Here is a 72,089-nt window from a genome sequence, read left to right on the forward strand (position 1 = left end):
AACAGATGATGTTAAGGGTCAATGGCTGAGAAAGGATTGTAAAAATAGAACATTGCAGTAACTTTTCTGCCTAACTTCCAGATATTCTCAGAAGTCAAAGAAGTGCTGGTTTACTACAATACCCAATAGACCAATGGGATAAGTCATCATTTTAATCTTTTTGTCAACAAAAAAACAATTCTAGCTCAGTCTAATAGCAACACTTTTTTTTCTCAATAGAAATACATCTTTGATCTTAATGAGAGGCCAATAAGATCTCATTTTATAGAATTAAATTTTACAGCCAAACTTTTTTGGCTGTATTTCATATTTCATGAGAAAACATGTAATGATATATACAAAATAGATTTCCAATAAACATTAATTGACCAGAATTATAAAAAAAATTTAACTAGAATTTTTGTGTCTATGCTTTTTAAAGCTGTACAAAAAAAAAAAAAAAAAAAAAAAAAACCCTTTTTTTTTTTTTTGCTGAGGCAATTGTAGTTAAGTGACTTGCCCAAGGTCTCGGTGTTAAGTGTCTGAGATCAGATTTGAACTCAGGTCCCCTGACTTCAGGACTGGTACTCTATCCACTGCACCACCTAGCTGCCCCCAAAATCTTATTTTTAAAAATAATTTAAAACAATACAACAACAAAGAGTCATATTTATAAAGCATCATCAGTGACTCTTTCTTGGATATGCCAACCAGTGGCTAGCTCATAGTCCAGCACACAGTAGATGTATACTTAAGTGTTAATGTGGGTATTCCCTTTGATTCTTGTCATTATCAGTCAAGTAGTTTTAGTACTATCTTTCTATATTTGTCAGGAAAGAAAGATAATTCTAATAACCAATTGGTCCACAAATAACAACAAAAAAGAAGCTGATAATAGGTTCACTCCAATAGACCTCATTCAATATTGAGGAATTTACATACTGTGAAATAGATTATGATAGAAGTAATAGCTAAGACATTCATGAATATATATTTTTTTCAATTTAAGTTTTATGTGGGATTAAGTTGAAGAGAAAAGACAATTCTTTTATTTTCTTTGGAGTATTTCCAAAAAATCCTTTTTTATAGAATGTTTGCTTCAAAAGGATGAATTCTGGATAGATGAACTGGGTCAGTGAATACAAAGAGGATTTCATAATAAACTCTAGTTGAAAAGTAGCAAAAAGATGCACAGAGGTTATAATTTTAATTTAATAAAGGAATATAAAACAAAATTGATCTAGTAAAAATGTTTATCTTTGAACTTCTAATATGAAATTTGAATTTGGAAACATTTCCTGGCTTGGCATAACAGGCACCAAAAGCATGGTCACATCCTATATTAGATGTCACTTAGCATAAGCACAATATATTTGTACTCCTAGTTTGTTAAGATTCACAAAAACTTTCTGCAGCTATGCTATCAAAATGTCTGCCAATAAGGAATTTAATCAAAGGAATACACACACACACACACACACACACACACACACACACACACACACACAAACACACACATCCATGCACTCCATCTCATTAGCTTAACAGTCAACCTTTAACAATGTAAATGATTAACATATTTGTTGTTCCTGAACAATTGTCTCAGATTTATTTCTTCTTTGATGATCAGAGAGCTTAAAATGGACCAAAGCAAGTGATCCTATAGAAATAGCTACATAATGAAAAGTGTTAAAAGTTAACACTATTCCTGCTCTTTTTTTACAAAGGCTTAAAAAATACTGAAGAAAGCAACTCTACGAACCAATTTTATGTTTATTTGTATTTAACATGATTATACACATTCATGTGTCTAACAAGATCTGCACTGTTACATTAAAGATACAGTACAATAAACATTCAACATGAGGTACTTCATATTTATATATTTGTCCTTCATAAATAATGCTATAAGCTTGCTAAATTCAAGCACCCTGAAGCACAATTGGCTACTGTGATCTGAAATTAGCTTAGCTTAAGCACCTTAAAAAAATTCAGTGCAATAATTATGTAGAAATTAAACCATTTACTTAAATACTATTTAAGATATAAAGAATGTTACATAGCCTAGTTTCCTCTATCCCCAGAATTAACATTGAAATACAAAGACTGCCAGGTACATTTAAAAATAGCATCTACAGCATGTTCTGTTTATTGAAGTTGTGTTTATATACCAAAATTGCCTGGTTTGTTAGAAATATGATCTAGTTTTATAACCTATAACTACCAAGAATATACTCAGAAAAGCTAAAGCAAGCACATCAGTTTTCATTCCATTTTGTCTAACATATTGAAGGGATAACAGATTTAAAATAAAGTTTTCCACTGTAAAATATCCCACTTTAATTCAAGAATATCTGCCTAACTTCATCACATGGTAGACCCAGCACTTAAAAAAAAAAAAAAAAAAAAAAAAAAAAAAAAGAATAGAAAGTAAATGTAAAATGAGAATGAGTTTATTGCCAGACATAAAAGGGGTATTCTTCCCTCTGGCTGTAATCAGGTTAATTCATAAGCCACCAAGAATACAGCTACTTAACAATAGCATGGACAATGATTCCATGAACTGAGCATACTCCAGAAGAAGGCCATCAGGTTGACCTCAACTCCTTAGGGGTATGCCATTTTCCTAGTTTCTAATATATATATATATATATTTTAAAATAAAAGAATGCATGATGACTAATCAGGCTTATTTTTTTAAATTTGTTTTGTGGTGGCAAAGAATAACAGGCAATTTAAACTATATTAAAAATAATTTGCAGTAGTTTTCTAGGGAATATTTCCCTTTATTCCATTAGTATTTTGGCTCTTCTCCCTATTTACAATCTTCACAATATCACATTATTGTTAAAGTTCTTGGAAAGCTGTCCTAGGGGTTTTCTCTAATTACCAGTGACAGTCAACTCTTGATTGTATAGATTGGGACAGCAGCACAGAAGACTTTGAAATCTCAGACAATCCACTGTCCTCCTCTATTAGATTAGGTAATGAGAAAGCCATCCCACTTTTATTAGGTAAAGGGGAAAAAGTGGCCTGGTAGCACACTAAAGAAGGCAGGGTAAAGGAAAATTGCCTAGGACCATACTAGGGTGAACAGAGGAATAATTTCTGTTCTACTGCCTAGATAGCAGACACAGAAAGAAGGAAATTCCTGAGTGTGCAAACACACACACGCACACACACCCCAAAACTACCCCCTAGCTTCAAAAAGCCAGTCTAGGACTGTGCTGAGCAAGGGGAAGGAGGCAGCCAGAAGCCGCACTCTGGGTGGCGGGGGGGAAGACATCTCAGGATCATATTGGGCAGGAAAGCAACCAGGAGTGCATGGACAGTTCACATGCAAATAGGTCAGTCATAGTGAACTCTATCAATAATGTTAGGTACTAAACTTCCACAAACCATCTTATAAGGGAGATTATTTCTTGTAAAGCAGACATTCCTTTGTTTATGTTGTACATAGAACATATGACAAAGTTAGATACAATGCTGATGTTTTGGATATTAAGTAAAATCCACTTTAATCCTTCGAGATCATATTCTATTTTCTGTAGGTATTTAATATCATTTTAGGGTGACTAGATGGCACTATTCTAGCCATCTAGGAATTTTAAAGAATTATCACTAATGGATATATTATCATATATTCAAAGCATATATTAGGTAAAACAAGTAAAACTTACTGTTATATGTAGAATTCTGGTTAACTAACTGGTATTCAACCAATCTAAACAACTGTATGGTCCTCTTTTAACAGAGAATTATATATAGAAATTAATCCTATTATGTATTAAGCAATTATTATATATTAAGAGCAATATGGGGGAAAGCTCTATTTTTTTTTCTCTCCTCAAATTATGAATTCTAACATGTGCTATCAATTTTGTAAATTTAAGATTCTTCTACTTTCCAATAAGTGACAAGCCTGTAGTCCTTTTCTGTTATGAATGAAAACTATGATTTTGAAGTTACTTCCAAAAGAAATTCATATGTTTCAAAATTCTGCCCTTCTAGATTAAAGAAAAGTAAGTTAATTGTTCTCAAGGAGTCCCTTTAAAAAAAATCCAGTCTTTCAATTTTTCACTAACACCTCCAGGGAAATTGCTACCTTTAGCTTCACATGTACCAGTCCAATTAATTCACATAGCAAGTACAAAGCAAAAGCTGAAAAGCAATGAGAAGGAATAAAATAAAAGTCAAAAATGATTGCTACCTATTTGCTATATATTCAACCAAACTTAAAACTGTTACTTGTAGGTTAAAAGAACTTCATTCCAAACTAGTCTATTTTTTTTCCCTTGAGCCTTAAAAATAAAATAAAACTCCACTTCATTTTATACTACATATTTACATTATGATCAAAATAAAGCCCAAAGGGAAATTTAAGACAATTATAAAAAAGATTGTTAACTAGATAAAAGCAATGAAGAAAATGTACACAATTTTTCTTAGTATATAGACGCAACTCTTAAAATAATAGCCTTAATCAGAACTTGGTTCTTTTGAGCATTTAGTTAGGAATGTAAAACTACATTTTAACCTAAAAAGTAATTAGAAATTACCTATAACATAATTAATTACAAATTACCTGTACTGAGCATTTATCTGCAGATAAGCAAAGCATCAACATGTCTGAACCAGATATGCATTTCAAAGATCACACTTTCTTTTGGGAATGATATTTTAAGCATAAAATATAAGTTCAGGAATTTGTCCACCCTGTACACCAGTACCATTAGTACTATCTGAAGAGCACTGAAATTGGACAGTCACTTTGCCACACTGAACCTCTGTCATACCTTCCTGTCCAAAGTAACTCAATTCATTGCCATCCAAAATTACGCTGGCTGTGTAAAAAGTGTCTGGCTCAATCTGCACAGGATATTCAAACCACACTGGGAAAGTGTTGCTAGATCCATCTGAGAAATATTTGCTTAAGTTCTGTCCCAGAATGACACCCTGACGTTTGAGTTCAATCTTGGCACTGTATTCTGCTGAACCACAACTGGACCCATAGAGGCCAAAGCCAGCAATGAAGACCCTTTTGTCCACAGCAAATTGAATGCTGTCACAACGACCCCGGTACCGCCACTGATTGCTTCGGTAGGCACAGGACTGGAAGCGGTGGCAGCGCTGTGGAACGAGGCCCTTACGGGCATTGCTCACAAACTCTAGCTCAGGCTTTTTAGCTGCCGTATACCAAAGAAAGATGTCATTGGTTTCATTCAGAGTCAAAACTCCAGACTGGGCAGCGCCATTTGCAAAGTCATCAAGGGCCATGGTGGGAATTCGGATCAAGTACAGTGCCTTTCCAAGGACCTTCCGTTTATTTTCAATGCTCAGTGACAGCTCCTGGCGTTGACACTCAACTTCAGCCCAATTGAGAGCAGCCTCAAAAACAACAATCTCTTTGGCATTCAGAGTCTCCCTGCGGAGGATACTCTCTAATGTTTGGAAATCAATATCGCAGAATCCCTCAGATTTGAGAGCTAGCTCAGCCTGGGCATCAATGACTTCCCAGCAGCGCTGGGTCAGATCAGGTTCTTCAAAGAGGCAGCTCTGGGAAAGCAGTACACAAGCGTTTTTCGCACTGAGACTGGTCTCCAGGAAGTTGACGCAGGCCCGAGCAAGATGAGGGACGATGTACTTTTTGGCAGCATAAAGGGTGGCAAGCACTGTGTCTGCAGCCAAGTCAATTTCATCGCAATAGATGTATCTGAAACAAAGGAAACGGGTGTAATGGGACTTCAGCAAAGTACAACATAATTAGCACCAGAAAAAGCAACAATATGCAAGTTGTATGGAAACATGTATAGACCTACTGTATATCAACTGAGAATTAAAAGCAAAGTATATAATTAGGTTTCTTTGATAAGAATATATCTAAGATATATGACTAGAGAACTAAAACAACTCAAGAACAGGGGTTAAATAAATAAGGTTTCTTTTGATCTTAGATCATCTTTGAGAATGTAATAAAGGAATTTCATCGTTAGATGGTAGCTGACAAAAAGAATAAATGAGGAATAAAATGTTAGTGTTCAAGTGGTAACCAATGAAAAAAGTACAAGAAAAGTTCAAATATAAAAAAAAATTACACAAATATTAAGAGAAATGAAGCATAAATAGTCTGAGAGATTTCCTACTTATGTAAAGAAAATAGATCCTTTATATGGAAGTTCTACTCAAAATTGGCTGATACAATAGGGATATTAAAGAAAAAAACATTATTATAGGATGATAAGCACTGGTTTTCATCTTACAAAAATTTTCATAATATTAATAGGTATTACAAACAAGGAGGATTTATCAAACAGGAGTTTTTGCAAAATGGAAACAAACCATTTGGTAGTGACTGATACTTGAGAAAATGATACTTGGATAAAAAGATGAAATGAACAATCTATCTCAGAGAGATGTTTATAATGGGCCTGTCAGATCCTCTGAATCAGTCTCCATTAGAGTATTAGTATACAGTTAAGAAACTAAATAAACCTTGTGAATATATAATTACCGAAATATGAGGAAAGTGATAATTCTGTTTATTGAACAAATTAATTTCCCTTCAAAATTTTCATCTTATTTCACAAGAAAGTTTGTTTTCAATATGCTTTATGAGATGGGTAAAGAGAAAAGGTTTTTGGAATTATTTTATGGAGAAATCTTTGCATATATCATGATGAGAAATTTCTTAATTACTACATAAGTTTTTTTCTAAGATGCTATCTGCATAAGAGATAAAATATAATGCTAAAAAATGATGGCGAGACAAAAAAAAAATGAACAATTTCAATGCTTGACAGTGTGCGCTCTCTACTGGACAGGCTGCATCTGGAGTACTACATTTAGTTTAGGAATGTTCAGTTTTGTAAAGGACATTGATAAGGGTGAGAACATTGGAGAGCATAAAGGAAAAGTGTCCAGGATAGTGAAGAACTTTGACATCAGACAGGATGAGAATCAGCTGAAGAAAATTGTTTTATAATGTGGAAAAGAAGATCTGAGAGACAAGAGAATATGTGAAAAAGGTCTTAGAGTGTTTCTGCTTACCTAAGAAGATAGAAATAGAAGCAATCAATGGACATTGCTGAGGTAGATTTAGGATCATGAGGAAAAATGTTCTAAAAATTAGAAAGCAGGAAATGCATTCTGCATACTGGAATAAGCTGCTTTACAAAATAGTGGGTTTTCCCTTACAGGAGTTACATTATGCCAAGGCTGAATGGCCCTTTGGAAAGTCTATTTTACATGGGATTTTAAATCAAATATGGCTTGAAGAGGTGGCCTCTGAGGTTTCTTCCAACTCTGACATTCTGCACATCTAATAATTTTGTCCTACTTGCCTTGCACAAGTAGGATTGTGATTATAAATTAGAAAATGTACATCCAATATTTTATAAACATAAAATGTTATGCTAATGTGAGCAACTACTATATTTCAGCAGAAAATTTCTATCTTCTTTTGTGGAAATAAGTTTCATTATAAAAGAGTATGTGTATATGTGTACATCATAAATGAGTATGTATAAATGAGAACAAGCATACTCACTCAAAAGTGAAAGGAAACAAATTTCTCCCATTAACAAAAAGGCTTATTTAATATACATATCTTAATTTTTTTTAAAAAAGAAAATCTTTTAGATTTTCCTGAAAAGTGATTTTTATGCAGAACATAATTCATGTAGTTCTAGGACTAGTGAATGATTTTTTAAAAATGGTCTTTACTTAAACAAAATTGACAATTAACTAAAGATATCAGCTTGTGTGAAGTTTCCCAAAGTTGTCAAGTCTGGAATAATTACCAAAAAAAAAAAAAAATTACATGTATTCCATGTAAATGTACATGTATACATGCCTTTAAAAATAAGTAGCATGTTATTTACAAACTTTATATTTTTAAAATGAAGGAAAACCAACTCAAGTTTGCACATATTTTTGTGATACTGTGAACTTTCCACTGTCATTTCTAGAGAAAAGTACCTTTAAGGAGCTTAAGATCAAAGCATTAGAATTGCAGGATCATAAATTTAAACCTAAAAGGAATTTCAGAAGCAAAATGCAAAATAACCATCAAGTCTAAACCCCTTATGTTACAAATGTGGAAACTGAGGGATAGAAGGATTAATTAATTTGCCCAACATCACATAGACAATAAGCTGCAGAGGCAATATTTGAGCTCAGGTCCTCTGTCTGACTCCAGAATGAGCGTGTCCTAGCATTGTAGTGCACTTTGGAAACTATTTTCCTTTTATCTTTAATATAACAGAACATCAACAAACAATTTCACAAATTGTTGCCTGCGGGATTTACCTAATTACCTTTTCCTGATCAGTCACCATTTCCCATCCTCAAAAAAAAAATTATTAAAAAACAAGAAATATTCATTATATTTTTTCAATCTCTCTCCTTTAGTCAGAAGTACTTTTTTTAAGTCATTAAAAATTTACATAGATGGAAAGATGTATACTGACAAAAAAAAAGATACTTAATGATTCATTATCATGAAAAATATAACTCAAGAAGTTAGATCCACCCCCAATGAGACAGTATAATGAAACAAAGATTGTAGCTCATAAGTGAAGTAACTGATCATAACCAATGATCTTTTATTATCAAGAATCAAATTTCTAGACTAACTTGTGGGATAAATAAACCAATTATTGCAGAACTGACTGATGAGGTATTGTAGATGCAATATCAGCTGAAGGCAGCTAGGTGGTTGGTTCAGTGAATAAAAAGCTAAACCTGGAGTCAGGCCCACTTGAGCTCAAATCCAGCTTCTGACACTTACTAGTTGTATGACCCTAGCCAAGTAATTTAATCTTTATTTGTCTCAATTTCCTTAACTGTAAAATGAAGACAACAATAGCATCCACCTCATAAAGTTTTTATGAGGATCAAAAAAGATAATATTTGTATAGCACTTAGTACAGTGCTTGGCACATCATAGGCACTATATAAATGCCTATTCTTTTCCCTTTTTCCTTTTCAATAGAAGAATAAGGAAATGCTGACATCCCCATAGGGTATGATCAGTGCTTATTAATTCTATCCTGGTAGTAATATCAAGTCTCCTAATCTAAGATTTTAAAGTTAGAGAGTAGCAGTTATCTTCTGGATCCCATTCCCCTTAATTTTAACAGAATAATATATCAACTATATTAGTATTATATGGCACAAAACCATATTTTACAACTTAATGGAAAATTGAATATGCTCATTATGAAACTATAAATAAATTAACTTTCTTAGATGTTAATATATTTATTTATAATAAATTTGAGTCTGAAGCAAAAGAATTACTAGGGATTTTTTAAGAAGCAAAACTTGTGATTTTATATAGAATCTTATTTCTTTTATCTTTATTTTCCTTGTCCTGATTTCTAACTGTTGAAGATAACGATCCAAATGGGTTACTTGACTCTACAGTTAAATCAGAATACGGAATTAATGACATACTATTATTTTCTTCAGTAATAGAAGGCAATGCCAAACATAAGAGATTGGAACTTCACTGAAGAAATAATCTGAAGGTGAATTTTTCGTTTTTTATTCGCATGGTAATATATAAAATGATTGCTTATTAACTTTTGAAGTCATATGTTCGTCTGTAATCTGATTTCACTGTAGTCCAATGTTAAAGTTATATTCAGCAGCACTGATAAGCCTCCAGAATTTAGCAGACTTTCAAACCACAGCTGAAATAAGAATCTAAATACTTTTAAGTCCAAATTTCAGAGATATCAAAAACATTTTTCAGTAGATAGCATGTAAAATGTAACATTTACTTTTAGCCATTCATAGAATCACAACAGAATGTGATGGATTAATTGCTCAATAAATCAGTGAATAATTGTCAACATGTATGCTTTGTATATATGCTTTTGATTCCAATGACTTGAAATCCCTGCAGCAGTACTTAATTTTTATCTCTGTTTAATATATCATGGCATAGAAGAGGTTAAGAAAGATATTTGACAAGCATTATTTAGGATGACTAATGGATTAAAAGGCAGTAATTGAGAACTACAGTATTACATTATAAAGCATTAGTACCATACTGCATAGGCTGATTATTTTTAACTGGTTAATGCTTGCATAATTCTAAGAGATACTAATGCTCATAATATACCAAATGACTCTTTAATAAACACAGAAAGAAAAAAAAAGCAACCCTGGAACTCTTTGTTTCTATATTGTATTTTTCCATATTAATAAAAAAGAGAGAGAGAGAAATGTCTTTCCTTTTAGAGTCAGGAAGACGTGGGTTCAACTCGTGCCTCTGACACTTACTAAATGTCTGATTACTAGCAAGTAAGTCATTTAAGTTAAGACCAAAAGTTGAAAACAAGCTGCATCTGATATTCACTGGTGGAGAGACTTCCTATATCAGAAGTTTTACATATAGATTGGAATCGAAGCAACAACAGCATAAAATGAATATCAATTTATTTCAAAAAGTAGTTCAAATTCTAGTACCTGATGATATCCTAAAATGACAATTCTTAGAAAACAATGAAATTTCTTGTACTCTTCTAAGAAATGAGTTTAAAATACAAGTATAGTTTTAAAAACAATCATGTATTATCTTTGGGCATTTGTCTTTCAAAATTTTGTGAGATTAAATGGTTAAAAGGAGTCAACAAATGAAGTATGGCACTGATGTTAAATTAAATAATGTTGCAGTTCTCTCCATTATTACTTTAAATCTGTTAGATATTCTAAGAAATGTTTGTTTAAAAAACTCTTTGCACTATCTTAAAAAGTCATTGAATTTTAGAGCCCACAAAAATCATTCATTTCAAACCTCTTACTTTACAGTTGGGGAAACTAAGGGACCAGAAAGATTGAGTGACTTAGTCAAGATCATATCACACTTCCAGAAACAGAACCCAGATCTCCTTACTCCTAGTTCAGTGTTCTTTACATTAAGAAATGAAGGGTTTTTTTTTTTAAGTTAATGCTTAAATTAGCCAGATATATTGCTTTAATAGATACTAAATTTAAAATCAAATCAGAACCACATGTTCAAAGACCACAAGATTAAATTTTCAAATAAAAAGTTTGTATTGTACAATGTGCTTTTAAATGTAATCATATGCAGTCTTTTGGGGGTATTAAGTGTAAATATCAAAAAGCAATCTCTTTGTCTATTCATGCTTTTGTTGATGTTAAAATACAACTCACATTTCAACTGTTACTAGCAGAGTAACCATGTAACCATACAGCATGAATAATTCTTTTCCAACACATAAATGATGCTTACTTCAGCATAGCGAGAAAAGCAGCAGGTTCGACATCTGGTATACGGATTTCATCTTTGTCCTCAGCAAGCTCTCCATAAAACATTGCATGGAATACAGAGCTCCCAACAGCTAAAACATACTGTGGAGAAAGGGAAATCTTATTTCATGCTCTAAATTGAAAGCACTTTTAACAAAAAACTACCCAGGAGAGTTACTATGAACAATCAGTTTCAATGCCTATATAGCACCAACATCAGTTCATCTGAAAAAAGCAAAAACATTAAAATCTTACAATAGTAATATAAATCCAATATATAAAAATAGCTTTTAAGTTACTAGCTGCCCAAATGCCTAAATGACTGTTGAACTGGCACCCACAGAAGAATCTTATCTAACAAACCAACTCTCAGAAAGTGGTAAACACATACTATTTTGCCAGCCTGTCATAGCAACTTCTAGTCACAACAGATTTTATCATATGACTGGAACTTCAAGAGCATGCATATATTTGTGAGGGTCATAAAAACAGATAAATGGGGCAAAGAAACACTTATTAAGCAGCCAAAGTACCTCACAGAAGCAGCTCCCTCCCTGATACTCCCCAATCCTCTCATAAATAAACCTGAGACATAACCAACCATGCAGTGCCTGTCAAAGGAAATCTGTTCACACTAAGTTTCAGCCTAATAGTTAAAAGTTTCCTCTTTGTTATTCCCAGATCTAAACTGATAATGCAGCTGTTGCTTACTTTGTGTCCTGGCAACCGCTGTGTCCCACCTGGTGGCCCAACCACAAAATGAACATCTGCCATCAAATCATTGTTGAACATCACCGCATTTCTACAAACAGAGGCAGTTCATTAATTCACAGCATCCAGCATTTTTTACACACCCGGTCCACACTCCCACTGGCCACAAAGATCGAAAAGCCAAGCAATATTTCAGTTACTTCGAGGCAAAACAACAAAGATTGTAAAATATATAACCATGCTTGTAATCACTAAAAATGTTTGTGAATAAAAATAGAAAACTCATCCAAGCTTTTTATAGAGTAAAAAGTTCCCATTATCTAAGAATTTAACTATGCATGTCTCATCGGCACAACTACATCGAGTTAAATATTACAGCTTGAAAAAATATTTTTATCTTAGAGGAAAACAGCTGTACTATTTGGAAAAGATATGAGACACATTTCATTACCAATAAAGCTTCTGAATTAGATAGGAAACACATATTTGAATGAAAACTTGGAGGATGTACAAAAGTAAAAAACTTCAAATGAATATAAACTTTTAAAGTAAACAGAATGGTCTATGTACTTACCTTTCTCTAATGGTAGGATAAAGCCCCTGCCAATTAGGGGCTGGGATAGTATTATTGTTATTGAGATTCTGCTGGTGGTACTGCTGGACAGTGGTTGTACTGGAGTTGGTTGGCTTCTTACGGGGAAAAATATCAGCAGCCATCTTCTTCTTTTTTTTGGTCTTCAAGGTAATGATTTCATAGCAGACTGGTGGCAACTTGCTGCTGTTACTGCTATTTGCCTTCTTAGAGCTTTTCTTGGACCTGTTCTTGACAGTCTCTGGAAGCATCAAAAAAAAGGTAAGACATTTCATGTTCTTTCCCTTGTCATCTACCATGAGGACCGTATGTCTGTCTGTGCAGCTAGAAAGTCTACATAGGTAAGATCATTTAGAAAAATAGAATGGATGACAAGAATTTAAAAGTAAGCAATATTTTGCTTTTCTTCCAGTGAGGCAAGGTGACCTTTTCACTATGATGAATAAGAAACTGGCTTTAAGTTTGATCCAGTACTTGATTTGTTAAATATATCTCCATTATGATTCTTGATTCTTATATTTGCTTCCAAGAGCCTTTCTCAGCTTCCCAGATCACCTGAAAATGCTACAGTGTGCAAAGAAGATATACATAGAGCTGTAGCACTTGTTTTCTGAATTAGGTTAGCAAGATGTGCTTGCTGTAGCAGTGCGAGTCTGTTCAGCTGGCTGAAGTTGTGTGTTGAATGGATCTGCCGAGAGTAGGTATTACAGCCCTGCAGATGGAGTCAGACAGCCAGTGTTTTGAGCCAATAGCTGAAGTCACCGACAATGATTGGACCAAGAAACACAGTGACACCTATTGTAATGTGCATAGCTCCTATATTAAAGGGACAGCAGTTGCTTTTTCTTGCTCACTGTGCAATCAAAAAAGAATCTACATACAGAGCACATTTATTTAAACTACAAGAAGTGAGTTTATCCCTATAGTGTGCTTTTTTCCCTCTCCTCTATAGACAGACAATTTTTTTTTTCAGGGAAAAACAAACAGCACCAATTAACAAAGGGCATTTTCTCCTTTTATTTCTACCAGAGTAATTTTCCACATAGCATTTAATTCAGAATATGTTAACAATTCTCAAGCCTAAAAGCTTAAAGGATTAATAGCAAAATCATATTAAACAAATTTATTGCAGGAACATCTTTTAATAGTCTCTTTTGATGCAAGTTATGTTATTATAGGACAAAACAAGAAAGAGATGAGATCATGCACTTAGTTTTAATTTACTGTGTTTCTAGCTACAATAATGCTTGTTGATAGGAATCCCAAATCTCAACACATTTAATCAGACATGCTTATAGAAACCTGGTTGTACTACATCATTAAAAAAAAAAAATTCAAGATGTACAAATAAAGATTCATATGAGACAGATTAGAGGGTTGTTTAAAGACTGTAATTCACTGAAAATACACAAGTTGGTATTATTTACTGTTCAGATATTTGAAATTTAAGTTAAAGTTGATAGTCTTATTTAGCTTTGCCATAAGTTTAAAGCAACTTAACCATAAGTTTTTAATATCAAACTGATAATGTCCTTTAAAGCATTAAGTATTTGGCTGTCTTTTGTTTATTTTGCTTTTTTAAATGATTCAGGAAGATTTTCCCTGCTTCGAGACATAAAAATAGGAACTATTGAATGTCTTATATAAGTTCAGCACTCACTTCTAGCTGCAATAAGGAAAAAGGGGGGAGTATTACAGTCAAAGCACCTGTTCTATATTTTTAACTTTTTTTTTTTTTGTAAAGAAGAGCTGATGAGGATGATAATTTAATCTTATCTTCATATTTATTTAGATTGCTTCCTCACTGGCTCATTCAAAGCACAAGCCATTTTCTACTTCCACATATGTTACTCTTCTAGTATTTCTTTATTCTTTATTATACCAGTCTAATAAATAACTTAGTAAAAATCATATAAAAAGCATGTTGTTCTTCATGAATGCCTTCATTTACCATCTTCCACACTAAAACTTATCTATATCCTTCTCTATCCTTTTCTCTTTCCTTCTGCTTCCAGAGAATGAGGATGCCAAGATTATCCCATCCATTTTTGTATCCTTGATTCTAAACCTTGCTATTTAAAAAACCTCAATCTATTCATCATTCATATTCTCTCTTTCTGTGTGTGTGTGTGTCATCCTCAGTCTGTTTCTCTCCTCTCTTCATAATCTTTCTTGTGATTTGCCTAAATAGAAATTCTGAGGTCTTTTTTTTATGTTAACACAGATATCTATGTGCATGCAATAGCCTGATCCTGGAATCTATTTGAATGCTTTATATCTCTCCTCTTCTTATTAGATTTTCAGAAAGAGCACTCTGTGATCTGTTGCTTGCATTTCTTCAAAATCCATTTCTTCAACCAATCCATTTCTTAAACCATGGCTTCAGAACCCACCACTGCATGAAAACTTCTAACTTCAAAATAGCCAATGTTCCTAATTGCCTAATCCAAAGGCAGAATCTGATCAGGCCTTATGTTCTCAATCTTTACCTTCTTGATAGTTTCTCTTCCTTTGGCTTCCTTGATACTATTCTTTTCTAATCACTCCTCAATCATTTTTGCTAGTTCACACATCCTTTTTTCTTGTCTCCTATCTATAACTGTCAAAATCCCGTAGGGATTCATCAGGTAAATGGGATTAAACAGCAGGTGACCTGAGTTAAAAATTACTAATGTTGCACTTATAATCTTTGATTAATCTGACTCCTTTGGATATTAAGCACTGAATTCCTGCAGTCTAGAATCTCCAGTTTTATATTGCTAGGTCTTCTTGGATCTTGCTGAGAGTTTGTAGTCTTGTTCTTATTTGTATTTCTGATACTGCTTTCAGTCTCTTCTTTCAGCTGCTTAGTCTGTTCACCTGATTCCAGGTCCTAGTTTTTCTGTACCATCTTAACTACTCTTACATAAGTTGAAACATTTCATTTCCACTGCCATGCTTCTTTAGATGCTACTTCTGACTACATTTTTAGTATGAGCCACATTTTATGGATCAAATATAATTTCTAAGTATATATTCAACCCCTTTATCTGTTTTCTTTTCTTTGGTGATTATCTATTTTCATGTTTCCTGTAATCATTTTTATGTAGATGATTACTAAATTAATAAATCCAACCTAAATCATTGAATCCCATATTTCCAGTTACCTATTGGACACTGATTAGACATCCCACCAGTACCTCAAACTTAACATGGCCAAAATCTGAATGTATTTCCCCTCTAAAATCTGACCATCTCCCCAAATTCTCTATTTCTGTTGATGGCATCAGGTTCCCAATTCACTTAGTTCAAAATTTAAGTACTGTTGTCTCCTTTTTCCCCCCTCAGTTGCACAACTCATCAATTGCCATATTTTGTTGAATATATGTCCATCAAAGTTTCTCACACTGGTCCTCTAAGTTTTACTTACAGTACCTTAATTTTATGCTCTTATTACTTTTAACTTGAACTCACTATAATAATTAACATTACTTGTTGATAGACATTAGTGTATTCCTGCTCCAATCTATCCTTCACAAAGCTGCAGAAATACCATCATCCCCTCCTCTAAAACATGGTTATACACACAAAAAAATATTAATTCCTTAGCTTGAGACTTAAAGCCCCCCACATTTTATTTCCACCTTACTTTTTCAGTCTTATTTCCCTCAATTCTTGACATGTATTCTATCTTCTAACTAAGACTGAATTTAACCTGCTCATTCTTATCCTTGAACAGTCATTCATATGACCTTCTACATAACTATGATGTATTCTCTTCCCCACTTTTGCCTAATGAAGTCCAGTTCTTCTTTGAAAATGCAGTTAAGGTGACATCTCCTGATCTTTTTCTTGATCTCTCATGCTAGAATGTAGTATACCTCCTCATATTCCTTAGAGTATATGGTTTAGATTTATCCTTTTGCCCACGTCACTTTCTATACCAAACTTATTTGATTCAAACTGAATCCTACATTTGATTCATCTTTGTATTATCTTTAGTATTTAGAATTATGGCTTAAACATCTTGTATTAAATGTATTAAAATATATTAAAAAAATACTTGTCAAGTTGAGTTGAAATTTACCTAGATGCTAGGGTGTCCTGCTTTCACTATTATTATTGCCACAGCACTATATAAGAGCCACTATAGGAAATATTAGTAGTAAGTTGGGATTATTTTTTCCTAATGGAAAAAACCACAACCTTTAATACAAATGTTTCCACTGCTTTTTAAAAGAGATGGAATACTGAAACTTATTTACTGAAATAAAACAAACATTCAGGGTTGTCATACAAATGTAAACAAAGGGATAGTTTCAGACGAGAACCTCAAATAAAAAGCTACACAAATATCAGGAACTTAAATCTACTACTCTGAAAGTGTATATCAGTACCAGGATCTAAAACATTTCAGGAAGTAAAACAATAGATGTAAATCCTTCTTAGCTTTGCATTAGAAAACCAGAATAATATCTTATTTAGCCAGAGATTTCTTACACATAGTAAATAAATAGTGCATGTTTGCTGAATCAAAGTGGGCCAATTCAAATAATGTGCGATACACATTATTTTTAGAACCCCCTCACTCCCACCCAAAAAGATTCTAAACACTAGTGCATTATGTTCACAGGAAAAGTTCTAAGAACTTTCCTCACTTATTTCTTACCTCAGACATAATTCTTAGAGATTCAAAAGTACTATGTAGATGGCATCTCATATATCAAATAATCCAAATCCAATCATTTTACATGTTCTCACATGGGGGCCTATGGGTAAATAATGGCAAAGCCAGAATTTGAAATCAGGTCTTCTGCCTCCAAGTCCAGAGCTCTTTCCAATGTTCCAATTTTAAAAACAAGATTATTTTGCTTGTCAGCCCATAATAGATTAAAAGAAACATCATATAATGGAAAAGAAACTCCATCTTGCAGTCAGCTCAGTGAATTCATTATTTGCCTCAGCTATTTATTTGCTGTATATCCCATGTCAAATTGCTTTCTGAGTCTCTCTCTAAGGCTCATCTACCTCATCTGTACAATGGCAATTAATGTCTATAGAGATAGAGTTTGTCCTTAAATATGTACATAAAGGGACAGATGATGATACAAGCCAACTAACACTTTTTTAAGGGCCTGAGGCACTATGCTTAATGTTGGAAACACAACAAAACAAAAAGAACAAACAAACAAAAAAATACAAAAAACAGTTCCTGCTCTCAAAGAGCTCACAATCTAATGTGAGAGTCTATATGTAGACAACTGTATATAACAAAACACATTAAGGATAAAATGGTGATAATCTCAGAAGGAAAGGATGAGCAGAGCATTAAGGAGAAATCAAGAAAGACTTCTTGCAGAGGATAGGACTTGAAGCCTGAGAAGCTGAAGGCAAATATGAGAATTCCAGGCTTGGAGTAAAGTCAGTAAAAATTTCAAGACTCAAGGAACGGAGCATCATGCATGAGCCACAGCAAGGACAATGTTTCTAGAGGACTGAATGTATGGAAAAGAAAACAAGAAAGGATTCTAGATTCTTGAAGGCTATGTCATCAAAGAACAAACTTTTGGTAAATCCTACCAAGAATAGAATAACGTGGATCTGATGACATATATCTCAAGTACAGAAACCTATATTCAAAGAAGTTTGTGCCCAGGCTATCCATTAACTAATGAATTTTTTTACTTTAGGAAATTCTTAAGACCATTACTAACTTTTAAAATGTCAATAATCAGCATCAATGGAAAAAAGTCTCATACTGGCCACACTAACTGAAACAACAAGATTTTCTTGGAAAGCCTAGAAAAAATGAAAACTTACTATACCTGGAAAGAGGAGAAAAGTGTTAGTAAGTAAATAGGGGAAAAATGTGTTATTCATTACCATCATAAAAATAAGATAAATACATAAAATATAGGAATACAACTTTAGAATTAGAATAGATTTTTTAAAAAAATAAATCTATTCAAACTTCATTTTATATGTAAGAAAAATAAGATCCAGAGAGATCAAATAAATCTTATTTCTGAATGCTTTCCAGTGAAGCATATTACTTTGCAAATACATTTTTGAAAAACTATCAAACCTTGATCTAGAACTAGTTAAATGATGGGCTGAATAAAAAACAAAAGGTCAGTAATTGTTCACTGGCAACTTGGAAGGAACTATATGGTAAAAATGGCTTAGATAAAAGTAGATAATGCACTTCTCAAACATGCAGATACACAAATGGAAGGAATAGAGCCAAGATCCAAAATAATCCTGACAACCTAGAGCACTGAAGTGAATCTAATAAAATGAAATTGAATATGTAATGACAATTAAAATATATCTGGATACAAAAAATTCAACTTAACTAATGTAACAAGAAAGACATCATTTGACAGCAATTTGTCTAAAAAAAGATACAGGGGGAGGATAGCAGGTAGCACACTCAATTAGTAAACAGTGCAATACAGCAGCGCCCCCCCCCAAAAAAAAAAGGTAAGATTGAGAAATGTAAAACTTCCTAGTTTGTGAGAGTCCATCTATATACTTTATCCTAGTTTGACTACATACACTATTTGGCTTATAAGTACCATTTTTTAGGAGATTACTAGTAGAGATTATTTATTCTGGAGAATGTTTAAAATTATGAAGAATTTTAAATATATCTCTGCTAATTTTTAGAAGAAAACAAGAATATTTAGCCTGAGAAAGAGAAGATTCAAAAGGAATTTGACAAGTGTTTTCAAGAACTGAAAGGATTTAACAATCTTAACCTAGTTCTATTTGTCTCCTGAAGGCAGAAGTTAGAAGGGAGCAAAAATTGTAAAGAGATAAATCTAAGCTTGATGTTAGGGGGGAAAAAAACCAAATTATCCAATTCAAATTGTAAAAGAAGGAAAACAGGAGCTTATTTGGAATAAAGTGACAGGGAAGAGAAGAGAAGTAGAAGGAAAGAGTAGGTCACTTATCAGGGTGTATTGCAGGAAGATTCTTTTATGGAGTCTGAGTTAGGCTACATGGGCACCAAAATTCCTTCCAACTCTATAAAGTTTTGAGATTTTGTGAAGGGCTATATACTTGGAAGGCTATATGATATTCCTAGAAGATTTAAAAGATATGAATTATAAGATAACTATTTACTTTCATTCAAAAATGTTTGTGAATAAATGAAAAGTATGTTGACCAACTTAAAAACATTGAACATATGCAAGATGGTGATAGACAAGTTAGAAATAAAATTATATGTCCCTCTGGAGCTAGTATTTTGAACTTTTTCTGCATTGTCCAAATTGGATTTAAAGAGAAGAAGGGAAAGAAAACCTGTGAACTAAAATAAATTGAACTTCCTGTTATCTACATTACACCTAGATTGTTAAGTTTTGGGTTTCTTTGTGTGTGTGTGTGGATAGTCACTATACTATATTTCTTTCCTTTCCTCACATTGCCAGGGGTACTGATTTTCATGGCTGCTTCAAGGGTATATTTTTAATAGCTTATGAAATTATTTCCAAAGGAATTTAAATTTTCATGAGCATGAGTTTCTCTACCAGAAAAAATACTATTTAAAAGTCACAAAGTGTCTAGTTTAAATAATTGAGTATTTATTTGGGTATTACCTATTCCTACTTCAATAAAGAAGTCAGGCAATAGAAATTAAAATGGAATATTTTTGGTTGTTTCTCAACTTTCAATTTTTAGGACAAATGAAAAAATCCCTGGGTGAGTAGTTAAAAAAAAAATAAAATCCAGATAATAATTTTGACTTTGCAAAAAAAAAAATCAGTCACAGAACATGCTGCCATGAATAATATCAACAATTTTATAGGAATACAACAATAATTTTCAATTGACAAGTTCAAGATGTATCTTCAAGGATGAATAATGAACTGTATGAAAAGCAGTTTTAATGTAGAAGACAAACAATAGTCCTGGAATCATAACATGGATAGTTCAAGGACCTTAGTTTCCTCATCTAAAAAAAAATTGGGGAAAGGGGATCTAGGTGGCATAGTGAATAGAGCACCAGCCCTTAAGTCAGGAGGACCTGAGTTCAAATCTGGCCTCAGACTTAATACTTCCTAGCTGTGTGACCCTCAGCAAGTCACTTAACCCAACTGCCTCAGCAAAAAATAAAGAAAGAAAGAAAGAAATAAAAATTTATAAAAAGGGGGGAGGGGGAAGGGGGAGGTGGACCAGTTGATCACAAATGTACCTTTTCAGATATCTATAGGCAGGTGAATGAATTCAAACTTAGCTTCAGATACTGACTAGCTCTGTGACCCTAGGCAAGTCAATTTGTTTACCTCAATTTACTCAGCTATAAAATGAGGATAATGGCAGCATTCACTTTACAGAGTTGTTGTGAAGATAAAATGAGATAATATTTTTAAAGTACTTAGCACGGTGCCTGGCACAAAATAGATGCTATTTATTCCCTTCCTCCTTTTCAAGTCTCGATTTTTAATATTAAATTCTGATTCTGTTACTTATATTCTATGTATTTTTGTACAAGTTTTTTTCTTTTCAGTATCAGTTTCCTTGTCTGTAAAAAGAAACAATCAACTCATGCAACTACCCTATCTCATGTTTGTTTTAAGAATCAACTAAAATGATGCAAATGTATGAGAGTACTTTGTAAAACAAAAGTGCTATAGAAATATTTTTAATAAAATTATTTTTTTTTAAAAAATCCCAATTTAGGATCAATTTTTTAATCCCTCCTTTTTTACAGAGATGTCAACAAGTAAATTTTTGTTGAGAGATTACTGTTGAGGTTACCACTATCTTCACAGTCCCCCAGCCCCCCAGTCCACCCCAGACTTGGGGGTGGAACAGATTTGCAATTGAAGTCTCATCCTCCACTATCTCACCTATCAAAACCAATCTGTTGTACCAAGGTCTGTGAATTTTATATATATATATATCCCTATATCTTCTCTTACACTGCTATCATCCTGCTGTAGGCCCTTATCACCTAATGCCTGGACCACTGTAATGAATGACTTGTTGTTTGGTATCCTTGACATAAATCTCTCCCTATTCCAGTCACTCTTCCATGCAAGTGTCAAAGTGGCCTTCCTAAAGTATATACTACTCCTATACTCAATGAATTCCAAATGCTTTCTATTTTCATATAATATTAGGCATAATACAATAGTATTATGGAACAAAAAAGTATGGAATAAAGTAGTTATTAATGTTTATTGACTTAAAAAACTTGTTATAAAACAATAATTTTTATTTATCTGTTTGTTTTTGTTAATTCTATTACCTGAAAGAGGAGATTTAAAACAGCACTGATGACATCAGAAACAATTCTCAAATAATGAATATATTTGGAGTATATCAGAAAGTCAAAATTGAGTGTGAAAAGATTTAGCAAAGACCGTATTTGTCATGCATATATCTATGTACCTACAGAGTACATGGCCTAACAATAAAGAAAAACATTAATTTGAAAAATAAAAATAAAGGACCCAGTGTTTAAGACAAGGGAAATTATCAACCTTTCAGAAATAATATCCACCTAACTGGGATAATAAGGGAGACCTCTTAAGTCTGATGTTTACTCTTAGAACTTTTCTCCATTTAGTAGCTTGACCATCATTTCAAGTGAATTCAACTAAACAACTGAATTGAATTTGAGAGCTAAAGACATTTTCAATCCATTCTATTAAGATAATTTAATTTAGAGTTAACAGAATCATTGGGAGTCTGGTATCCACTATGAGGAAGGCATTATGTTAGGCACTGTTTGGAGGCATCAGAACCATAGTACAAGTCTCCTGGCCTTTACTACATACAGTGTTACTTCTACTACGTAATATCCCTTATTTTTGCCCAACCTTTATATAGGCTGCCTTTATTAACTGCAAAAGTAGGGGATTTTTTTTTAAGATTTACGTCTGCAAAGGTCAGCAAGATATCTATTCTGCAATCCTATATAGTCTGCATACTGTCAATTCAATAAGAAAACAAACTACAGCTAGAGATGTATTATAATTTATATGAAAGTACATAAAAGCAAAAAAGAAAGATAATCTACAGGTACAATTAAAGTTGGAAAACATATCTATTATGGTTTTAACCAATTAATTAGACAATAACAACTGAGAACTGAGAACCAGCAACTGAGACAATGACAATTAAGCTGGCAACTCAGTAATAAACTTATTACAACCCAATTGTCTGGACATGTCTGCTACAATATGATAAGATGAATTCAGGTTAGAATATTTGAATTTGTAGAAAGGGCTACTGAATGAAAAGAAAATATAACAACAATCTCCTAAAACATAATATCTAACAGTTGTCTGAAGGAAGACAATTGTAGAAAGTAGCAATATGATATTTTGTGGTAAAGTAATTCATTCTGAAGAAGACAAAAATTTAAATCACCATAAAAAGTAATAAAAGCAAGAAAATAGCCTATACATTTTCATAAATTTGAAATCACAAGGAAGAAAAAATTCTATTCTGGGAACCAAGACCTGGCATAAAATGAGCAATAAGTTTGCTGAATTGTCAAACTGATGATTTTATTCCTGGTTGTGCCACTAATCATCTGAGTGATCCTTTTAAAGACATTTAAATCCTATGTACCTCAATTTCCTTATATATCAAGTAAACAAAAGGTAAGTTTTTTTTTGGCAAGCTACCACTTTACAAAAGTTAAGGTTCTGTTATTCATTCTACTAAAAAAAAAAAAAACCAAAAACAGCAATATGGCTATTTAATACAAAAGACAGTGGTTATATAAACAGTACATAATTAGACAGTAAATGTAGTCACCCTACCAAGCCCATCAATGATGTACCGGGCTAGAGGCTCATTTTCCCAAAGAATCATCTCTTCCTCCCACTGTACAAAATAGAACCTGGAAAAAATGGTTGTGGAGGGTTCATTTTTTTTTTCATTTGGAAAAATGCCTTATTGTGTTTAGTGCTCATAATTCTGTGCAAATTCATGAAAGTCAGGGATCATGCCTTCAAACAATTATTCTTCTTCTAAATAGAATCTAACATACCATCGCCACTGGGTTATTCAACTATTTAATGGTCTAAACACAGTTTTCCTGAACACTAAAGCATATTAAAAACACTAATTTCAATTCAATAAACATTTGTTATTGAATAACTGCTGTGAAATTATTTGAATTAAATGATATCGTTGTATCCTACCTTGAAGCAACAGAAGTGCTTCTGAAAAGTCTATTTAGCTAATTATAGCTGATTCTTAGGTTTTGTGAAATGCTTCAAAGATATTATGTTCAGTTCTGGATTCCATACTTCAAGAAAGAAAGTGACAAGCTGGAGAATATTTAGAAGGGAACAATCAGGATGATAAAGGACCAGGAGTTCAGGACATATAAAGATCAGCTGAAGAATTTGAGGGTCCTTAACCAGAGAACAGAAGATTGGAAAGGTAGAATATAGGACATTACTGTCATTGATTATTTGAAGAGCTTTGATTAGTTTTTTAATCTTTCTTACAGACATTTTCCCCATAAGCAGGGAAAAATTTTAAAGGCTTGATGGAAGGAAAAACTTCCTATGAAGCAGAGTCTCAGGTGGTACATCCTCCTCAATGCATGCATTCAAACAAATCCTAGATAATGACCTTGTCAAGTATGTGATAAAGAAGATTCTTTTTCTTGAATAATATGGAACTAGATGATCACTAAGGTCCCTTCCAGATTTGAAGTTCTGGGAATCTATTATTTCTTTTTTTTTTTTTTTGGCGGGGGGGTGATTGTTACTTTCTTTTTTTTTTAACTTTTTAATAACTTTTTATTGATAGAACCCATGCCAGAGTAATTTTTTACAGCATTATCCCTTGCACTCACAGAATCTATTATTTCATGATCTTTTCACAATTAAAATAAATGTTATCGTTATCCCTATTTTATAGATGAGAAATTTGAGACAGTAAATACTTTGCTTCAGGGTCACACAATACTAAGAATCTGAGGGCAAATAACTGAGCTACATATAAAATTTATATTCTATCTCCTACACCAGGAGAACTTTTTTTCTGTCAAGGACCATTTGAATATTTGTAACATCACTTGTGGGCCATACAAAATTATCAACTTATAGAACCTAAACAGTGGGAGATTGCTGTACCCAGATTTCAGCTGATCATCTCCTGCAATTGCCTTAGCAAATGATTTTACAAGTCTAATATGGTCTGTAGGCTGGACATTCTGCACCCATGCCCTATACCATGCTTTTATTTTACATAAGCAAAATTACATTTTAAATAAATTGGCATAATTTTTATTGAGAGGAATCTTATTGTCATTAATTTTGTAAAGGGTAGTTTTTTTTTTTTTTTGTAAAAGACATACTTAATCTCTGATTATATAATTTTAGAATTTCATGTATAAAAGGCTATATTAACTGAGGTATATCAGTATAAGGGTGAAGAATATCTTGTTTATAAGCTGGCCATCTCTCCTGGGAATACATATTTATGATTGAAATAGATTAAAATAATTGTACTTTTACTATCTAGCTAAATGAGACATGTAATCACAATTTTCAAATGGAGCTGCTACTATGACAACTGTTGATATAGTGAAAATTATATATATGTATTTACACACATATTATATATACATACATATATATGCCAAAGTAGCAATCTGATTAAACTTAAAAAGCCTATTATCATCCTCATATTTATAATGAAATCTTAGGATACATAATTACAAATACAGAGCAATGAAGTCATATTTAAGTACTAGAACGTTATATTTGTCAAAGATATTCCATCAATCACATTTATAAATGCATGAAATCTTTACAGACTAAATATATGACAAATGATTAAATGTATACGGTTATTTTCATAAAAAAAGAGACTACATAAAAGGCTAAGAACAGAAATAGGCTTCCTCACTAACACTGATCACATATGATACCATGTTTTCATGCTTCACCTCTATATGCTTCAAAAATACAGATTTTTGTCAAAGAAGAAAAAAACAATCCTTGCCCTTCTAAAACTATCAGAGAAGAGTGTACTAAGTTACATCAATATCAATAAGATTATAAACCCAAACTTATATAAATTTTCCCTACATTTCCTTTACTCTCAGAAAAGTCTTAAACTTTAGTTGACGAGTAGATAATGGAGTTTTTTAATCATCCAAAGGCAGAAAATATTTGCTTCAGAGATATTTCTGCCTTTAGGTAATATAAGGCAGGTGATTGCTTTTGTCACTATAAGGCAATATATCCAATAATCTCATCTTAACCAAACTCATGAGGAAGGATTCTGGGAAGACAGCAGAGTTGCTTGGTAAATGTCAAGCTCTCCAGATTTCCCCCACAAATAGAGCAGGTATGAACACTGACTGGAACAGAACAGGGGCCTCCTGGTACACCCCAAGATGATCTTTAGAAATTCCCTAGGGTAGTGATTCCTTGTGTGATGTACAAACACCTCCAGGTTAGCTCTGCAGAAACATTAAGTGCAAAGGTCTGGGGCCAGCAGACCAAAGCAGGAACCACAGAAACTTTTACCCCAGGGAATGCTTTGAGAAATCTGGGGTCTGAGTCCAGGAAAACTGAGGGAATCTCAGCTGAAGCGAACTATGCTGCAGGAATAGGCCCTGGGTAGAAGGAATCGAGTGCAGAAGCAGTGGAACAGGGAGACTGTTGATTGTAGGCACTTGCGGGAGAGTAGAGCTTTTGACTTGGGTTTCTAGACATAGGAGAAAGTTGAAGTGATGCTTAGAGGAACCATTTCCTCACCTCATGATTAGAGGTGCTTACACTAAATATTTATTTTAAAAAATGAATTAGCAAAGAAAAGCTTCTACCCCAAAGAGTAATGTGAAATAACTCTCTGCCCAAAGAAAATTTATAGAACTCAAAAAAGAATTTAAAAATCAAATGAGAGACATTGGGGAAAAACTAAATAATAAAAATAAAAACCACCCAAGAAAAACAAGGTTATAAAAAAAAGACAACCAACTAGAAAAGGAGATAGAGTCTCAGAGATGAAAATAATTCTTTGAAAAGTAGAATTGGGCAAAGGGAAGCCAGTGAATCTTTGAAAGACCAAGAAATAATAAAACATATTATAAAGAAAAAAAATAGAACAGAATATGAAACATAAGAAAAATGTCAAAATATAAGAATTGCACTGCCTGAAAATTGTGACTAAAAAAAGAACCTTGACACAGTAACACAAGAAATAATCCCAGAAAATTGTCCCATAGTGATACATGAGGGGAAAGTAGAAAAAGAAAAAATTCATCTATTGCCATCTCAATGAGATCATTTATGGAAAACACATAGTAATATTATTACCAAACTTCAAAAACCCCAGATCAAAATGAAAATTTTACAAAAACAAGAAAAAAAATTCAAATACCCTGGAGCTACCATTAGAACTATACAGGACCTATTAGCAGCCACAATAAAAGACCACAGGTCCTGGAATCATCTACTGACAATCAAAAGAACTAAGTCTTCGACCAAGAATATTTTATCCAGCAAAATTATCTATAATACTGAATAAGAAAAAATGGGCATTCAATGAACTTGCAGATTTTCAGGACTTTCTATCAATCAAATCCAAACTTAATAGAAAATTTAACATATGAGTCAATTTCTAGGAATCCAACATGGTAAAAACAATTTTTTAATATGGGAAACGTATGCCATGTGTTTAAGCTTGACATCAACAATATGGTAGCTCAACAGAAATATTGGGGCAATTAAGGTAAAAATAGTAATTATGTTATACAACTGAAGTGCTAAAGCAGAATAGACAGAGGCATTAGAAGGTGAGTGGAGGACTTGTTCTGAAAACCTACTCATGTGCGGAATGAGTTTAATAGGCAACACTAAATATATATCATGAAAGGTATAGCATCCCCCGAAATTTATAAAGAAAAAAAGTGGGGAGAGATGGGTGGATGGGGAAACAAAGGGTGAGAAAAGAAGGAAAGGGAGGAATCCATGGATGGGAGATTAACTTGCAAGGCAAGTTAAGGAGCAGAATTAAAGCAGTCATGAGGGATAGAAAAGACATGTATGCATCTGGGGGGAGGAGGAGATATGTGTTTGTATATATCTACATAAACATATATAAATATATCTTAACTACTGGCCTGCTTGGGAATGATGGGAGGATGTAAGGAGGAAAAATGAATAAAGTAAATAGCTGCACAGTAGAGAACAAAAGACAATTTTACAATGAAGTTTAAAAAAATGGACATTCATGAATATAATTTCTTCTACTAGTACTTTCTTGAACTAGTAATTTGTTGTTATATATTTTGAATTCTCCCTGGTGTCCTGCTGGACATATGACAATATTCTATTTTGTTTTGATATTCCTTTTCCATTTTTCTTTTATCTTATTCAGTATTTTATTTAAATAAAAAATTATTTAAAAAAAATTTTTTTAAATAAAATAAATCAAAAAGTGATCATTTCTTGTCTAGAAGATAAAGGGATTTCTTATTTCTATAACTTTTCTCCATAGAATATATGGGTAAATACATTGAATGCAAAATTAATGTTCTCATTAGTATCTGTAAAGAAATGCTACTTTTATGGGCTTCATATTCTTCACCTATAAAATGAGGGTGGTGGATTGGATGACCTTTTATTTCCAGTTTTAGGTTTATAATTCTATATCTTCCTCAAACCCCAATTTTAATGAAGCCTTTTCATGGAACTACTAAGAGTCTCTATGTAAAAGAGGTTGTCGTGGGAATGGAATTAGCCTGTAAAATGCTTTGCAAATCTTAAAGTGCTATACAAATGTCAGCAATTATTAAAATTTGAAATATTGATTCAAATTAAGCTGGATTTCTCCTCTATAAAGCCATCAGCAATACTCAACCCCCAGTTGAAGTGATGTCCCGTTTCCTCTGAACTCTCATTAGTATATACTGTCTGTAATACTTATATATTTATATCCCACCACCATCCTAAATTAAATCTACTGGAGTGCATGAAATCACCATAGGGAAGTAGTATAAAAGAGAAAATTCAAGAAGACCCAGGTCAAATCCTGAGGGACATGTGTTAAAAAAGGCTTGATCTGGAGGAGGATCCAGCAGAAAAGTGGTCAGAAAAGTTGGAGAAACTCCCAAGAATCTAGAGATAAGAAAGTATCAAGAAGGAGAGTAAGCAATAGTGTCAAAGGCTTCAAGGAGGTTAGGAAGATTGAGGATTGAGAAAAGTCCAGTGGATATGGCAGTAAAGAAATCATTTGATAACACCAGAGAGCGGTTTTGATGGAATGATAAGGCTGGAAGTCAGATTATTAGAGATTAAGAAGAAAAAGTAGAAGCCCCTATTGTCAAAGGTCTTTGCAAGAAGTAGGAATGGCAGGAGATGTATAGGAAGATAATAATTATGGAGGATAAAAGGATGAAGTGAAAGGTTTATTTTAAGACAAGAATGATTAGGCATGTTTATAGGCAGTAGGAAAAAAGCAACTAGAGAGGTATCAAGACTGAAAATAACTAAGAGTGGGGATGACTGAGGGGGCAATCCACATATATTCTAAGCTCATAGACATTTAGAAAAAGAAATTTGGTTACCAAATGATGTTCACTTTTACTACAGCTACTCAAATATTGTCTACAGAGAAATTGAGAGACATCTGTTATTTGGAGATATTATCTGCTTTGATGAAGTCACAGATGTTTTGAAACTTGACATCCACGGCCTTTTGTTAAGTAGGGGGCATACAGCTACAAAATTAAGAGCGTTTCAGCTCTTGTGGAATTTACATTTTAATAGGGAGAGACAACATATAAAAGAGTGTTCACCAGGGGAGACTTTTGGTCTGTGGTAAGGGATATATCTGAAAGTACAGTCACAATACAATTCAAAGGAACAGCAAGGATTTTGTTCCTAGAGCAAGAGACATTAAGTTTTGGTCTAGCAGGACAAATGGCAAGGGTGAAAGTCTATGTATATATTGCTTCTTTCCTAGTAGACCTCTGAGATCAGTAATTATTTCTTCTTTATTTCTGCAATACCAGTATATTTATTACATCAAATTGAATTTTAAGATGACCTTTTTTGAGGGTTGATTATGGGAACAAAATCCTTTTCACTTATTTAATCTATATAATAAATAATATTTAAAACAATAGGTTGTTGTTTATCCTTCATTCTTGAAGATGATCAGAACACCAAGAGGTGATGCCATGACATATAAGTGAACTGGATTTAATTGAGGGAAAGTTGTGCAAAGTCACCAGTTTTAATTTCTCATCCAGAGCCAGCTGAATCCAGTGGTAAGATATAGACCAGGACAACTGGAGATGGCCTTACGTAGATGCAGTGGGAGAACTTGGCCTTTTTAGGCTAAAGTTTTTAACAGGTCTCAGTCTGGCTGAGGCAAAACCCATCCAGTGATTAAGGCTAGGTAAGAACTGAGACAAAGAATTCCTTTTACCTAATTTAAAAAAAATAAGGCAATCTGGGGAGGGCAACCCTAAGGATTTATGGCCAAAACAGAAAAGAAACAATAGCTATATTTCCATTCATTGAGGGGAGGGGGAGAGAGGGAGAGAGGGAAGAGAGAGAGAGAGAAAGAGAGAGAGAGAGAGAGAGAGAGAGAGAGGAGAGAGAGAGAGAGAGAGAGAGAGAAAAGAAGGGAAAAGGGAGAGAGAGGGAAGAGGAAAGAAAGAAAAAGAGTGAGCCAGCCAGTCAGAGACAGGGACAGAGAAAGTGTGTATTTTTTCTATTTCTGAAACTTCCAGAGTGAATCTCAGAGTGAATAAAGGATTACAGAAGACCTAGCAGTGAATAGAGCACAGTGCCTGGAATCAGGAAGGACTGAGTTCAAATTCAGATTCAGATACTTCCTAGCTGTGTGACCATGAGCAAGTCACTCACCCCTGTTTGTCTTAGTTTCCTCATCTGTAAAATAAGAGAGGGAAAAAGCAAAATTCAAAACAATAATTAGAAATAACAATATTCATTTAATCATCACTAAAGGATTAGAAGCAAAATGTAAAGGAACAAAGGTAATCATTTTATCATTAAATCTACTCTAGAAGGTATAATCATGAAAGCATTTTGCAAGTGGCCTCTAATAGCAATTCTGCCTTGCCCAAAACACAGAAGCCATTCTACATAATTTTTTCTTTAAAATGTGTTAGGGTCCTGTCAATAAATCCTAAGTTATTATTCTTGCTGATCTACTTTATTTATTGTGAAACAATTATGCCTGTCATGAGATGGAAAGGAAAACTTGAAAAATAAATATTTAAGTAATGGCATTTTATGTTAGATTTGTATACCGTCTGGACTTGATACAAAAATGGTTATCAATTTCTTAGTGCTGCCACACATCTTCTTTTCTGGCTATAGTTTCCGGTTTGTGGAAATAGCTTAGAAAATAATAGAATCTGATCTCCTATTTTAGGACTCTTTAGTACTAGTAAAATCTACCAAGAGTGAGACCTGTGTTCAGATATAAATTTTGTATGCCATTTTATGTGACTATATGACAATTTAAAATAGTCATTTTTGGTCTGATTCCAAACATAATAGCCACTATATCTCTTATATCATTGTGTGCAGCTATTATACATTGATTTTAATGTTTCAAATTTATTCCTTATTGTTAACAGGTATAACATGAGTATCATCTTTCCACTACATTCTAGTCCAGAATATGAGCAAAAGCTCAAGTGTTAAAAAACATTTTCTATACAAATAATTTACCTCTCAGGATTACATGACCTTTTACACATATATAAGAAAAAAGGAAATGACACAGAAGGTGTCAAAAATGATGCTGTTCATGGTACGACAGACTCATTATTACTAAATCTTTATCCTGAGTGCTCAAAGACCTAAGGCAGCTTAATGGTGTAGACTTCTCCAGGTTATACGTACCAGAAAGAGAAACAAAATACACATTCAGGTTGTATCTTTTGCAATTAAAAAAGTATTGTGGTAGTTTTATAGCACAACTTTTGAACCACTGAAGAATCCCTTTTTTTTTTTTTTTAATTTTGAGAGAAATTAATGCCTTCTTTAGGGCATTGGCATCAGGTACTTCTTTCCTTCCCATATGGCTCAGATGTCATGCCTTTATTTTAGTAATAAGACCATATAATCTCAGAAGAATTTGAAGAAATCCCCAAGTACTTTGGGTGGACCCAGTTTGACGGGTTTTTGGAAAAACATCAACAAGAGTCATATAGGATGAGCAGGCATGGGTGGGTTAAAATTTGCTACATTGAAGGCAATATTCACATCGATGAGATCATAAACCCACTGGAATATTAGCATATGTCCAAAATATTAATAAGTGATTATAAAGTTGTAATTCCCATTTTATTGATGGGAAAACTAAGACATCTAGCTGTGAAGAGACTTGTCTCAGGTTCCATAGCTGTAAGCAGCAATACTAGGATTTAAACTCAGGTCCTCTGTGAGACCTCATGTCCTGAAAGAATTTGTTTTACTGGACACATGGTCACATCCTATAGGAAATTTCAATATTTATGACAAGTTGGATGTACACAGAAACCTTTCTTTTTACAAATAAAATATTGTAAGAATAGCATATGTAATTCTGTTTCATTTTTCTCTTAAGAAATTACATGTAACTAAGGTAAATGCAAATGTAGATTGCACTAAAACTATTTCTGTTGCAACAGCATGTGAAATTAAACATAGGAAATACTTTCTCAGTGCCAAATAATTTATTTCTTGATTCCAGTTGAAGTAGACCTGTAAATAGTTTAGTTATGATACCAGTATAGTTAAGGTTATGCCAACATTTATAGTACAATATGCCTTTATATAGCATCCTTCACAACAGACTTAGGAAATTTTGTAATATAAGGCTAATTAAAGGCAGCATAAAACATGCTTCCTTAATTTGGACTTAAAATCAGAACAGATTTGGCTTTTTGAGTTTTAGCCAGAAGCTGATTTCCATAATGACTCTGTTTGTCATAGACTTTTAACTCTACTTTAAAATGTTGTTAGGGAATGAAATCTTACAGTGTCTTAGTTTAGGAGGTTTTTTTTTCTCTCCATCTAGTATCAAATGTATAAATTGTTATTTTAGGAATTGAGTGCGAAATGCCCTGAAACTTATTTATTTTTTTGTCAGAGAATTTGTTAATTTGTATCCAATATAGACCTTATATTTTTAGTTTTTCCTGTCTAAAATAAACTTAGTTTAGTTAGATACATTGAGTAAATGAAAAGAGGGTGGATGGATAACAAGCTTTTCTAGTTCTTAAACACCAAGCATCAACTTGCTTTGGCATCTAGAAATTTTATCATGATGCCTAGTATTTTAAAAATAGGTGATCAAAAAACATGAACATTAAGTAAAGTCTTACAGTAAAGCTTATTTCAAGCACATGAAGTAAGGTACCATAGTAGCTAAAGCTTCTCCTGCGTCTTGAATTTAAATATCTGTCAAGAATTCTGAGTAGGGCTTCCTGTTTTTGGTTCTTCCCCTGAACTAGAGATATCAACAACATCTGCTACCAAAATGAAGCCAAAAGAGGTAAGGTCTAGGGTACTAAGTTCTGCAGAGCCTATTGGCTCTAGACTAGATAAGAAAAATATGGCAAGGAAAAAATCTAAATGTCTATGTCATATTTTCATCAAGAACCATTTATTCTATTGGCCATCAAAGAGTATGTCATAGCATATGAAATTTTGCTTTCTACATAGCCATTTAAAACCTCGTAAATAACAAATTACTCCTTTTGGTCAGGAATTCAGTTCCTTTTGAACTTGCAATTAATGTTAGAGTCCAAACAAATTAAAACACATTTTGCTGCCTGCTTTTTGAGCCCTAGGGAAGTAAAGATGGTGAGAGGGTGAGGAGAGGAGTTGCGGATTTCTAAGGTCTGGGTAATGAGTGTGGAAGGCCAAATGCATGAGAACTCTTCTTTGTTGCTAAATTAAATCCTGTGAACCATGGTTTCTCACAGCAAACAGTGTTGTGCTATGACAAAAATAAAGTTTGAGAATCCCTGCTAAAATAACTTACCTTTAGTGTATGGAAAGGAGCTCTTATTAGTGCTATTCCAGCTTTTTCAGCTCACAAAAAAATTCACTTGTAGAAGGAAAATGCTTTCCTCCTTGATGTTCCAATAATAACTATCTCTCAATACCATTTTTTGGGAGGGATAACAGAAGAAACCTTTTTCTTTTCTTTTGCCCTTAAAATTCTCATCTTTTCACATCTGCTGGGCTCAGGAGAAGTAAATTCTCTAGAATAAAGGTTCTTAACATGAGGCCTTTGAACGTTTATAATAAATATTTAAATAACTATTTCAATTAATTTCCTTTCTAACTATTAATTTTATACTATTCTTAAAAGAGTTTCATAGGCTTCATTAGAATGCCAAAGGGTCTTCTGTAATATACATACACTCTTAAGATTCCTTCCCCAGAGATATCTCCTCTTGGAAGATTTTTATCTTTTTGTAGGTTTGAGAAGGGAATGGACCGAATGAGTTTTTGCTTTGCTTTGCTGAAGTCTTCTGTTCTTCGGTACTCTTTGAGTAGATAGGGACAAGAGAGAGGGACCAGATCAAAACATGTTTGATTATTTGAAAACCTTTTTTAATTTGGAATTACGCATTTACTTAGAAACTGGATCTTCCTATCTTAATCAGGATGAAAGTATAGTAGCCATTTGTGGGCCCAATTGGTCAATCATCCAGGAACCTTTGACCAGCTGTCTTTCTTAACTGAGTTGCTTCAGTATGTCAATAAACCTTTATTAAACACCTTAGGCAACCTGGTGGTCTCGTTCTCTCTGGACTCATCATTGTTTTATTTGGCTTCAGGCCTCAGGTTAAAGCCAAGACCTGAGTTTGAGAATTTGCAGAAAATTGGCACTTGAGAAGCTGATACATAAAAAAAAGAAGAAGAAGAAGAAGAAGAAGAAGAAAACATTATTATCTGGTGTGGGAAGCAAAGAATACCTTTACATACTACATGGCAATATGAAGAGACAAGAGATTTGTTCATAGTGTTGCAAGAAAATCACCGAGCACAAGGGGAAGAAGATTTGTCATGAAGGAAATACACTCAAAATTGTGGTTCAGGTGGCAAAATTATTTACTCTAAGAATAGGCTTGATTGAAAAAGGTAATAAACACCAGCTGTGGGAGGGATGTTCCTAATCAGACCCAGATATGGAGACATTTCTACGGTCATACCAATGAGTACTAGGTTCAAGTAAGGTCTGAGTAGTGAGTTTCCTTACTGGAACCAAAACTAGTAGGGGAGGATCTAAGTTGGCTCTCTAAGGCAGCAGTAAGAGGATACCTTAAGACATCTGCAATTGGTCAAAAATTTCTTCCAGTGAAAACTGAAGTATTATCTGCCTGACATAGAGTTAACATAAATCAAAACATTGGAAAAGTACAAACTTTGTCTTTGCTTATATGCTTTATGGACCCTCAAGTCTAAGAGATGCTATATTTGAATCCTATTATAACTAACATCAAATGATGTAAAGTTATCACAGCCATATTACTGCCAGATTTAGTGTACACATCCAATTGGTTGTTTTTGTTTTTCTGCAGTTCAGAAATCCTGAGTCCAAATGATTCACCAGCTTCAGCCTTCCTCAATAATGGGGTGTGCCAGCATAGTTGGCACTAATTTGACTCACTAAATAAATTCATCTGCTTTCCTAGAACTTGGGAAGATTTGGAATCCTGATGTTAATGACTGCTATGTTTTTTGTTGTTGTTGTTGTTGTTGTTGTTATTTTTTAAAAGTAATTTTAGGTAAATATTTTTAAAAACCAACAATTTGGTTTTGATTATTGATTATAATTTTGTTTGCCCCAAATTGATTATAATTTTGTCTGCACCATATCTATCCTGTTACATGTTAATGTCCAGAGCTTCTACATTTTAAAAACATGTAAGTGCTCAATATAAGTAAAAAAGCAGACTGCATAAAACAGCCAGTGTACTTAACTGAGGCCCGCATAAGATGAGGTCTAAAGGTAGGTGTGGGATGGACTTTCTGTGGAAGATTTATGGGAAAGAGTATTAGAATTGTTCTGAAGTATGTTCAAAGTACTATCCTAGGTGTTAAGGGAAACAGATAAGAAAGAAGCACCCTCTCATGTGTGACTAAGTTTATTGTATGGTAAAGAAGAGAAGATATAGATAGGTATGATATACAACAGTTCTACACATGACATGCTATAATGAGAGGTCAGAGGAAATGGGACATCATTCCAGCTGGAGGATAAGTGTTGCTGATGGCTCCAAGGAGATTATTTAAAATCCAGGTTAATTTAAATCAATATTAAAAATTTTGATAATGAGAATTGACATTTATATAACACTTTAAGATTTGCAAAGCACTTTGCAGCCTCATTCCATTCCCACAACAATGTTCTATTCAACATTCAAACTTCAAAATTCAATGTGCTCCTACCTTTCCAAACTTCTTATACCTTTTTCTTTAAAACATATTCTTTAATCCTGTGACATTGGTCTCCTGGCTTTTTCAAAAACAAGGCTTTTCCTACTCCACTTTGGACTACTGACCTCCCTGGCTTCCTTAAGTACCAACTAAAATTCCAGCTTGTATCAGAAGACATCCTCAACTTCTCTTAAATCTACTGCTTTTGTTTGTTAATTATCTTATTTATTCTCAATATAAACTTGCTCTGTATATATGTTTGCATGTTGATTTCCCCCTCAGATTGCAGTATCCTTGAAGTGCACTGCTTAATAGTATTTGGCATGTTATAAGCACTTAATAAAATGTACAGATTATAAATTTGTCTAGATTGATTTCATGGAAATATAATCCACTTCCAGGCCATGCTTAAAGTTTTTCTAACTTGGAAAGACCTGTTGATTATCATAACTTTCAAGAACCCATGGTCATAGCCACATCTTAATGAAGTATCAGAATATGACTTTACTAAAGGACAAACTAAGTTTTATTTACTAAAGGAAAACAAAGTATGTTTTCAAACAACTATTTTCATAAATTATCTTAATAGAAAAAAAGGACAATATGTAGAATAATAGGGTATTCTTTCACTTAAAGATTCTTAATTTAAACCCATGACAATATAATTTACCATTTAAGATTCTAGATCAAAAAAGATTTTAAAGATAGTACTTTCACATTGGCCATTATTCATATTACTAAAGCATAGATTTGATCCCACTTGGAAATTTCAAAGAAAAAGCAAACTTAGAGCTTTGGTTATATTTTAAACTACTATGCTATTGAAATTTTATTTCAATAAATGCAGAAATTGTAGTTGTCTATTTATATGCAGAAATATTACCTTCAATGGTTGGGCAATATCACTTTTACTCATTAACTAGTTAAAAAAAAGAACAAAAATAAAACACATGAGAAACAAATTTTTAAAATAAATTTGGTAAAATTTAAAGAAAATCTAATAAGCATCAAATTTTAGCTTTACATATTTTTTTAAAAATATAGTCTTAATTTTTTTTCAATATTCTATTATATATCCAATAAAATATATTTCCTGATTATCATAACAATTATTTCCATAGTAGCTACAGGATCATGCAAATATTTCTGGTTTTATCTTAAAGAAATTCAAGAAATCTGATGTCTTTTAAGTGATGAGATATTTCAAAGATGCAATGAGATGCAATATTGTGATATAGTAGTATTCAGTCTTCAAAGTCATTCTTTTAATGTCTATTTACAGTTTGTTTTAAAAATATATTTATCATTGACTTATTTTTAACATTCTTTAAAGAAACTTTTGAGGTCCAAATCTTTTCCTTTCTTATGCCCTTCCTCCATCCACTGAGAAGGCAAACAATGTATCAATTATACACCTAAAATCCCATGCAAAATGTATTTCTATATTAGTCATGTCACAAAGCAAGATTCATTCTTTTTCCAGTAGTGGTTAGCATTTTCATCAAGATTCTTTTGCAGTTATCTTAGATCACTGTATCAATCAAAGTAGCCAAGTCTTTCACATTTGCTCATTGTTACAATATTACTGTTGTTTATGATGATCTATTTCTTCTCTCTACTTTGTATCAATTCATGTAGGGCTTCCCATTTTTTCTTGAAATCACCCCCTACATCATTTCTTATAACACACAGCATGCTATAGTATTAAAATCATGTACCACAAATTATTTGTCTACTCTCCAACTGATTAGCATCCCCTTCAATTTCCAACTTTGTCACCACAAAGAATTGGTACACATTTAGGTTCTTTTCTTTTCTTTTTCCTCTGTTCTTTGGTATACACACATAAGAATAGTATTGCTAGGCCAAAGGATAAGCAAAGTTTTACAGCTCTTTGGGTATAGTTACATATTGTTCTACAGAACAACTTACCAATTTCACAACTCCAGCAAATCATTAGTATGCTTATTTTCCCTCATCCCTTCCAGCATTTGTCATTTCTGATAGGTATGTGGGGGTACCTAGGAGTTGTTTTAATTTGCCTTCCTCTGATCAACAGTGATGTATTTTTTTATATGACTATAAATAGCTTTGATAATTCTTCTGAAAACTGTTCATTTTTTGACAATTTGTCAATTGGGGAATGGATCTTATTATTTTTTTTAATCTGAGTTTTCTCAATATTTGAGAAATGAGACCTTTATCTGAGAACCTTGCTGTAAAAATTTTTGATATTCATTGTATATGGTTCCTTTTTGCAAAAAGTTTTCCTGATTATCTCTAAATTAAGTATTTGCTTTTGAGATCATGACTGCTATATTTGTCATTTTACTTCAATTGAAACAAAACAGATTCTGACCCTGCCCCTTATTTTATTCTCTCTCTATATATATATATATATTTTTTTCTTTTTCAAGTGTGTCTCCCATAAACATATTGGGTTCTAGTTTCAAATTTTTCTGCTATTCACCTTATTTCATGGATGAGGTCATCCAATCCACATTCACAATGATTACTGTGTATTTCCCTTCACCCTATTTTCCTCTGCTTATCTTTCCCCCGTCCTGTTATCCTGATCCTCCTCAAAAGTTTGTTTTGCCTTGCCTCTTAATCTGCCTTCCCTTTTATCAGTGTCCCTATTTCCATTCTATACCCAACTGAGTGTGTCCATACTCTCTCCCTCTCCCTCCTTTTCTCTTTCTCTTCTTCCCTCTCCGTCTCTCTTTTCCATCTTGGAACCAATTCTGATGAGACTCAAGCATCGCCCATCACCCAACCCATTTTCTCCTTCACTGTGAAAGCTCTTCCCTGCATGCTTCTTTGATGTGATACTTGCCTCCATTTATTCTCTCCTTTCCCCTCTCACCCAGAGTATACTCCATTCTCATCCCTTCATTTTATTTCCAACATAATTCACACTCCTGTCCCCTCTTTTGAAGTGCCCTAATAATAAAGTTTTTGGAATTCAATGTATCATTTCCCTACATAGAAATGTAAACAGTTTTAACTGTATTGAGTATCTTATAATTTCCTTTCATGTTTACTTTGTTAAACTTTTCTTGAATCATGAGTTTGGGTCAAATTTTCTATTCAGTTCTGGTCTTTTCATCAGGAGTGCTTCAAAGTTCCCTATTTTATTAAATTTCCATTTCCCCCCAAAAAAGACTATATTCACTTTTGCTGTGTAGGTGATTTTTGATTATAATCCTACATCCTTTGCCTTCTGAAATATATTCCAAGCCTTCCACTCCTTTAATGTGAAAGCTAGGAAATCCTTTGTGAGCCCATCTATGGCTCCACAACATCTGAACTGTTTCTTTCTGGTTGTCCAGAATATTTTCTCCTTAACCTGAGAACTCTGGAATTTGGCTAAAATATTGCCAGGAATTTTAATTTTGTATTTATTTCAGGAGGTGATTGGTAGATTCTATTAATTCTATTCTACTCCCTGGTCCTAAGATACTGAGGCAGTTTTTCTTTTTAATTTTTTGAAATATGATGTCTAGATTCTTTCTTTAACCATGACTTTTCAGGTTATTCATTTCTAAAATTATCTCTCCTTAATCTGTTCTTCAGATCAGTTGTTTTTCTGATGAGGTATTTCACATTTTCTTCTTTTCCTCATTAGTCTGACTTTTGTTTTATGGCTCCTGATTGTCTCATGGAGTTATTAGTTTCATTGTCCAAATCTAATTTTTAAGGAATTTTCTTCAGTGAGCTTTTGTGTCTTTTTCCGCTTGGGCAATTTTGCTTTTTAAGAAGTTTTACTGAATTTTTGTACTTTTTTTTTTTTTTTTGCCAATTTTTTTTTTAAAGGCGTGGTCAAACTCTTTTACCAAGTTGTTAAGTCTCTTTTCCTAATTTTTCTTACATCATTAATTTTTCCCAATTTCTGCTATTCATCTTTTAAAAAAATGTCTTCCGGAAATTCTTGTACTTGGACTAATTAGCATTTTGCTTTGAGGCTTTGGTTGAAAATGTTTTTAATTGTCTTCTTCTGAGTTTGTATCTTATTCTTCTTTGCCATCACAGTAGCTTTTTGTGGCCAAATAATTTTTTTTTGCTGTTTTCTTATTTTTCCAACCTATTTTTACTTTGTGCTTTGTGTAAAATTTAGATTCTGCTTACCTGAGGATAGGGAGGCACTGTTCCAAGCTTCAGAATTTTTGTACTACTATTTTCAAAGCTAGTTCTGGAAGTCTATAAGTTTTTGGTCCTTTCATGATGGTATGATCAAGAGAGAGATGTAGGTACTTCCTCTTGGTCTGTGCTTCCTTACCCAGGAAGAAGCCTTGCTCCCCTGGAGCCCCAGATGCTAGTGTTCTTCTTGGTCCTGGAACTTTGACCAGGTCTCTGGCTCTCCTGCAGTCTATTAATCAGCAATTTCTCCCATTCCTTCCCCTTAGAATACAAACATGCTTAAACCCTTGCATATCCTAAAAAAACAAAAACGTATTGCTTATGATTTCTCTTCTTTTCAGGTATATTCTTCTATAATCTAAATTCACTGTCTATGCTTGATATAATTTGAATTTTTTCTAATTTAGCTTTCATCACTACTCCTTTATTAAAGTATATTTTTAATTCAGTATTGAAGATTTTCCAGGTCTTTCATTTCATATAAGAAATAAAGTTATTCATCATCAAAGTAAACAGTCTCTAGATCTAAATGCTATTCTACAACAAATCAAAATATCTACAAAATGCACATAAAACTTACAAATTGGCCTTTCAAAGCAGTTTATATTTGATTCAAAATATTTCTCAAAAGAACAACTTAAATGGATATTTAATATGAGCCATGACAATATAATAAAAATGACAATACTACCAAACACTGTTTACAGTTTTAATTCTGTACCAATCAAAACTACTGAAAGTATACTTTAAATAGCTAGAAACAATAACCATATTCTTTTGGAGGAAACAAAAGATTTATATTGAGGGAAAAAATGAAAAAGGGGGAAATGGCCTTAAACTTTATTATAAAGAGACATTCATCAAAAACATTTGGTACTGGTTAAAACAAAACAAAACAAAAACAGAAGAGTAGATTAATGGAACAGACTAGAAAAGGAAGAATAAGAAATAACTGAACTAAATAAATAATTGTTTAATATTACCTGGGAAACAATTTCCTATATTTGATATGAACTGCAAAGAGAAAAAAAAAGAATGTCTAGCAAAAATTCTTCTTAGACTCTTATTTTACATCATATTTCACAATAAATTTTAAAATTATGTATAGTCTGAAATCTTAAAGATTATATTCCTCATACCAATCCCTAAAATAGAACAGATTCTCTACTTTTTATAGCTATGGAGAGGGGTTCGAATGCTTAGCTTAATGAGAGAAAGAAGCAACTTAAAAAAAATAAAATGAACAATTTTATTTACATGAAATAGAAAACAAAATTAAGCATCTAGAGTCAAGAAAGCAATAAATCACCTGGGGAAAAAATTGTTTGAAATATCTGATAAGCCTTATTAGATATACAAGACCAAAATTCATTTCCCAAGAGGATTAGTCAATAGATCCAAACAGTTCTCAAGAGAGTAGCAAACTATTAGCAATGATATAAAAAGGAAATGCTCCAAATCACTAATAAGAAGTATGAATCAATTATCTAAAGTTTCACCTCACAAGCCCCCAAATTGGCAAAAATGGCAAAAGAGAAGAACAGTCAATGTTAGGGGGATGTAGAAAGACAGATTAATATATTGTTGAATGAACTGGGAACTGGTATAATCATCATGGAAAGCAATTTGGAGTTCTGCCTAAAGTTACTGAAATGTGCATTCTATGAGATTACAATGCTAGCATATACCAACAAGGAGAAAGGTTCCATATACATCAAAATATTTGTAGCAGCTCTTTTTTATAGCAGCAAAATATTTTCAACAATTGAATGACAAACTATGCTACATGAATATAATGGTAAACTATTATACTATATAATATAATATATGATAAATAGAAAGTAGTATGAAAAAATTTAAAACTCATAACAACAATGAAAATGTGAATGGAAAGAATACAACAAATCCCAGAAATCTCTGTTCATGGAAGTTAGCTCACTCTAGACCTTACACACCAGAAATACCCTGCTATCCTGCAAATTCTTCTGAGATTGGATGGATAGTCCCAATATCTGCATAAGGACATGCCCAGGACAGCCATATCTTTGGGTATAACTTACGACAAGTATTGATTTTGAGCATTTTTATTCTAAAGGACACCCACCTTTGCAGATGTATAATGAAAAACTTTTAACTTCACTTCTCCCAAGTCCAATGGAGTTATTTCTCATACTACCATCCTATTTCTCTTCTGCCTCTTATAGCTAAACTGTTAAAAAAAAAAAAAAAAGGTCATTTACAACAACTACTTCTACTTTCTCCCTTTTCACTCTCTTCTTAGCCCTTTACAATCTAACTTAAAAACATTCCACCAAAATTGCTGTCTCCAAAGTTCCTAATGATTTCTTAATTGACAAATCCAATAGACTTTTCACACCCCTTATTTTCCTTGACCTCTTTGAAGACTGTGACACTATCAATCACTCTCTCCTCCTTGATTCTTAAGTTATCACTCTCTCCTAATTTTCCTCTCATCTATCTAAATAATTCCTTCTCTAATTGCTTTACTGGATCTTCCACCAGATTAAAACCTCCAACAATAGATGTTCTTCAAGGTTCTATCTTACATCTTCTGCTCTTCTCCCTCCATACTACTTCACCTGGTGATCTCATCAGTTCCAGTGGATTTAATTCCTATCTCTATTTGATGATTCTAAAATCTTGCACCAGCCTCTCTGTTGACCTCCAATCTCTTATCTACAACTGCCTTTTAAACAGGATATGTAGTGTTATCTGAAAATAGAACTTATCTTTCCCCCAAAACCCTTTCTACACATTCCACCTTCTCCATTACTTTTCTCTTGACACCCTAGTGGCACCATAACCTGAAGTCTCGCCTATTACAAAAGCCTACTGGTAGGTCTGTCTGCTTCAAATCTCTCTCCACTCTAATCCACCCTCCATTCAGCCACTAAAGTAATTTTTCTGAAACACAGGAAAATCATATCACCCCATCCCCACTCAATTAAATCTAGTGGCTCCCTATTGTTTCCAGGAACAAATACAAAATGTTCTGTGAGGCATTCAAAGCCTTTTATTATCTAGCTCTTTCCTACCTTCCCAGTCTTCTTAAATCTTATTCTTTACCATGGACCCTTCAATCCAGTGATCGTGGTCTCCTGCATGTTCCAAGAATGAGATCTTTCATCTTTCAGTTTCAGACATTTTCTGAACTTGTCCTCATTGCCTGGTCCATATTACTCCACTCTGACTACCCATCTCCGGGATTTCCTTTAAGTGCCAATTAAAATGCTACTTTTTATATGATGATTTCTCAACCCTTCTAAATTCCAGTGACTTCCTTGTTATGTATTCCTTATTTATTCCACATATAGCTTGCTTAATATATATATTTGTTTGCTCATTGTCTCCTCTATTAGATCTTAAACTCCTTGAGGGCAGGGAACTGGCTTTTGCCTTTTTTTTTTTTAATCCCTAGTACATAGTGCATTATAAATGCTTAATAAATGCTCATTGAATTGAATCAAAATTTGTTTTTATGTAAAAAAAAAAAGATTCTTTTATTTTTCTACAGGAATGTAATGCAACATAAATGGCTTAATAACAAAGCTTACTGCCAAAGAAGCAGTGTGATATGATGAAAGAATATTGCTGAATACTTGTTCTTGTTCAGCCACTTTAACTACTTAGGTGAAAAATCTCTAAAATCTATGAGTTATAGCTATCTCATCAGTAAAAATGGAAAGAATTAAGTCTACTCCAGGCTGGGAGTGAAGACAAAATGATTTCTTAGGATTCTTTCTCCAAGATCTAAGATTCTAAGTATGATTTGTAATTCTATCAGCATACTGTAAACAAACAAGAAAAAGAAGAAACAAAGTTTCAAAGTCATGAAGATAGAATCATGAAATCCTGAAGGCAGAAGACACATTTTTATATCCTCAAGTAGGAACAGAAAGATTGTTACAAGCAGGCTGATTATCAAAAATAGTGCAAAGAAAAAAAGGAAATGATAGGTAGATTACCATTTTTAGTAGGGTATTATGTTATTATTAGGGTATTGATAATGGCCAATATACCTGAGGCTGACTCCCATTATTATTCTTTCTCAAAAAGAAAAAGTCAACAAGCATATAGTAAGTACTTATGGTGCCAAACACTGTTTAGCACTAGGGATCCAGAAAAAGATAAACCATTCTTTGCGTTCAAGGAACTTAAATTCTAATAACAGAAGACAACATGTAAACAACCATTTACATATAAGACACAGAAAGGAGCTTTGGGCAATGAGAGAAGTTCAAAAGCCTACTTATGGAAGGTAGGATTTGTACTGAATTTTGAAACTGGGGATGCCAGCAGTCAGAGGTGGAGAGCAAGAGTTATTACAAGCATAGCAGACAGCCAGTCACAAGTCACAGAAATAGTGGATTTTATATGTAATCCTGGAATAGGCAGACACTGAAATTCATTCCTTTCCTTTCCTTCCTTCTTTCCCTCTCCTTCCTTCCTTCCCTCCCTCTATCCTTCCTTTCTTCCTTTTTCTCCCATCCCTCCCTATCATTCTTCCTTTTTTTTTTTTTTTTCCATTTTAGGAGCTAGATTTCCTACATAAAGACCCACATCCTAAATCCAAATCACTTTGGCTAACATGGATTGATTAACAAAAGCAAGCTACTAAATCTTTGTTTTGCTTCAAAATATAAGTAAATATAAATTGTGGTTTTGGCCAAAAACCCTGAGGGTCTTTCCTTCAGGTTGGACTGATGGACTGATTGATATATTCGTTTTTTGTGGGTTTTTTTTTTTTTTTGATTAAGTAAAAAGGCCATTCTCGGCCCTATTTCTTTCTAACAGTCTTAATAACTGAATGAATGTTGTCACACTAAGACTAGTTTAAAGACTTTAGTTTTAAAAAGACCAAGGTCACCCATTGCATCCAGGACTATTTCCAGTCATCCTGATCTATATTCGGCCACTGGATTCAGACAGTTTCAGAAAAGAAAGTGAGACTGGTGACCTTGCAAAGGCCTCCAACTCACTTGCATGTCATAGCATCATCTCCCTGAAGTCATGGTTGTCTACAAAGGACAAAAAACAACAGCAGCAAAGATCAAACATTAAAAAAAAATGACTAAAGTTTCATAGCTATCAGATTTCTAATTTTAAATTAAAATTAGCTGGTAGAATTTTGATCATTATTTATATGAAAAAGTCTAAAAGTTACAAAAAATCAAATATTTTAAAACTAAAATCCTAATCCACTTATTTGTCCTACAGATTGAGCAAGGATATATGATTAATTTGTCAATGAAGTTTTGTTTTTTCATTGACTTTTTTAAAATAACTTTTTATTGATAGAATTCATGCCAGGGTAATTTTTTACAACTTTATCCCTTGCATTCACTTCTGTTCTGATTTTTCCCCTCCCTCCCTCCACCCCCTCCCCCAGATGGCAAACAGTCCTTTACATGTTGAATAGGTTACAGTATATCCTAGATACAATATATGTGTGCAGAACTGAACAGTTTTCTTGTTGCACAGGGAGAATTGAATTCAGAAGGTATAAATAACCCGGGAAGAAAAACAAAAATGCAAGCAGTTTATATTCATTTCCCAGTGTTCTTTCTTTGGGTGTAGTTGCTTCTGTCCATTTTTGATCAATTGAAACTGAATTAGCTCTCTTTATCGAAGAGAACCACTTCCATCAGAATACATCCTCAAACAGTATCATTGTTGAGTTATATAATGATCTCCTGGTTCTGCTCATTTCACTTAGCATCAGTTCATGTAAGTCTCGCCAGTCCTCTCTGTATTCATCCCGCTGGTCATTCCTTATAGAACAGTAATATTCCATAACGTTCATATACCACAATTTACTCAACCATTCTCCAATTGATGGGCATCCATTCATTTTCCAGCTTCTAGCCACTACAAACAGGGCTGCCACAAACATTTTGGCACCTACAGGTCCCTTTCCCTTCTTTAGTATCTCTTTGGGGTATAAGCCCAGTAGAAACACTGCTGGGTCAAAGGGTATGCACAGTTTGATAGCTTTTTGAGCATGGTTCCAAATTGCTCTCCAGAATGACTGGATGTGTTCACAATTCCACCAACAATGTATCAGTGTCCCTGTTTTCCCACATCCCCTCCAACATTCCACATTATCTTTCCCTGTCACTCTAGCCAATCTGACAGGTGTGTAGTGGTATCTCAGAGTTGCCTTAATTTGCATTTCTCTGATTAATAATGATTTGGAGCATATTTTCATATGTCTATAAATAGTTCCAATTTCTTTGTCTGAGAATTGTCTGTTCATATCCTTTGACCATTTATCAATTGGAGAATGGTTTGATTTCTTATAAATTAGAGTCAATTCTCTATATATTTTGGAAATGAGGCCTTTATCAGAACCTTTGATTGTACAAATGTTTTCCCAGTTTATTGTTTCCCTTCTAATTTTGTCTGCATTTGTTTTGTTTGTACAAAAACTTTTCAATTTGATATAATCAAAATTTTCTATTTTGTGGTCGTGATCTCTAGTTCTTGTTTGGTCATAAATTCCTCCCTCTTCCACAGGTCTGAGAGGTAAACTATCCTATGCTCTTCCAATTTATTTATAATCTCATTCTTTATGCCTAGGTCATGAACCCATTTTGACCTTATCTTGGTGTACGGTGTTAAGTGTGGGTCAATGCCTAATTTCTGCCATACTAATTTCCAATTTTCCCAGCAATTTTTGTCAAATAATGCATTCTTATCCCAGAAACTGGGGTCTTTGGGTTTTCATTGACTTTCTTTTTAAGGAGAAGAAAATTTATATTTTAGTTTGGGGTTAAATTCCTTTTAATTTTTAAAACTATCACTACCTTGTAATTATCCTAACTTGAAAAAATGAGGTGGTGGCAGGAGTCAAAAGTCACCTAGGAACTTAGCTCTTTGAAAGTTTAAATTTGTGTTCTACAAAAACTACTCAAATTTGTGGAATTATTTTTACTAAAATTTTTACAAGTGTATAATTTCTTATTTCTTTATATCTGAAGTGTTTTACTAATATTGAATTTTGGAGTAAAAATCCTAAATGATACAATTTTCATGTTAACTGCAGAATATAAAGCTTCTAATAAACGCTTGGTCATGACTAACTCAGATGATTAGTTTGTAGGACTGTATAGTAGGCAATTCTTCAAAAATGGGCAAAAAACAACTTTACCTTAAGAAATAGTGATGTAACTCGGGCCTCTTCAATTCAACATTAATTCACACCTTCTCATCTAGGGCAGAATGCTGTGCTAGGCATTTGATGGGGAAATGAAGAAAGTTCAGACAACAGAAAATCACAACTTGAAATGGATCACTTCATTTGTGTAGGACCTCCCAGGAGGAAACTAAAAGTACAGCATCAAAAGTCTAGTGACTTCAAATGAGAGACCACAGCAGCGAACAATGAGACTCCCTGGTCCTGGAAAGTGATATCTTCTCATAATACAATGTAAAATCAAATGAGTCTTTTTGATTGTCATATCACAGTACTGATTCATTTGATCTTACAGTTTACTAAAATCTCTGCATCTTTTGTACATGAATCTACATAAACCTCCATCTTGCATTTGTGAAATTTCTTTTGAGCTCAAATGTTAAAACTTGAAATGTAAGATAAATGTATTATTCTTAAAATTCCTTCAAAAGTTTTAACTTGTCCAAATACTTTTGATCAGTCCTCCAACCTATTACATATCTATCCTAACCCTGTCATTTGCAAAATCTGATAAGTATATTATCTATGCCTGACACTGATAAACAACAGAAAACTTAGCAGCGAACTAAGAGCCTTGGAATCTGTAAAGACTTTTTTCCTTCCATGTTATCTCCCATTCAAGAACCTTCACTGATTCCCTACTGATAGTCCAGTGCATCAGGTACTGAGACTGGAATAAGGAATTTCAAAGTCCAAAAGTGGCTTCAGACATTTCTTAACTCTGTGATTCAGTGTTGCCTGTCTCAGTTTCTTCAACTGTAAACTGGGGATAATAATGGGAAAACACTACCACCTACCAACCCAGTTGCAGTGAGGATCAAGTGAGCTAATATTCATAAGGGGCTTAGTGCAGTGCCTGGCACATAGGAGAAGCTTATTAAATACTTGTTTCCATCCATTTTCCACTGCCTCCAGAATAAAATGCAAATCTTCTTAAGAGTTGAATACCTTCATACTTTAGCTTCAGGTTTCCTCTCCAGGCCTATTCCCCATTGGGCACACTTTGCTCCCAATCAAACTTCACCATTTACTGAATTCAACAAATTATGTTTCACAATTCCTGTGCCTTCTTTGCCCAGCCCCTCTCAAATGCCTGTCAGGCACTCCTAGAATCCCCAATTTCTTTTAAGATTTAATTCAAATCATAATTCCTATAGGAAATCTTTCCTGATGTCCTAGCTATTACTATTTCTGTCCTCAAAATTTATTGTTTTTATCTATTCAAATGTCGCATCCTTCCAGTATAATGTCAGTTCCTTAAAGGGATGGGATTTTTGTTTGCATTTTAATATTTGATCTATTGGCCCTGAACATAATGCCCTGCATAAAAGAGGAGTTTAATAAATTCTTGTGAGACCAATGCTACTTCATTAAGGTCTGTTTTTTGGGTCCAGCCACATTGCCCCAGTTCATAATATACCTAATTGGAATACTCGAGTGGTTCTCAAAGTGGAGCCCAGAGAATCCTGAAGGTCCCTTTCAGAGGGTCTACAAATTGAAAATTAGGTTTTTCTTTTTTAAATTTCTAATATGGTAAATATCTATAAATATAACCCCCACAAACAAAATCTCTTTGGACAGATCCTCAATAATTTTTGACAATATAAAAATACCAAAAACAAAAGTGTGAGAATGTTCTATAACCTTTCAGTTTTTCCACAAGAATATGAATGCTTTGTCAAACTTTGGATAAACTGAATTTAACCTAAGACACAATTAAGACTCATATAAATACAACTACAAAACCATTATGTAATAAATAAGACATAACAATTCATTTTTCATGCCTGGACCATACAATGCCAATAAAGTACAAATGACAATACTATTCAAATTACACTGCAAATTTAATGCTATATAAATTACTAAGGAAATACTTTGTGGAATTACTTAATTTTGAAGAAAAAAGATCAAGAATACAAAAAAATTTAAAAAGTAGGAAGAAAAAGATGTTGGTGCTTTCAGTTCTAAAACTACATTACAAGCACTATTTAAATCTCATATTTATATTTTATAAATACATACACATGCACACATATGAACACAAGTTGATTCATGGAAAAGAATAGCTAACCAAGATCTCCAAACAAAGAAGCCCTGTGTTAATATATATGGAAAAAAAAAAAAAAAGAAAAACAGATGCTACTGGAGAATTCTTTATTCAGAAGATCTTGGTAAATAGAATAAAGCATTATGGAGACTCTTAAGTTGCAAATAAGATATGAATCTTCTTTTATAGCATTGATAAAGAGTTTCCTTTATCAATGGAATCATAGGTCCTGTTCAACTAATTGTATTGGGGAAAAGACCAAACTAGGCATAAGACCACTGCTTGAGATGGACAAGGGAATGTTGAGTTATTTTGTGTATAATGAGTTTGAAATATTTACGCTCCATTTAGGTGGACAAGCAGATAGATAGGATTGTATAGGATTAGGAATCAAGAGAAGAGAGAAAGAAGAGAGTCATCTGCATAGAGAAGTAAGATTTGAAACCATGGGGGCAACTGATACTCTCCTGCACTCCGCTACACTCTCCTTGTAAAGGGGATCTCCCGGGCAGGGGTCCTCAAACTACGGCCCGCGGGCCAGATGCAGCATCTGAGGGTGATTATTTCCCTCACCCAGGCCTATGAAGTTTCTTTATTTAAAGGCCCACAAAACAAAGTTTTTGTTTTTACTATAGTCTGGCCCTCCAACAGTCTGAGGGACAGTGAACTGGCCCCCTATTTAAAAAGTTTGAGGACCCCTGCATCGAGTCTAGAGGAACTCAGCTATTCCAATTTGGAATTCCCATTGTAAAATTGTACTTTCCTGACATCTGGGAAAGCTTGTCTTATCCAGTTTTTTAGCTACGCTAATGCAAGAAATATACCCATACACTTTTTAGTCTGGGGAAAGTAACCAAATCAACACAATCATTGCCTCTACAAAGGGTATGCCAAACAATTGCTCTATGTCTCTACTCACTATTCCTATGAATAAGCCAAAACACGAGTCCACAACAACCATTCCCCAATATCACCCTACTTTCCCCTATTCAAGTGGAGTTCTTGAAGATAAAATCATCTGCATCTGTACCCTTAGGATAGAAAACAATGTCTGGCATAAAGTAATTACCTTGGGAAAGGGAGAAGAAAGATATGCGATTATAACTTGAGAAGTTGGGTTCAGATCTAGCCATGCTTGTAAGCATCAGAAAAGGCACCAGAGAATAAGGAGATGTGGAAAATCCAAGAAGGAAATTGACAACTTCCTAGGAAATGACAATAGCAAAATTAAGAAATGCCTTATTCTCTGAGACCATAACAAAGGAGGGAAGATGCAAAAGTGATCAACACAGAGTCTATGGGGAAGGATCATATTCAGCAAGAAAACTATTAAGAGGGTGCAATTGGGGGAAAGTACGGAAAGTCTGATGGGCACTGAACACCAAAGAGGGTATTTTATACTTGATCACAGAAGTAACAAGGAACTACTGGAGTTTCTTGAATAGAAGGACGACATGGACAGATCTAATGTGTTTTTTTTTGGAAGAAGCCTTTGGCAGCTGTGTGGAAGATGGACAGGAATGGGGAGAAACTTGTGACAGGGAGAACAATTATGCTTACAATATATTACAACAGCCTAGACATGGCACGATAAAGGCAGTAAGAGAGAAGGGATTGTATGAGAGATGCAATAATGGTATATTACACAAGTCTTGCCAAATGACTGGATGAGTAACATTAAAAAGGAGAGAATGAGTTCAATCATGGACACATTGATTAAGATTATGTCTTTGGTGACATAGCTTGTTCTAAACATTCAATAGGCAGCTGAAGATGTGAAACCGGAGGTCAACAGAGAAGTTTAAAGCTAAATAAGTAGATCTGAGATTCTTCAGAAGAGAATTAATTTTTGACACCTGATAAGATAACCAGCTGAAGAGGTTTGAAGACAAAGTTGACTCAGGACAGAATACTGTGATTATCCCTCACAGTTAAGTGTAATCCCGACTCCCGACTCAGCACAAGAGACTTAAAAAAAAAAAAAAAAAAAGGATAACTAGAAAAGAGAACAAGGAGAGAGTAGTGTCATGAAAACATAGAAGAGAGTAATTGTCAAAAGTTGCAGTAAAGTCAAAAAAAGTAAGGATTGAGAAAAGGGTGTTAAATTTAGCAATTAAGAGACTTTTAGAATTCATTTCTTATGATGTGGTCAGAAGTCAAGAGTGTAAAGAATTAAGGGAGTTCAAGAAAATAAGGTACCTATTGCTGCTCAAAGATTCTAGGCACAAAAGACAGGAGAGTTATGGGATGATGGCTAATGGGATTGGATGAATCAAAGGAATACTTTTTGAGAATGAAGGAGACATGGGTATATTCACAGGCACCGAGGAAGCAGTCAGTAGACAAAGAGAGAACTGAAAATTACATGAAAGAGTAGAGACAATCTGCTGGAGGAGACTGGAAATCACTTATATAGAGAGGTTTGACTTGGCAAAGAGATCATCTCATTATGTGAGACAAAGATGAATGCAGACACAGTGACAGGAAGAATCTGGAAGATGTGAATTGAAAAATAGGGGACATGAGCACCTCAATTTTTTTCACTGAAATTACCTTGCCAGAATTTGTACTACATGGCATAAGCTTCATGTGGTATTAGAGTGAAACTTTAATGAAGAAAGTTCAACTATACTTCAATACATAAAAAAGCATGATCTTATCAATATGGGTTCTCTTCAAAGGTATAAAACAACAAACCATAAATCACATGGTAATAGACTTGAGATCTAAGACTTATAAAAGGTTTTTTTTTTTTTTTTCTATGAGAAATATATTCTTCAATACAAATATCATGGTATAATGGACAAATCACTAGAATAGACTGAAACAGGACACTTGGGTTCCAATAGAGGCTAGCCATGTGATTTTGGTATAATCACACCTCTGAGCCTCATCTGTAAAATGAATAGTTTTTAGAAAATTAATAATCTATGTCTAAAATTTTATAGTTTTATGAATCACAAAAAACAAAACAATTGTTTTTTTTAAAAATTTTTAGATAGGGACTTTTACTCAAGAAGCTTGAGTAAATTTTTAATTTCAACCATTATAGCCAAAAAATTTTTCTAAAATGATTGCATATATCCCTGTTTTTATGAACAGTTAATATGGAAGATAATCCAATCTTTTTCTTGATTTCTCAGGGTCACAATTACAGACATCAATATGGTAACATATCAAGATTTCTAAAAGTGCTCCTCCACTAAATCCTCCCTATTGCTAAACTTCTGAGTGATTTCACTTTGTCTTTTTTTTTTTTTTTTTTCTTGTCAAGATAACAATGTTACGAGTCCGGACTTCAGCAAGGGCCATTTCTAATTTGTTTGGTATCTTCCAACTCTTATGATTCTAGAAACCAGAAAACTAAATCTGTCAGAGAAGTATTGGAAGGAAAAGTAAATATGAGAAAGGAACTTCTATGAGTGAAGTATATAGTAACATGATCTTTGTAACATTTTGGCTCTTCAGAGGTTGTTCTTTTTAACAGAGGTATTTGGGGGAAAGGGGAAGGGGAGAAGTTCTACCTTCTGGGTTCCTAACCACATGTTCAATAACTACAACTGTTTCTAAAGAAAAGTATTACTTTGTTACTTCTATAGAAGAAACTTCAAAGAAGCTGGAAAGTTACTTACACTAAATTCAATATCTTTAAAATACTTCCAAAATTTTCTTTAGGAATCACCTCTCTACCCAGAATATTAGGTTATTATTCAATCATTTTCAGTCGTGTGACATGTGACCCCCATTTGGGATTTTCTTGGCAAAAGTACTAGAGTGGTTTTCTTTTTTTTTTTTTTCCTTTCAGCTTATTTTTATAGATGAGGAAATTGAGTTAAAAGGGTTAAGTCACATAGTTAGGAAGTGTCTAAAGAAAGATCTGAACTCAAGAAGATGACCTGCCTAACATGTTACTGTATTTTTGATGAAAATTTACTGGTTCTCTGAAAGTTTCTCTAACTCTCCACCATTTACACTTAAACATTAGCTTGTATGTTATAGTCTCTCTTAGAAGATATGTCAATCACATTCATTACTGGGAAACAATCATGACAACAGAAATCAAGAAGCATCTATTATTTCTCAACTCTGTGCCAAGGACCATGCTAATTGCTGAGGATATAAAAGCAAAAATTGGTCCTTGCTCTGAAGTTTATAATCTAGCATAACAAGCACGTACAAACAAGATATTGACAAATATACAAATAAGATATGACATCATGTGTATATGCCTATAGACACATATATGCATATAAGCAAATGCAGACACATACAAGGCATACATGTGCACCTTATTTATACATGTACATACATGTATATGTATATAGATGCAGGTATTATGTGTATACATATTTGTATATTCACATAAATGTACAAATATGCAGGCTTATTAATATAAACATGTGTTTTTGTTTAGTCATGTCTGACTTTATGATCTCATCTAGGGTTTTCTTGGAGTATTTTCCATTTCCTTTCCCAGTTCAGTTTATAAATGAGAAAACTGAAGCAAATAGGGTTAAGTAATTTGCCCAAGATCACAAAGGTAGTGTTTAAGGATGGATTTGAATTAAGATGAGTCTTCCTAACTTGAGGCCCAGAACTCTATCACTACAGCACCTAACTGCCCCTTACTGCACCTCATGAATCTATACATACAAATATACGTGCATATGCACACATACAAACACATGCACATGAACTTTTGGTGATCCCCATGAACTGCAGCACATCCATACCGTCCATGTGGTTTTCTTAGCAAAGATATAGGAGCAGTTTAGCATTTCTTTCTCCAGTAGATTAAGGCAAACATGTTAAATGGCTATATCCATGTCACACAACCAGTATCTGAGGGCAAATTTGAACTCAATTATTCCTGATTCTAGGGACAGAGCTCTATCCACTGAGCAACTTAGCTTTCTCATATGTATAAATACACCATCTATATAATATGCATGTATGTGCATATACAAATGTGTGTATGTTTGGTGGCTAGGTGGTAGAGTGGATAGAGCACTGGTCCTGGAGTCAGCAAGACTTGAATTCAAATCTGCCCTCAGATATTTATTGTGTGACTCTGGACAAGTCATTTAAACTTAATCCTCAATTCCTAATCTGGGAGCTGGAGAAATTGACAAACCACTCTAGAACCTTTGCCAAGAAAACCCCCCAATGGGGTCATAATTTTGAACTCAACTAATGACCAAAACTTAAAAAGCATATATTCACACGTACAAATATGCGTGCATATGTATGTATACATACATATGTACATGCACCTAGGTGCTGTGCATAGCATACAAATACATTTGTGCATCTATACAAATATATACATGTATCTAGAAATAAACATGCACATGTGTATGCACACCTACATAAACACTGGAGATAATCAACAGGGAGAAGGCACCAGCATTTCGAGAGATTAGGAAAGGCTTGGGATGTTATGGGGAACTTGAAAGAAGCCAGGAGGCTGGGAGGAGGGAGGGCATTGCAGGCACGGGAGACAGGATGAAGTATCAAGACTATAGCATAGAACGAGGATTATTAAGCAGCTTTGCTCCGTAGCTCCAAAGCACTGAGCAAAGCTCCCTCTCCCAAAGTCCTGGGACACCCTCCCCCCCCACCCCACCCCCGTTCCACGATGAGCAAGGAAACTTATGCTTTGCACGGGGAAGACAGATCTGGGACACTTTGGCACCGAGTTCGATCTCACTCAAAGCAAAGTTTGCTCTGGCTCTCAAGGTATGGAGTGGGAAAGTGGGGGCCAACCCTATCGGAGGCCGCCCCTTGAGGATCGTCCCTTGCAGGACCCCGCACTCTAGCTGCCCCCGCTTCCCACCAGTGTTCAGAAGGACCCCTTTTCTTTCCCCTCCAATCCCCCCTCCGCCAAATCCCCCTCGAGATGCTCGGGCACCCCCCGTCCCTCCACCGCCGCTTTTGCTCTCCTAGCCCGGGCCCGTACCCCACGGCCGCTAGTCCTCAACGGACTGAGAAGGCGCGCGTGCCACCGCCCTGCCCGTCCCACTCGCGAGGAACGCCTCTTCTCTGCCCCGCCCCCCTCGCGGCTGTCCACGCCGGTGCCCACTCGGCGTTACTCACCGTACGTCGTGTCCGAGGACAATCTCGGAAAGAGGGCCGGGGCAGTTAAGGAGAAAGCGCCCAGCGGGGGTCCGCGGGCACCCGCACGCAGAGCACGCTCTAGCGAGGGCGCGAGGCTAGGCGAGGCGCGCGGCCGAGGCAGCGCTACAGCCAGAGCTTCCCAGGGAGAGGAGACGTGGAGCGTGCGCAGTCCTGGCCGGGGCCGTCACCCTTTGCTTGCCTTTGTTGGTTTTCCCCTGGTCCTAGATCGGGACAGGGGCGCAGAGTGAGAGAGAGTAGGAGTATGGCGTGGCTGCGCCCCGGAGAGAGTGTGATCTCGAGGGAGGCTGAGAAGGAGAAGCGGAGGAAGGGAAGCAGTGGACAGAGCATCGCCAGCCTGGGTCAGACAATTGGTATCTTTGTACCCAAAGGCCCATTGTTCATTCATTCACCCTTCCTGCCACGGACAGTTACGGAGCAATGCCTGATGCAGCAGGCATTGTATTAGGTTCTGGGGAATACAAAGATGCCTAAGATAAGATTGCAAGAGTTAGAATAGGAAGGGCACCGTAGGCTCCTATGCTCTTATTTTAAATCGAAGGAAACTGAGGCCCAGAGAAATAAAGGGATTTGGATTTGCTCAAGATTGCAGAGGGACTAAGTGGCACAACCATAATAACAGTAACAACAAACATCTATATAGTTTAAGGCAGGTTCTTCTGTGACTTTTCATGAGGACAATTTTATCTGCAAAATGAAAAAGCTTGAGAATAAAATGAGGGAACTGTAAAGAGACAGATTTTGGCTTGATGTCAGATTAAAAAAATAAATAAAACTTTCTACAGTGAGAGCTGTCCATAAGTGGAATAGATTGTTTTTGGGGGGAGGGGTGGATCCCCCCTTCATGAAGGTCTACAAGGAGAAACTGAAGAACCACTTGGGTGTTATGGTAACTATAATAAAACCTTGAATTACAGGGATTAAAAGGTAAAGACAGAAGTGAGAGACATTGAGTTCCCTTCAGTAAGTGCATACTATGTGCAAGGTATTGTTGGGAAGCACTGAAGCAAGTCTCTATAGAACTTCATAATGGATTGTTAAGAGGTAGGGTCTTTTAAGATTGCATCAAAAGAGGCTGAGCAACAGCAGACTAGTTTTATTTTACCACAGTCTTTAATAGAAATTGTGTTAAGGACTGTGCTAAGAGCTTCACCAACTTAGTTTTAAAATACAGGAATTGACTTGCGAAAAGTACAGGTTTGAAGTATCACACATGCTGTATGTCAGTTCTTTGTTTTGTTGGGTTTTGTTCAAATTGTTCTTAATTACAAGAAAGGGGAGAGGGGAAGAAAAGGAGAGGAGCATGTAATGGGAAATTATGTAAAAAGTCACAGATATTAATTTGAAAAATAACATTTAAAAAAGAAGACAAAGCCCCATGCATTGTTTAAACCATGACAGAGATAGATATGGAATAAACACTAAATGAAGAATTAATTTTTATTTTACAAAGACACATTACTATTTTTTTTTCAAATAGTACAAGTGATTTCATTAGTGTAGGGAGTTCCCTCCTATCAAATGGGTTGCCTCCAAAGGTAGAGAGCCCCCTTCCCCCCTTAAAGGTTTTGCAAGGAAAATTTGGTATGCCAGGTATGTGATAGATGAATTTTTATCTGAATATGGCTTCTGTAAAGTAACCCAATTATTTCCCTGAAGTATCTGATTTCTTCTCATGAAAAACAACTTTTCAGCTTTTTGTTTTTGTTTTTCTGTTTTTTTTTTTCCCCCCAGAAATATGCTCCTGAAACAACTGGTAGCTTGTTAGTCACTCAATAAACTATTAAAAGCTTCAACACAAACAAAACCCTAGCTATTTTGATACCCTACAGGGCAAGTATGATCACTCCATAATGGATAGGTTCCATTATATCTTTATCAGTATAGATTCCCCAATATAGATATGTAATATCATTATGATTAATGTTAATGATGTTCTAGTTATAACATGTATTTTAAATTAATATGCCCTCTCTGTTTTTGTTTTGTTTTTTAGTTTACAGAGATACTTAGCATATTCTACCAATGCCTAATATTTGCCTTCATGGAAAATCTTTCTAGTAAAGGATAATTAGCATCTTGTTTCTTTTCTTTTCTCTTTTTGTCTCTTTATTTTAAACTTAAATATAAAATAGGAAAAGAAAAAAAAAACATTGCCATGTTCACAGCAGAACATAAGATGGGATTCCAAATATTATTCAATAAATTTCCATTTCAAGATAGGTTATATAATAAATACCACACACTGTGTTCAAAGCTGTCCATTTTTTCTTTGCTTCCTTGTAGGCCTTCTTTTGTTCTCTGCTATTTACTTTTTACTTTATTTTTTTTTCCCATTTCCTTCTCCCTCTCAGGCTATAATTAAGGAAGGAGAGATAGAGAGAGAGAGAGAGAGAGAAAGAGAGAGAGAGAGAGAGAGAGAGAGAGAGATACACACATATAAACTTGCATATCTATAAGCATATGCATATGTAAACATATATATTCATATTCATCTGTGAAAGACTGTACTATGGTTATTTGTCCTCTTTCTCTGAAGATGGATAAGGTCTTCCTTCATAAGTATGTCTTTCCATATTTTTCTAACTCCACCATCTCATCATTTCCTATACCACAGAGTATTACAACTTTATATATTTTTTAGTTATTTTAAATAATGGAAAACAATATTATTTAATATGCTTGACACAAAGCCATATGTTTCTTCTTTTGATTAAATATATTTTAGCTTTAACTTTGAGATCATAATTCCTACTTCTGCTTTTTTTGACATAATACATTCTACTCTTGATCTGTATTTTATGTTTGTATTTATTTCGTATTTCCTATCCCTCCTGACTCCTCTGCTTTTTTTCTACTTACTACCTTGCCTTCTTATTATTTAACCTACTCTCCTTCCAAGGATCCCTCTCTTATCCTCACTCCCAACCTTTTCTGCTTACCCTCTTGCTTCTTTTTGAAATTAGGAGACATTTATAGCCTTCCAAATACATTTGTTGTTCCTTCCTTATCCCATACTCATTAATCTATACACCTTTCTATACCTCTTTATTCTATTCCCTCATACTCTTATTCTTTATAAATTTAGAAGACTTTTATTTCCTTCTAAATGTATGTGTTGTTCTCTCTTTAAGCCAATTCTGATATGAGTAGAGTTTCTTCTAAAAATCCTTCCTTTATCCTTTTATTCTCTTACTTTTTTTTTTCTAAATTTGGAAGACTTTTATACACTAATGCTGTTTCTTTTCTTCCAAATATTTAGGGCTAGGACAGAGTGAACAAAGAGAGAAAAAACATTTTATGCAGCACAAAATAGAAGCCATCCAGAAAACTCCTACTGAATCTGACTCTACAAATTCCTTCTCTTATATCTAGATCATAGTGTCACAGAAATGACCCTAGATTCTTGAAGGCAATATCAAGAAAGTAAAAAACCTGGAAGGTCATATATATACTGAATTAGAAATGATTTGAGTATAGGGCAGTGACAGAACATGTGTCTTTTATCTGAAGAAAAATCCAACTAAGTCCAAAAGAGGCTATCATCAGATTAGTGATGGAATGATTTTTGTATTACAAAACAGCTCCTAGAAACTTTCAACTAAGATATTTCAATTAATTAATCAGATTCTTGTTAGACTCTAAATATGTGCCAGGCAGCAAATACAAAGCAAAAAATGAAATAGTTCATAGTTCATACCCATAGTTTACCATCTATCAGGGCAAATGACATACATTTGTATAGGTGAATTCAAAACTAATAGCAAGCAAATACAAATGATTTTTTTTTCTTTTTGGGGGGTGGGGTAGGGAGGTGGGGAGAAGTGATAGTGGTTCAGGAAAAGCTTTATAGAGGAGTGGGTGATCAGAAATCTATATAAGATAGGAGGTAGGCTTTGAAGAAAGGTAGGAATTCTAGGTGATGTAGGGTGAAAAGGGAATAAATTTCACTTATGGAGACAGTTTATGCAAAGGCACAGGAAAGTCAGAAAGGCATTACAATTTACAGCAGTGAAGGGAGCATCCCTATCACCCAAATCACAGATCATTATAATATTAAATATCAGTTATCAAAAATCACAGTAACATGAAATGACCCTGCCACTTAGAAATGGTGTGATTCTTTTCAAAACTTTGTTGAATAAAACATTACACCTTTCTGATTACTATGTCTACAACTGGAACAGCAATTTGGTGTGGGACTAAATGAATCTGATGATGAACAATTTGCTAGATGATTGCATTCTCTTTAAAAATCCTAAATGCCATTATGCATTTCTACCCTTAAAAACATTATAGGATCATAGATTTAAAACTGAAAGGGACTTTAAAGGCTATTTAGTCCAATTCCCTCACTTTATACATGAGGAAAGCTTTGCAAAGCTTATGGTAGAACTGGGATCCTCTGGCTTCGACAATGCTTTTCCTCAGCATGACATATTTGCTCCAAAAAAGGACTAGGATAAAACCATAATTCTAATCTCTTACAGGAAAACAACTTCAGCCATATAATTCACACCTCAAAGGTGCCTTCTGCCCTTGCAGCCCTTCCCTTTGATTGAATGGCTCCTCTAAGAATTTCTATTTTTGGAGGGTGCTCCGACCAGACTTCAATTCATTTCTCACCAGCCCACTTGGTCTTTAAATTGACCTGATTGCCTCAGAGTGAAATGTAAATAGCAACTGTTCTTTTGGCCAGAAATGGTGAGGGGCTTCCACTCTCACATGGATTCCTTTTTTTTTTTTTTTGGTCCTATTTATTCATTTATTTTGATCATGTAAAAAAGGCCAATTTTTGCTTCATTTCTTTTTTACCTAGTCTTGATCAGTGAATGATCAGTTGCCTCAATCAAACTGAAACCTGTTAAAGAATTTAGGTTAAAAAGGTCAAAGTCTCCCACTGCCTCCAGGGCTATCTCTAGTCCTCTAGATCTAAGTCTGGTTCTAAGTCTGGTCACTGGACCCAAATGGCTCTGGAGGGAAAATTGAGGCAGGTGACCTTGAGCAGCCCTCCCTCACTTAAATCCAATTCATTTGCAAGTCATGGCATCCCTTCTCTGACATGGACAAACAAAAACAAAAATAACCTCTCTCCACTATTCCCTTCCTTTTGTTATCTTTTCCCATTAGACTTCAAGTTCCTGGTACATAGTAAGCACTTGATAATGTTTGTTGACTGACTAAAAATAATAATAGAAAATAATACTAGTTTTACTTATGTAATTGGGACAAAGCACAATGCAAATGCTTTGGAAATGCTTTCATTGGCTAACCACCATTATAATTGATAATAGAAAAAGCAAAACACCCTGAGTAGGTGCTCAAAGTTTTTCCAACTTGATTGTACCTCCTAGAATGAGTGCTTGCAATATCTTTGGGAATAAAGGATTATTTCCATGCTAAGGAAAACTGCAGTAGAAATTAAGGACTACATTTCAAAAATATAAACATTTGTACCAATAATAAGATGCATAATAAGTCAAATGTTCTTGTGTAAACAGCAGCAATGACAACAGCACAACAAAACTCAGTATTTTGCTTATCCCTGCTGTTATAGTTACTTCATTTCCTGAAAAATGAATTCTTGAAAAAAAAATCCATTTTCTCTACTAGGTGTAAACACATTCTTCATCAAACATGTTTTTTTTTTATCATATAAATATTCAAACCTTCCTTTCTATATTCTGAATTCTAGTTTAGTGAGTCCATGAAGGGTTTTTATTTTTCCTTAAAGGTGCACTCAAACTTCAAATATCATGGAATCAGTGACCTGCATCAATTTCTTTCTGCACATTTAAAACCAATAGCTCTTTAAAACATGCTGGAAATTTAATGTATTCTTAAAAGCAGCCATCAAAGTAAAATGCATTTCATTTTATCAATAAGGCATATGACTAAGCTATGTTTTAAGAACATAAAATAGGCATAATTCTTGCTCTGAGATTACTTATTTGGCATCCTTGGAGCCTTAGAATACTATAGTCAATCCATTTCTTTCTTTTACACAGGCATACTGAATTATTTGCTCTTAGATTATAACCCTAAAAAAATAAATTGCCATTCAAAGAGTTCTGAAGCCACCTAGTATTTAGTGCCAACGTGAGAAGATGACAAAAAAACAGACTCAGAAAACAACACCTGCATATGTTATGATGTTTGCCCTTTTAAAGGGGTTACTTCTATTTAAGTCTCCACAAGGAAGGAAAAGCCAAATGTCACAGCTGGAGAAAACATTCTAACAGAAGAGAAATGAATTTAGAAGAGGGAGTCACTTGAATGCTTGCCTACCAGAGTTTACCTTCTAGTCCTGGGGGAACAAGGACAAAGGGAGTCATGGAAACCTCTAACCCCTGCTGGCCCAACTATTGACTCCACCCAATTCAGTGATGCAAAGGATTCTGTAGCTGGGAGTTTTCCTCTCCTGCCCTTGCTCTGCCCACTCTGTTCCTCTCATAACTCAATCACATACAATAGAGGGAAGCAAGTAAATAGAAAGACATATTAGTCAGGCATTCACTCTGGCAGGGGAAATAGAAATAATACAAATTATATCAAATCACCTACTAAGATATTTTTATCCCTTCTAAAAGGATATCTGATAGATGCTATCTGTGAGATATTGTCCAGAGTCTGACATATAATAGGTAATTAATAAATTTTGATTGATGCACCCCACTGGTCACATAACCAGAATTTGAGGGATTGGAAAAAAGAAAAAAATAACTAGAAAAGTTAATTCCTTTTCATCAACTACAAAGGTGTAAAACAGATACAGTAATTAGAATCATGAGATTAAGAGCTAGTCCAGCTTCTTTAAGAATAACTCCCTTAATACTTTAAGATTTACATAGTGCTTTCCTCACAATCATTTTGTAAGGTAGGTACTAAATATGAATGAATGAAAAAAAGCATTAGTACTTACTATTTGTGTCAAGCACCTTGCTAAGTACTGTGAATACAAAAACAAAATTATAGAAGCACATGTAGGAGAGTGTCCAGGGAAGGATAGATATTTTGTTCTGGGAAATAACAAGATAATAAGTGGAGTCATAGACAGGAATGCACTGACATGCTTTTCTCAGTAGCTATGGTAATATTAACTTGATTATGGTTTTAGAACTGCAACAGGGCATATGTCTGGATCATAAAGTAAAGCAGTGACATCAAACAAACAGAAACTATAAGAATCCCTGCAAGCTGCATATTGACCTAGAAAACTACATATTAATATCATTTATATCTTATATTTTTATTTTGCTAAATAAATTTAATTTTGTTATTAGTAAATAATTTATTTTTGTGAGTTTTAAATTATAATTTTCTAGCTTGGAACAAGTATTCTATTAAATCTATCTATTTTGTTCCATTGATATAACTCACAGACATCCTAGAAAGAACATTTCTAGATGGGGAGGAAAGTTCAAGTTCTTTAACTCAAGTCAGACATACATAGGATGGGCAAGATACTACAATAGGTACTGGGAAAACAAAAATGAAATAAAGTTGTCTTTATTATCAAGTATTTCATAATCTATGAGAGGAAAAATCATATAATAGGAAGAAGTCTTATATTAATGTCATTTCCCTCTTTTACTTATTTATGTGGCTATGAACAAATAATATAACAGCCTTCTTTTCTTCATCTGCAAAATGGGAATAATAGTTTTTTATTATAACAATTATATATGTATATATAGAATATATATGTACATTTGTATTATTTGAAGGTTTGCAAACTACTTTCCTTACAACAACCTAATGATCTAGTTATTGTAAAGTATTATTTCCATTCCCCCCCCCCCCAGGCAATTGGGGTTAAGTGACTTGCCCAGGGTCATACAGCCAGGAAGTGTTAAGTGTCTGAGGCAGATTTGAACTCTGGTCCTCCTGACTCAGTGTTGGTGCTCTATCTACTACACCAACTAACTGCCCCTATTATTTCCATTTTTTACAAATGAGGAAAGAGACTCATCAATGTTAAGGGACCTGCTAGAGGTCACACAACTAGCAAGTAGCAAAAATGAGATTTTAAACAAAGATCTATTCTAGTGTTTTGTTTTGTTTTGTTTTTTAGTGTATTGACTCTCATTGTATAATATTCTTCTTTTCTTTCATTGGCTGGAAATTAGTATTTTGCTATTGTGAGGGAAATGTTATGTAAATGCTATATAAATTATTTACTACCAAAAGTGATAAAGGAGATAAACCATATAGACATATAACTATAAGGTAATGTGACCCATGCAAAAAAGAGATCCAGACAAGGTTCGAGAAAGAATTAAAGAGGAAGATATCATTTCAAATGGGGACATGGGAGTTAGGAACAAAGTAGAATTTCATTGGGTAGGTGATGCCCAATTTTAGCCTTGAAAATAGGGATGTTAATAGGTACAGATATGTATGTTTAAGGGGCAAAAGAAAAATGAGAGTTCATTCCAACATAGGAAGGAATTTGAGCAAATATAAGGAATAGGAAAGAAACAGGATAAGAAAAGAAGATGGTGAGAAGTTCAGTTTGATAAGAGATTTAATGTATAAAAGAGAATGGTGCAAGATGAATGAGTGAATGAATGAAAAAAAATTTATTAGCCATCATGCTTTGTGTAAAATAAGGTGCTAATAAATAGAAAAGCAAGACAGTCCCCGACTCTCGAGGAATTTATATTCAAATGGGTGAAACAATCCATATAAGAAAATTCATCTGCAACATAGATGCAAAGTCCTGACTTCCCTATTTTTGGTTTTTGATAAGACAGAGAATTTTGCAGAATGAACAGGAACAGATAAGATTTTGGCAGACCATAGATCTCATTATATTATCATTTCTCCCAAACATCCTTTTCTAAACTTCCTTGTTATTTCAGAGTATACCACAATTTTCCACAGTCAGAATCACAACCTTGGTGTCATTTGCCTCACAGCTACTAAATCTTGCCAATTCTATATCCTCATGTCTCCAATCTGTTCCCCTCCTTTATTCAACCAACATCCTAATTCAGACTTTCATCACCTCTCACCTTGCCTTTTACAGAAGCTTCCTAATTGGTTGCCTTGCTTCAAGTCTCTGCGATCCAATTTATTCTTCATACAATTGTCAGTGATTTTCCTCACATGAAAGTCTAACTTTGCTCACTCAGATTTCAGTGGATCCCCAAATATTACCTTTTCTTGAACTCATCCTTTATTAATTTCTATTTTGTATAAGTTTAATAATGTACATAATTATTACTACAGTGACATATACATTTAATCTGGAAATAAGTATTTGTAAACATGTTAAAGGTTTATATTCAATTTTTTTCTGATAAGGGTATACAGTTAAAAAAAAAAAAAAACGAGATCATGGGCCTTAACTACTGGTTACTGGGAGAGGTATTCACATTTTAAAAGATAAAGAAAAATTACCATAATAAGCAGGCTAAACTGTTCACTGTCTCTCATATAGCGCTAGCCCTAAGCAATAATAATTATTTGTCATGTGTACATGGTTCTTTATAATTATAGAGCACTTAATTGTAAATTATCTGATAAGTACTACAAAAACATTGCCAAATAGGCATTTCAAATATTATCTCCATTTTCTCCACATGGAATCATTGAATTGCAGAATATGGTTTATCTGGTTCAAGTCCTACTCAAAGCATGTATCCCATCTATGACATCACTGACACATGAACAGCCAGCCTTTACCTGAAGAGCTCCAGTCAGAGGAAACTCATACCCTTTTCAAGCAATTCATTACATCTGGGGCAGCTCCAAAAATTGTTCATAGTAACTAAAGTTTGCCTTCCTGAATTTTCAGTACATTGCACCTAATTCTTTTGTTCCAGGCCAAACAGGACAGCAACCTATCACCTGGAAGGTACATGCTACATGTGTTATCCCTATTTTAGAGTTGAGCATATGAAAAGCATATATTTAAGAGGTTAAAATGACTTGCCCAGGAACACATAGCAAGTAAGTGTTTGAGGTTGGACTCAAACAGGTCTCCTGATTCCAAGTTTGGCCATTCTAGCCAGTAGTATATTATGAGACATTACAGGATCAGAGTTCAAAACGTGACTGTGCTAGTTCCTATCTGAATTATTTTAGGAAAGTCACCTAACCACCACTACCTGATATGTCTTCTAGCTCTAGAGCTATAAACCTATGCTATCTTTACCCTACTTTATTTTTTTTTTTAACTAAGAACCTTTTAAGTATTTAAGGTATTTATCTGCCTTAAATCTTTAGGCTAAATATCTGTAGATGTTTCAAGTGAACCTTTATTGAAATCTTCAACTGATCCTAGTTCTACTGAATTCAAAGCTATAAAAGGTTTATACATACTATTTTCTAGTATCTTTTTCTTTCTTTCTTTCTTTCTTTCTTTCTTTCTTTCTTTCTTTCTTTCTTTCTTTCTTTCTTTCTTTCTTTCTTTCTTTCTTTCTTTCTTTCTTTCTTTTTGTTGAGGCAATTGGGGGTTAAGTGACTTGCCCAGAGTCACACAGTCTTCATATTAAATGTCTGAAACCAAATTTGAACTAAGGTCCTCATGACTTCAGGGATAGTGCTTTATCCATTACCAATTAGCTGCCCCATTATCTTTATAAATAGATTTTGTCTTTGAAGTCAGAAGGTTTACATACCAACTAATATCTGACTATTGGAAGTTAAGAGACCCTCTCATATACTTCTATCTTTCTCTCAATGTACCTTTCAGCCTTCCATGCAAATAGAAGGAATTCCATAAACGTTCACTACACTCTTCCTTCTGAACTAGAAAAAAATGCACAGCTCTCCAAATTAGGAATAATTTATTCTACTTCTTTCAAACTCTCCTAATGCCTCATATCCTGATGTTAACTTTCTCAAACCTTATCTAAAATTACTTTGAAATCAAATTCAATGGATCAACTAAATTATCTCACTGTACTAGAAACTTTGATTTATGGGGGGAAAAATGCCTAAAACACATAAAGGAGTTAGGAGGAAAAGTTTAAGATTGGAGTCAGAGGAGCTGGGCTAAATGCTGTTCTATCTACTTACCACTTCTGTCCCTTTGGCTAAATCTTTTTCCTTACCTAGAATTCAGTTTCATCATCTGCAAAATGAGAGCATGGAACTGGGTGCACTCAATTCCTTTACAACTCTAAATTCTCATGATTTATACTATATGAACCTTTTCTTAAGCATATTCTTGGTATACCAGGATTTTACCTGTATTTGCTTTTCCTCAAATTTTGTAGGTCCATTATTTTCTCTTATAGCTAAACATTTTACCTATTAAAATAATTTGGAGTAGTGATGTCACAAAATAGTGACAACTTTAAAATATTAAGTGTTGTAAGCCTAAAATCAGAAATTTTGGGCATCAAAAGCAACATCTATTCTTTGAATTCTATTTCTCTAATATGACTTTCATAATCACAATCTCTTTTCAGCTTTCTTTTATGCCCCATAATCTATACTCCTGTGCTTAGAAATGACAGCATCTGAAAATTTTTATATCACTTTAAAATTAACAGAACACTCTACATATAACATGTCACCTCATACAATTACCCTTTGAAGAATATACCATAGGTAGGATTACTTCCCTCTCTAGATAAGTAAACTGAGGCTTGGATAATCCAACAGGCTTGTTTACAACTAAGAAAAAAAGTGATGGTAAAGACCTAAATTCAAGCCTTCTGAGTCCAATCCAGTGTTTTTTCCATTATATCATTCAATCTTTTGATGTTGTCTTATAGTATTCTTTTATTTCACTATAGTAAGACTTGTTTTCCAAAGTAGATTTGGAAAATTTGTCTTCAACTTTTCCATCCTCTTGCACTCAAGCTACCTAAAGCCTCCAACTGCAATATTTCCCTTTTTTCCTCCTTCCTATCCTATCCCAGTCAATATCTAGCTATCAAATGTCCAGTTCTTATTGTTCTCTGAGGAATTAGCTCTTTTTTTCCTTTTTTTTTTTTTTTTTTTTTAAGATAACAGCAAGCTGATCTTAATCTACTCTCACGGAGAGTGGAGAGCATGGATTGACATTTTTCACCTTAGGTAACATATATCTATTTTAACAGGTGGCCTTTTAGAAACGGCCTTCAGGGTAGGAAAGAAACATCTTTCAGGTTGTTCTTCTGTCCCCAGAACATAGCACAGTATTTCAAATATCATAGGTTCTCAGTTAAATTTGAATTGAAGTATTGAATAGCCAAACAAATTAAATATAATAAAAGTTTTCAAAATTCTCTTGGTAATGTATGTAAGCATCGTAGTAGAGATCAATTTATCTTACAGTCTACCACATGTATATCAGTGTATGTAATATGGGGGGGAGGGAAAACCAGGTCTACATGGACACAGAGGCAGATTGGGGGCCATAAAAGTATAAATATTCTATATATTCCAACTCAGTCATATTTTACCTTATAAAACATAAAATTTCTGTATCAAAATTAAGCCCCTGTTGAATGACATTTAGCCATCTTATTCCAGAATATAGAAAGGAGATTGTCATAGGAAATACAATGAAAACAATGCTTATTTTAGGAAACAGAGAGAGATTATTTGCTGTACACTTTGTCCACCTCCCCCAAATGCCACCATCTGGCTCCCAGCATTCTGCCCAGAAATTTTATTGGATGAAAATGAATATATACTAGCTTTATTAGAAAAGAAAGAGTAATAGTGATTTGTCACTGAATTACAAGGCAATTTGTTCTTTTGCCTTGTAATGATAGATTCTGTTGATTTAAAATTCAAAACATGACTTTAGCCAGAAACAAAGACATTTCCACAGTACATATTCAACACTGTGAAGGAGTACAATAATTGGGAATGGAGTATTTTAATAATAATACACCTAACATTTCAGATAGTTCATGGATCATAGATTTATAACCAAAAGGGATCCCAGAAGCCAACTCCCTCGATTAAAGATAATGAAAATGAGTCGAAAAGAGCTTAAGAGACTTTTCCAAGAACTCACAAGTAGTAAGGTATATTTTGAACCCAAGCTTTTTGACTTCAGAATTAATCTTCTTTTCATTGTATCATATTTGAAAGAATTTCTAAAGGAATCCAAGTTAATAAATTTACCTGAAATCAGCTGTCTGAGGAAAGAGATCAACTCACTTCTATTTAAAGTATAATTGCTATATATCATTGACTTCTTGGGTATGAACACTCATTTCAGGCTACTTAAAAGGTTTATTGAATTGAATTAGATAACTTCCTAACACTTGCAAATCTACAACAATATCCTTATGTTCTCCCCACCAAACCATCTTCCATTCAGTTATTTTCCTAAAGCTTGGGTTCAAATATGTTATTCCCCTACCCAATAAACTCCAAAGGCTCCCTATCACTTCCAGGATCAAATACAAAATATTCTATTTGGCATTCAAAAACTTTCAAAGCATTCACACACACTTCTTCTTATACCTTATTCCCTGCCAGGTACTCTTCCATATGACAACATTGGCATTCAGGGTGTATTTTCTCTCTCAACTCTGGATATTTTTATTGGTAGTCCCCATCCTTAGAATGCTCTTCTACCTCATCTCTACCTCTTGACTTTCCCAGGATCCTTGGAGGAGAAAATGAGGCTGGTGACCTTGCATGGCCATCTCTCCCTCAATTCCAACTCACTTGAATTTTATAGCATCACCTCCCTAATATTTTGGTTGTGTTTGAGAAGGAAGGACAAACAACAAGTTAGCATAGTATCCACCACATATAAGGTGTTTAAAAACCACTTACTGATTGATTGACTAATTGGTCATAAGGTCAATTAATGTCAAGAAGTGAAATTTGAATAAAAATCTTGACCTTGTGCTTAGCACTCCGTCCACTTTTACTTACTTACTTACTCTTACTACCTTTTTAATTATACCATATTGTCTAAATATATTCTATATTTTCTTCGAATATTAAATAATAGATATAAATGGTGCTTTTTGAAGACGTGTGTTTATCTATTTCTCTCTCTCTCTCTCATTTTTTCAAATGGTTTTCATTTTATATATATATAACAAATATTAGGGAATGGCCTAAATTCTGACCAATAGAATATATGCTAAGTTGAATATATAATAAATTAGCATTCCTTAATTTAATATTTACCTGAAAATATAAAATCTATTTTTAGCATGTATGTTGCATAATTGATATAGTATATGGCAGTATACCAGTCCCAGCCTTTCTTATCAAGGACCTGTGAATAAATTTTGATTAATTACATTTGATATTAACAACAACATAAATAGATTTAAATAAGAGGGATGTGCAAGGTCACCTACCTTACTTCCCCACCAGAGCCATCTAGGTCTCATGGCAAGATATAGATCAAGACGATTGGAGATGGTCCTGGATGAAATGGAAGACTTTGACCTTTTTAAGCTTAGGTTTTCAACAGGTCTCATTTTGACTGGGGTTGTATTCATTCAGTGATTAAAGCTAAGTAGTGATTAAAGTAAAGAATCTCTTCTTTCACTTAATCCAAATATAACCACTCATACATATGTATTATGTGTGTGTGTGTGTGTGTGTGTGTGTGTATGTATGAGAAAATCTGGGAGGGGAAGACCATCATGGATTCTGGCCAAGGCCGAAATGATTAGTATTTACATTCAATCTGAATCAATCAAGACTCAAACAATGACCAAATGGACCTACTGATGACCAATGAGAATCAGATTGGTTTTGGTTAAGGCTTCCCAATATCCCCATGATCAAAATTCTTCACATTGACCAATCCTATCTTTCTTGTCTTCTTATTACCAACTGCACCCTCTCTCCAACTCCTACCTATTATGCAATTCAGTGTTACTAGCATTCTCTCTCAAACACGAATCTACTCCAGACTGGGGTATTTTTAGTAGCACTTTAATGTTTGCAGAATACTCTCTATATATTTTCCCATATGATTCTGTTAAAAAATATAGGCATTTACAGTTGAGGAAACAAAATATCATAACTGTATGATTGACTTGCCCACGATCACAGTAATAAATTTGACCAAGGTAGGATTTAAATCCAGATCTGCATCCAAGTCCAGCACTCTTTACACTATAACATTATGACTATTCCCCACATTGAAAGGAATACTGATACACATTTCCATAATATCTATAAAACTTGTCTTGTAAGAAAGAAGGTATATATATATATATATTAGAGACTTGAAGGAAGGGGAAAGCCAGGCACGTATTTTCTAAAGGTCCTACTCTAGCAGTTCCAAGGGCTTGAAGCAGGCACTATGGAGTGCTCAGAGCTTAGTCAGGTATAAAAGATGCCACAGTCATTCACCACATTCCAGCCATCACCAGAAATACTGACACTGGAATTCAGTGACTCTGGAAAGCAGATTGAGGCTGATGACTTTGTCCAACTCTGTCTTACTTAAATCCCAATTTAATCACAAGTCAAGAAATTATTACTCATGCACCATTTTATCCCAACACCATGATGTCATTGGTCCTATTCAAAAACAAAGGATGGACAACAACAATTTTGTGTAAACTGGTGTGACAGATGCTCTCCAGGAGGTATACAAGCTAAACCTTATTACAACAGTTAACAGCCTTGCTGGTTTTCTTTTGGCTTCTGTACAAATATGACTCAGAAATTCAGTAACATAGAAAAAGGAATGTTTATTACAGTTCACCATTCATTGCTTCCCTTAGGAGAAGAATGTGTGCTTTTAGTCTGCTCTCTCATGAACACAATCCCCATTGTCATACTTGTGCTTTCACAATCCACCCAGTCTAACATAACATTCAACAAGGTCATTGACACATAAAAAATGAATAGATATATACATACATATGTATACATGAGCGAGTACATATGTATATCGGTAAACATATTACACATACATATGTATATACACATATATAAATATACATAAGCATTCATTCTATCACTAGTCCCTAATTGACTATATTATTTTCAAAACTTAGGGGTAAATGTTTGTAAATTTCACTAATTGTTTGGGACTACTGAACCTATCTAACCTTTTCCCACTGTCCTAGCTTCAGCATGTCTCTTCCCTTGTACCCATTCTCCTTCTTTTCTATTCCCTTTGCATTGGTCTTCAGTTCCAGGGAGACTAAGTTTTGTGACTTCTATTGAGTCCTTGGACACACCATCAATTTCCACAGTTTTTCCCCTTCCCAATTCTCATGTCAACCTAGAAACAACTACCTGAAAGACAATGATTCTCAAAGCAATACTATAGTGAACTGAGAGTATCTTATTGCACATACTGTCTTCACACTGTTTAATAGGCAGTACCAACAAATGCATCAAGCATAATAGAGTGGAAAGAGTGATGCATTTAGGGTCAGAGGACCTGTGTTGTCGGGACAAGTCAGGACCTGGTTTTTAATTTATAAGACATTAGGGTAGAACTGAGTCATCTTTAAGGTTTCTTCTGGTTTTAGATACTGGTTAGAAGAGATTATTTTAGTTGTGTGCTGACTGCTGATGCTCAGATATAGTGGTTTCTTAGGAGGGAAATCCTTGTATGTGTTTAATAGTTACGAATTGTCCACAGCTGAAGGTTATTTCAATAAATAAGGAGGAGAAGGATAATACCAGAATATCCCAGCT

The 72,089-nt window shown here is 34.1% G+C and overlaps 1 protein-coding gene across 2 annotated transcripts; it reads right to left on the reverse strand.

The window, feature by feature from the left end:
* Window positions 1-1,734: 1,734 nt before the first annotated feature.
* Window positions 1,735-55,628, reverse strand: BTBD3 (BTB domain containing 3). 2 transcript variants are annotated; one of them, XM_051975915.1, is made up of 5 exons: window positions 55,458-55,628; window positions 12,545-12,803; window positions 11,971-12,061; window positions 11,243-11,361; window positions 1,735-5,692 (listed from the first exon to the last, which is right to left on the reverse strand). In XM_051975915.1, the coding sequence occupies exons 2-5, from the start codon at window positions 12,685-12,687 to the stop codon at window positions 4,660-4,662; spliced, it is 1,386 nt and encodes a 461-aa protein (XP_051831875.1). In that variant the 5' UTR covers window positions 12,688-12,803; window positions 55,458-55,628; the 3' UTR covers window positions 1,735-4,659. The 2 variants fall into 2 exon arrangements, with proteins under 2 accessions (XP_051831875.1, XP_051831874.1); XM_051975914.1 differs by lacking the exon at window positions 55,458-55,628 and having other exon boundaries at window positions 12,545-13,821.
* Window positions 55,629-72,089: the final 16,461 nt, after the last annotated feature.

This window comes from Antechinus flavipes, chromosome 2 (assembly GCF_016432865.1).
Source record: "Antechinus flavipes isolate AdamAnt ecotype Samford, QLD, Australia chromosome 2, AdamAnt_v2, whole genome shotgun sequence".
Classification (NCBI taxonomy): Eukaryota; Metazoa; Chordata; class Mammalia; order Dasyuromorphia; family Dasyuridae; genus Antechinus; species Antechinus flavipes.

Coding starts and splice junctions, on each gene's coding strand:
- BTBD3 (XM_051975914.1), bottom strand. CDS start 12,861: ATGGTAGATGACAAGGGAAAGAACATGAAATGTCTTACCTTTTTTTTG. Junction 12,062..12,544: donor TATCCTACCATTAGAGAAAG/GTAAGTACATAG, acceptor CTCTGTTTGTAG/AAATGCGGTGATGTTCAACA. Junction 5,693..11,242: donor GCTTTTCTCGCTATGCTGAA/GTAAGCATCATT, acceptor CCTTTGTTTCAG/ATACATCTATTGCGATGAAA.